This window comes from Thalassophryne amazonica, chromosome 3 (genome assembly GCF_902500255.1).
Source record: "Thalassophryne amazonica chromosome 3, fThaAma1.1, whole genome shotgun sequence".
In the NCBI taxonomy this organism is placed as follows: Eukaryota; Metazoa; Chordata; class Actinopteri; order Batrachoidiformes; family Batrachoididae; genus Thalassophryne; species Thalassophryne amazonica.
In genome coordinates, this window is record NC_047105.1 from 146,128,843 (window position 1) to 146,200,931 (window position 72,089).

Genomic DNA, 72,089 nt, shown 5'->3' on the forward strand with positions numbered 1-72,089 from the left:
TGGAATACTCAGCTCAATAGAGCTCTGACTCTTTGTCAGCCTGGCTACAGTGCTGAAAAGAAACCTGGGGTTGTTCTTATTTTCTTCAATTAGTGATGAGTAGAACGATGTCCTAGCTTTATGGAGGGCTTTTTTATAGAGCAACAGACTCTTTTTCCAGGCTAAGTGAAGATCTTCTAAATTAGTGAGACGCCATTTCCTCTCCAACTTACGGGTTATCTGCTTTAAGCTACGAGTTTGTGAGTTATACCACGGAGTCAGGCACTTCTGATTTAAAGCTCTCTTTTTTAGAAGAGCTACAGCATCCAAAGTTGTCTTCAATGAGGATGTAAAACTATTGACGAGATACTCTATCTCACTTACAGAGTTTAGGTAGCTACTCTGCACTGTGTTGGTATATGGCATTAGAGAACATAAAGAAGGAATCATATCCTTAAACCTAGTTACAGCGCACTTTAAATTAAATTAAATTAAATTTGCACTCTAAATGGAACCAAACTACACTACAAATGCAATGCAACATAAATGCGATGAATAATCCATGTAATGTGACATACAAAGCACCAATGAAATGACAAGGATCCAGTCAGCCATTATATGAACCTTTATTAATTGCTTGGGAAGACTCCCTCAGGGAAACTGAGGCTCCAGCAGCATTGTATAGCAGCACACAGGGTATGAAACACACAGAGTATCAAATGTAGAAATAAAAAAAGAAAAACAATTTGCAAAAGGTAAATATAAATAGAAATACCAGAAATATTAGTCAATGCTGTCTTTGGCAGCTACTGGTCCTCTCTTTCCTGTCCTCTGTCTTCCTGTTACTCCTCCTCCCCCTGAGTGAGGAGTTGTACAGTTTGATGGCCTGAAGGATAAAGGCGTTTTTCAGTCTGTTGGTCCTGCACTTGGGAAGGAGCAGTCTGTGGCTGAAGAGGCTCTTCTGGTTGCTGATGATGGTGAGCAGAGGGTGACTGGCATTGTCCAGCTCATTGTAGCAGATGTACGAGGTGTACAGAGTGAAGAGAAGTGTAGACCTCAGACAAGTGTAGACCTCTGAGACACGATTGTCTCAAGGCCCAGATCTAGTCAAGGGTACAGAACAATTTCTACTGCATTGAATTTTTCAATGAGCACAGTGGCATCGATCATCAGTAAAGGGAAGAAGTTTGGATCCACAAAAACCCACGTGACAGAAACCCAGGGCACTAGAACCCAAGAGATAGAATCCCAGGAGACTGAAACCAAGGAGACTGGAACCCAGGAAACAGAAACCCAAGAGACTGAAACTCAGTAAACAGAAACCCAGGAGAGTGAAACCCAGGAGGCAGAAATCCAGGAGACAGAAACCCAGGAGATAGAAACCCAGGAGACAGAAACCAAGGACACTGAAACCCAGGAGGCTCAAACCCAGGAGGCAGAAACCCATGATACAGAAACCCAAGAGACAGAAACCAAAGACACTGAAACACAGAAGACAGAACCCCAGGAGATAAAAACTCATGAGACAAAAACCCAGGAGAAAGAAACCCAGGAGATAGAAGCCCAAGAGACTAAAGCCCAGGAGGCAGAAATGCAGCAGACAGAAACCCAGGAGACAGATATCAAAGACATAGAAAGTCAAGATATAGAAATCGAGGAGACAACCCAGGACACTAAAACCCAGAAGACAGAAACCCAGGAGACTGAAACCCAGGAGATAGAAATTCAGGAGGCAGAAACCCGGGAGACAGAAACATGGGACACAGAAACCCAAGAGACTGAAATCCAGGATACAGAAACCCAGAAGACAGAAACCCATGAGGTAGAACCCCAGGAGACTGAAACTGAAGATACAGTATCCAAGGAGAAAGAAATCCAAGCGGTAGAAACCCAGGAGAGTGACACCGAGGAGACATAAACCCAAGAGACTGAAACCCAGAAGACAGAACCCCAGGAGATAGAAACTCATGAGACAAAAACCCAGGAGAAAGAAACCCAGGAGAGAGAAGCCAAGAGACTAAAACCCAGGAGGCAGAAATGCAGCAGACAGAAACCCAGGAGACAGATATCAAGGACATAGAAAGTCAAGATATAGAAACCCAAGAGACTGAAACCAAGGAGAGTGAAACTCAGGAGACAGAGACCCAGGAGACAACCCAGGACACTGAAACCCAGGAGCCAGAAACACGGGACACAGAAACCCAGGAGATAGAAACTCAGGAGACATAAACCCAAGAGACTGAATCCCAGAAGACAGAACCCCAGGAGATAGAAACTCATGAGACAAAAACCCAGGAGAAAGAAACCCAGGAGATAGAAACCCAGTAGACAGAAACCCAGGAGGTAGAACCCCAGGAGACTGAAACCGAAGAGACAGTATCAGAGGAGATAGAAACCCAAGCGATAGAAACCCAGGAGAGTGACACCGAGGAGACAGAAACCCAAGAGACTGAAACCCAGAAGACAGAACCCTAGGAGATAGAAACTCATGAGACAAAAACCCAGGAGATAGAAGCCCAAGAGACTAAAACCCAGGAGGCAGAAATGCAGCAGACAGAAACCCAGTAGACAGATATCAAGGACATAGAAAGTCAAGATATAGAAACCCAGGAGACTGAAACCAAGGAGAGTGAAACTCACAGAAACCCAGGAGACAACCCAGGACACTAAAACCCCGAAGACAGAAATCCAGGACACTGAAACCCAGGAGATAGAAATTCACGAGGCAGAAACACGGGACACAGAACCCCAGGAGATAGAGACTCGGGAGAAAAAAACCCAAGAGACTGAAATCCAGGAGACAGAAACCCAGAAGACAGAAACCCAGGAGGTAGAACCCCAGGAGACTGAAACTGAAGAGATAGTATCCGAGGAGAAAGAAATCCAAGCGGTAGAAACCCAGGAGAGTGACACCGAGGAGACATAAACCCAAGAGACTGAAACCCAGAAGACAGAACCCCAGGAGATAGAAACTCATGAGACAAAAACCCAGGAGAAAGAAACCCAGGAGATAGAAGCCCAAGAGACTAAAACCCAGGAGGCAGAAATGCAGCAGACAGAAACCCAGGAGACAGATATCAAGGACATAGAAAGTCAAGATATAGAAACCCAGGAGACTGAAACCAAGGAGAGTGAAACTCACAGAAACCCAGGAGACAACCCAGGACACTAAAACCCCGAAGACAGAAATCCAGGACACTGAAACCCAGGAGATAGAAATTCACGAGGCAGAAACACGGGACACGGAACCCCAGGAGATAGAAACTCGGGAGAAAAAAACCCAAGAGACTGAAATCCAGGAGACAGAAACCCAGAAGACAGAAACCCAGGAGGTAGAACCCCAGGAGACTCAAACCGAAGAGACAGTATCCGAGGAGATAGAAACCCAAGCGATACAAACCCAGGAGAGTGACACAGAGGAGACAGAAACCCAAGAGATAGAAACCCAGGAGATAGAAACCCAGGGCACTAAAACCCTGGAGACAGTAACCCAGGACACTAAAACCCAGGTGACAGAAACACAGGACATCGAAACCCAGGTGTAGCACATGGCCTCAATTTGCCCTAATTAAAAAAAATACATTAATGCTTTCTCAACAAAAACCTGAGGTTTTGAACTGAGGAAAGAGACTGTTGACTGCTGAGACTTTGAAATTCCTGGGCTCATCTGGGGATAAGCTTTTGAGACACCCCCCTGTGGGCCACAGTGTGGGCCCCCAGCACAACAGACCTGAAACTCAGAGTTCTTCAAAGCTTGCTTGCTTATCGGTTAAGTTTCGGTCATTGTGAATTACATGACATTATAATTGCTTCACGTCAGAATCTGAAATTTTCCAGGCCAGAAGAATCCTCCTTTATGGCCTCACATCAAGGCCAGAACCTCTCCAAACAGTGCAAGAGGATCTCTCCCGTGATAAGACATGGCCATAAACTTTGAGTCTTGACAACCATCTATCTTTAGGTCTAAGTGAAGGAAAAGACATTTGCTTAAAATAAAAATTGAATCAGCATTCTTTTATTCATATATCAAAACTTGTAATGTTTTTTGTATTGATTAACCAAGCAAATGCTTTGCATGTATTCCATTTAATTGATATGTGTTCCTTGCAATTGATGTGTGTTAAATGTGATGTTTCTGACTTATCCATGTTTTGATAACAGTGGGGCTCAGAGTGTAAATGGGCCAAAGTGTCAAAGCTGCTTCCAGAGCAGGACAGAACACTCCAAAACACAGTGGAAGTAAAAGTATGTGATGTGACCTTTGTGTAATAGCAGACAGAAATTGCTTTGAGATGAAGACAAACAAAACGCATAGACCATTTTGTATATATTGTTCAAAATATATTGTTATATATTGTTCATTGTTTGAACCTTTTTGTTGTACAGTCTTTCACACAAGAGTCCAAATTACCTTTATAAAGTGTCAAAACCGTTGTTTATTATAGTTTGCTGTGTGTTTTGAAGAAATGTGTGGAAAAATATTTCCGCTTTACTTTTTCCTTTCTTATTTCTGATTGTAGACATTTATTACATTTATAAAACACCACTATAGCATATATATTCTGAAAGTACAGGTTGTCCTGAAACAAAGAGACATAAAACTTGATTGTGGGATGCAGGGAAGAGCTGTTAACAGCAATAATAAAACATTTATGCCAGGCGAGTGAACTGTCCAAAAAATGCCCTCGGACCCCAGAGGGTTAATGTAATACCTTGCGTTGCACGGTCATGTCCAGCTGTCGGTCAGTCGGTGGTTAGCTGACATGCCCTAGTGTACACAGCAAAGTGATCACACAATAATGAGATTTATGCCAGGCGAGTGAACTGTCCAAAAAATGCCCTCGGACCCCAGAGGGTTAATGGTTTAAATAATTGAATCATTTTTGTCTGACTTTCTGAGGACATGAAGTTTCTGTAAAGTTACACACCCTAAAGGGGTGGAGTTTATTGACATAAGTCGCCTTTAAAAAAGTTTAGAACACAGTTTCTTCTGCCCTTCTGCCTGCAACCCTCCTGCAACTCTTCTCTCTTCCTTTCTTGAAATGCTTAACTTTAATTTTGGGTCAACAAGGCCCCAAGCTAAGCTATGCTAAGCTACCACGTGGCTTCATTCATTCCTTCATTCATCGTTATTCTTTGATAATGTTTTTAAGGTTCGTCAAGCCTTTTGAACTTTTAAGAGAACTTCCGATCTGAATTTTTCAAAATAATAGAGAATTTACAGAAAAGCAACTTTCCTTTTCTGTACAACGCTGCTCTTAAAGTTTTATCTTTTTTTCTAAATTCACAAAGACTTTTAATCTGGCTCCAACAAACTTTTTAAAAGCTACCAGAACCCATTTTCAACAAACGCCTTCCACCTCTGGGGTCCAGCAAGCTGACGACAGAGCTGATTTCAGTCCATCAGCCATCCTGCTGGTAAAGCCAGCCGACGTTGAAGCCTTGGCTGAAGTCTTGGGATCACCTGGGGAGACCACTGAGTTAACCCTGACCCAATACGAGGTCTGTTAGAAAAGTATCCGACCTTTTATTTTTTTCAAAAACCTGATGGATTTGAATCATGTGTGCTTGCATGAGCCAACCTTGAACCTTCGTGCGCATGCGTGAATTTTTTCACGCCTGTCGATTGCGTCATTTGCTTGTAAGCAGCCTTTGTGTGAGGATGGGTGTAGTCTCTCATCGTTTTATCTTTGCAAGGAAATGGCGGAACGACTGTAGCAGTGCGACTGCATCAAATTTTGCCAGAAACTGGGCGACAGCCAGGTGGAAACCATTCGGATTATTCAGACGGCTTTTGTTGATGATGCTATGGACATCACACAGATTAAGGAGCGGTACAACCGGTTTAAAGACGGCCGCACAACGGTGGAGAGCGAGCCACGCTCTGGTCGGCCATCAACATGCTGAAATGACCAGATCATTTCCAAAGTGAACGTTGTGGTGATGCGGGACCGTCGTGTGACTATCCGAGAAATCAGCACTTTTTCGGCACATTCCACTGTGACAGAAGATTTGGCCATGAAAAGAGTTGCAGCAAAATTCATGCCGATGGCTTCGGCACGAAGCTGATGGCGGAACAAAAGCGCCATCGTTTGGAAGTCTCACAGGACATGTTGTGACATGCTCACCTCTTCCACCATTTGGAAGATTCAGACGGCTTTCGGTGACCTTTCAGTCGTGTGACTATCCGAGAAATTGTGGAAGAGGTGAGCATGTCACAACATGTCCTGTGAGACTTCAACACGGTGGCGCTTTTGTTCCGCCATCAGCTTCGTGCCCAAGCCATCGGCATGAATTTTGCTGTAGTCGCGCTACTCCAGTCGTTCCGCCATTTCCTTGTAAAGAAAAAATTACAAGAGACTCCTCCCATACAAGCAAATGACGCAATCGAGAGGCGTGAAAAAATTCACGCATGCGCACGAAGGTTGAAGGTTGGCTCATGCAAGCACACGTGATTCAAATCCATCAGGTTTTTGAAAAAAATAAAAAGGTCGGATACTTTTCTAACAGACCTCGTATATTTGTTTAATAATTTTCTTAAAAAATAATTGGCTTCAAATTTCATTACTAAATTCGAATCAGATTGTTGTGAAAGTGTCGTGTCATGGACCCACAACAGGGGGCGTTAATGAACGGACAATGGATAAGCCAAAAGGTAACAATTTAATGTTGTGAATCACACAACGATGTACAGACAATAACAATACAGTGACTGTCAATCATACACCAGGTGACGTGTGGGCAGGCTCGATGATAGAAGACGCCTGGCGAGAGAAAAGCCGGATCCACACAGCTTCCACCGCCAACGGAGCTGAAGAACACCGGAGCCGCCAAGCCCTGCGCCCCAGGTGGCCGCTGTCTTTAGCAGTCAGACCCGGTACTGCTGGCAGAGAACAGAGACAGTCCAGATGAGTGTGAGGTCGCACACTCAGTAATCCCACAGTCTGTATTCAGTAAAGGAGGGAACACCTCCACCTCCAATCACACACTCGTGCAGCTCCTGTCTAACCACTTATCTGGATGGGGTGTGAAGCGAAGCCGTCGCTGATCACACCAAACGCCAATCCCACAGATAAGGACACACCACAGGAAAACGGCTACAAAGAAATTCAGATTATTACTCAATGTTTTGAATCAGCAGAGAAAATTACCTGAGTGGTAGTTGATTTCTCGGCGGGGAGGTGGAGTTGCAGTCTGGCCTTTATGGTGGTGGTGATGAGTAGTGGATGAGTGACAGCTGGTACGGATGATGAGTGACAGCTGTCACTCCTGGTCGCTCCGACGCCCTCTCGTGCTTGAAGCCCGCACTTCAAGCAGGGTGCCATCTTGTGGTGGTGGGCCTGCAGTACCTCCTCTTCAGCGGCCCACACAACAGGACCCCCCCTCAACGGGCGCCTCCTGGCGCCCGACCAGGCTTGTCCGGGTGCCACCGGTAGAAGTCGGCCAGGAGGGCCGGGTCCAGGATGAAGCTCCTCTTCACCCAGGAGCGTTCTTCGGGTCCATACCCCTCCCAGTCCACCAAATACTGGAACCCCCGGCCCTTCCGACGGACATCCAGGAGCCGGCGCACGGTCCAAGCCAGCTCCCCATCGATGATCCGGGCAGGAGGCGGCGCCGGTCCGGGGGTACAGAGGGGTGAAACGTGGTGAGGTTTGATGCGTGACACATGGAAAACCGGGTGGATCCGCAGTGAAGCTGGCAGCTTCAGCTTCACTGCGGCTGGACTGAGGATCTTGAGTATGGGGAAAGGTCCAATGTATCTGTCCTTCAACTTCTGGGATTCCACTTGCAGGGGAATGTCCTTTGTGGAAAGCCAAACCTCCTGCCCAGGCTGATACGCAGGGGCCGGGGCACGCCGGCGGTCTGCATGGTTCTTGGCCCTCGTCCGGGCTTTGAGCAGGGCAGAGCGTGCGGTACGCCACACCCGACGGCCCCTTCTCAGATGGGCCTGGACTGAGGGCACCCCGACCTCTCCCTCCACTAGCGGGAACAATGGGGGCTGGTACCCCAAACACACTTCAAACAGGGAGAGGCCGGTGGCAGATGAGACTTGGCTGTTATGAGCGTACTCGATCCAGGCCAGATGGTCACTCCAGGCCGTCGGGTGCGCGGAGGTCACGCAGCGGAGGGCCTGCTCCAGTTCCTGGTTAGTCCGCTCTGCCTGCCTGTTCGTCTGGGGGTGGTACCCAGATGAGAGACTGACGGTGGCCCCCAGTTCCCTACAGAAACTCCGCCAGACCTGGGAGGAGAACTGAGGACTACGATCCGAGACAATGTCTGATGGAATCCCATGCAGACGCACGACGTGGTGGACCAGGAGGTCTGCAGTCTCCTGGGCCGTCGGGAGCTTCGGGATGGCCACGAAGTGGGCCGCCTTGGAGAACCGGTCCACTATCGTTAAGATGGTGGTGTTTCCCTGGGACGGCGGGAGGCCCGTGACAAAGTCCAGGCCGATATGAGACCAGGGGCAACGAGGCACAGGCAGAGGCTGGAGGAGGCCTTGGGCCTTGTGGTGGTCGGCTTTGCCCCTGGCACAGGTGGCGCAGGCCTGGACATACTCCCGGACGTCGGCTTCCATAGACGCCCACCAGAAGCGCTGCCGGACCACTGCCATGGTGCTTCGCACCCCTGGGTGACAGGAGAGCTTGGAACCATGACAGAAGTCAAGGACCGCAGCCCTGGCCTCTGGTGGGACGTACAGTTTGTTCTTCGGACCTGTCCCCGGGTCCGGGCTCCATGTCAGGGCCTCCCGGACGGTCTTCTCCACGTCCCAGGTAAGGGCGGCCACGACAGTGGACTCGGGGATGATGGTTTCAGGGGGGTCTGACAGCTCGGTCTTGACCTCCTCTTCGTGCACCCGGGACAGGGCGTCAGATCATTGGTTCTTTGTCCCGAGGCGGTAGGTGATCCGGAAGTCAAAACGCCTGAAGAACAGCGACCAGCGGGCTTGCCTGGGGTTCAGACGCTTCGCGGTCCGGATGTACTCCAGGTTCCGATGGTCCGTGAAAACCGTAAATGGTACCGATGCTCCCTCCAACAGGTGTCTCCACTCCTCAATAGCCTCCTTCACCGCAAGAAGTTCCCGATTGCCGACGTCATAGTTCCGTTCAGCTGGGGTCAACCTGCGGGAAAAGTAGGCACATGGATGGAGAACCTTGTCGGACTCCCCGCTCTGGGACAGCACGGCTCCTATCCCTGAGTCAGAGGCATCCACTTCAACAACAAACTGGCGCTTGGGATTGGGCTGCACCAGAACCGGTGCAGTCGAGAACCGGCGTTTCAACTCCCTAAACGCGGCTTCGCACCGATCCGACCAGGTGAAGGGGACTTTGTGGAGGTCAGGGCTGTCAGGGGGCTAACTACCTGACTGTAGCCCTTGATGAACCTCCGGTAGAAATTTGCAAAACCGAGGAACTGTTGTAGTTTCCTACGGTTCGTTGGTTGGGGCCAATCTCTCACCGCAGCAACCTTGGCCGGATCAGGGGCGACGGAGTTGGAGGAGATGATGAACCCCAAGAAGGACAAGGAAGTGCGGTGGAACTCACACTTCTCGCCCTTCACAAAACAGCCGGTTCTCCAACAACCGCTGTAGGACCTGACGTACATGCTTGACATGGGTCTCAGGATCCGGAGAAAAGATGAGTATATCGTCTAGATATACGAAGACAAACCGATGCAGGAAGTCCCGCAAGACGTCATTAACCAATGCTTGGAACGTCGCGGGCGCATTGGTGAGGCTGAACGGTATTACCAGGTACTCAAAGTGACCTAACGGGGGGTTAAATGCCGTCTTCCACTCGTCTCCCTCCCGGATCCGAACCAGGTGATAAGCATTCCTAAGATCCAATTTTGTGAAAATTTGGGCTCCATGCTGGGGCGTGAACACTGAATCCAACAGAGGTAACGGGTATCGGTTGCGAACCGTGATCTCGTTCAGCCCTCTGTAATCAATGCATGGACGGAGTCCGCCGTCCTTCTTGCCCACAAAAAAGAAACCAGCACCCATCAGGGACGTGGAGTTCCGGATCAACCCGGCAGCTAACGAGTCCCGGATGTAGGTCTCCATTGATTCGCGTTCCGGACGTGAGAGGTTGTACAGCCTGCTGGACGGGTACTCAGCGCCCGGTATCAAATCAATGGCACAATCGTACGGATGGTGCAGGGGCAGCGTGAGTGCCAGATCCTTGCTGAAGATGTCAGCAAGGTCGTGGTACCAAACCTCCTCCTTAGCAGTCACACCGGGTGGAACCGAGGATCCTAAACACTCCTGGTGGCAGGTTTCGCTCCACTGAACCACAACCCCAGACAGCCAATCAATCCGGGGATTGTGTTTTAACACCCATGGAAAACCCAAAATCACTCGGGAGGTAGAAGGTGTTACATAAAACACAATCTCCTCCCTGTGATTCCCAGACACCACCAACATCACTGGCTGTGTCTGGTGTGTGATTAGTGGAAGAAGGGTGCCATCTAGCGCCCGCACCGACAATGGTGACGGTAAGGCGACTAGAAGGAGCCCAACCTCCTTTGCCCATCTGCTATCCAGCAGATTCCCCTCTGACCCCGTGACCACCAGTGCTGGGGCGTGAAGGGTTAGATCCCCACTCAGGATCGTGACTGGGATTCGTGCAGATCGTCGGGGTTTCCCCACGTGGGTGTTGTGACCCACCCTTAGCCCAGTCTCTAAGGACGAGTGCTGTTGTTTTGACCGTTTGGGGCATTCTCTGTGTATGTGCTCGGTAGAGCTGCAGAGAAAACACTCTCCCCGGATCAGCCTCCTTTGTCTCTGAACTGATCGTTTTTTGGCCCTGCTCGTTTCCATAGCAACGTCAGCAGGGGGAGCTGTTGTCACGTAGAGAGCCCTGGCAGTGGAGCGTGGGGAAGTCGGCTTCCTTTCGGACCCGGGAGGAAGAGGATCGGCTTGTGCCTGGCCACGCCCCTCGCCTCGTTCCCGTCGGTGTTCCGTTAATCGGTTGTCTAACCGTATAACCAGGTCGATAAGCCCATCTAAATCCCGCGGCTCGTCCTTTGCCACCAGGTGCTCCTTAAGGAGCAGAGACAGTCCATTTACAAAGGCGGCGCGGAGCGCAACAGCATTCTAGCTGGCTCGCGCTGCCGCGATGCGGAAGTCGACTGCATACTTCGCTGCGCTCCGACGCCCCTGCCGTATTGACAGCAGCACACTTGAAGCGGTCTCGCCTCTATGAGGGTGGTCGAACACCTGTCGGAACTCCCTCACAAACTCAGTATAAACCCATAGGAGCCGTGAATTCTGCTCCCAAAGCGCCGTAGCCCAGGCGCGTGCCTCTCCTCGAAGCAAATTGATCACATAAGCCACCCGGCTGGCGTCTGCTGCGTACATGATGGGACGCTGTGAAAAGACGAGCGAGCACTGCATCAAGAAGTCCGCGCACGTCTCCACACAGCCTCCGTATGGCTCCGGAGGGCTTATGTATGCTTCAGGGGAAGGTGGGGGGGTTCGTTGAACGACCAGCGGAATGTCTGTTTCTGGCACACGGTCAGCAGGAGGAGGTGCTGCAGCAGCGCCCTGAGCACGCGCTTCCACCTGGGCGGTGAGAGCCTCCATCCTACGATTGAGAACACTGCTCTGCTCGGTAATTAAATCCAACTGCGCGGTAAAGGCGGTTAAGATGTGCTGCAGCTCACCCAACACGCCTCCTGCTGGCGCCTGTGCACCTCGCTCTTCCATTGGCAGTTCAAGCGATGGTTGACGCCCCTCGGGATCCATGACGCTGGCCGAGAAATCCTGTTGTGAAAGTGTCGTGTCACGGACCCACAACAGGGGGCGTTAATGAACGGACAATGGATAAGCCAAAAAGTAACAATTTAATGTTGTGAATCACACAACGATGTACAGACAATAACGATAGAAGACGCCTGGCGAGAGAAAAGCCGGATCCACACAGCTTCCACCGCCAACGGAGCTGAAGAACACCGGAGCCGCCAAGCCCTGCGCCCCAGGTGGCCGCTGTCTTCAGCAGTCAGACCCGGTACTGCTGGCAGAGAACAGAGACAGTCCAGATGAGTGTGAGGTCACACACTCAGTAATCCCACAGTCTGTATTCAGTAAAGGAGGGAACACCTCCACCTCCAATCACACACTCATGCAGCTCCTGTCTAACCACTTATCTGGATGGGGTGTGAAGCGAAGCCGTCGCTGATCACACCAAACGCCAATCCCACAGATAAGGACACACCACAGGAAAACGGCTGCAAAGAAATTCAGATTATTACTCAATGTTTTGAATCAGCAGAGAAAATTACCTGATTGGTAGTTGATTTCTCGGCGGGGAGGTGGAGTTGCAGTCCGGCCTTTATGGTGGTGGTGATGAGTAGTGGATGAGTGACAGCTGGTACGGATGATGAGTGACAGCTGTCACTCCTGGTCGCTCCGACGCCCTCTCGTGCTTGAAGCCCGCACTTCAAGCAGGGTGCCATCTTGTGGTGGTGGGCCAGCAGTACCTCCTCTTCAGCGGCCCACACAACACAGATTTAGTTAAAGTCTTTAAGCTTCATCTCCCTTTCTTTCAACTGTCCACTCAAAATGCCAGTAAACTGTTCATTTCTTGTATACTTGTAAATAAATTGTAAATATTTCTGCTGTGGTTCATTTTGTGTTCAGAAGGAAACCCTTGGTCAATCGTATCGCAGAAATCAGACTTTCAGACCCGAGACTGATTAATTAAATTGAGACTGATTGATTCATTTGAGATTGATAAATCAATGATTTATAATGTTTAAATTAAAGTACCTATGCTTTAAATAGTGGTGCCCCAAGGAGATTAGAATAATATCCAATCAAAGAATAATTATTAAACCCTAATACTGTTAATTATTTTGGTGACCCATTAAATGAGGTCTAGGCCAATCTAATTCAATTTGAGAGTTTAACAATACTTTAACTATTTTTGGTGCTCTCTTCTTCTTCGTCTTTCGGCTGTTCCCGTTAGGGGTCGCCACAGCAGATCAATTGTTTCCATCTCACCCTGTCCTCTGTATCTTCCTCTGTCACACCAACCACCTGCATGTCCTCTCTCAGCACATCCATGAACCTCCTCTTTGGTCTCCCTCTTCTCCTCCTGCGTGGTGGCTCCATCCTCAGCATCAATCAATCAATTTTTTTTTATATAGCGCCAAATCACAACAAACAGTTGCCCCAAGGCGCTTAACAGCAGATGATACCCAGCTTTATCTATCCATGAAGCCAGAGGACACACACCAATTAGTTAAACTGCAGGAATGTCTTTCAGACATAAAGACATGGATGACCTCTAATTTCCTGCTTTTAAATTCAGATAAAACTGAAGTTATTGTACTTGGCCCCACAAATCTTAGAAACATGGTGTCTAACCAGATCCTTACTCTGGATGGCATTACCCTGACCTCTAGTAATACTGTGAGAAATCTTGGAGTCATTTTTGATCAGGATATGTCCTTCAATGCGCATATTAAGCAAATATGTAGGACTGCTTTTTTGCATTTTCGCAATATCTCTAAAATTAGAAAGGTCTTGTCTCAGAGTGATGCTGAAAAACTAATTCATGCATTTATTTCCTCTAGGCTGGACTATTGTAATTCATTATTATCAGGTTGTCCTAAAAGTTCCCTGAAAAGCCTTCAGTTAATTCAAAATGCTGCAGCTAGAGTACTGACGGGGACTAGAAGGAGAGAGCATATCTCACCCATATTGGCCTCTCTTCATTGGCTCCCTGTTAATTCCAGAATAGAATTGAAAATTCTTCTTCTTACTTATAAGGTTTTGAATAATGAGGTCCCATCTTATCTTAGGGACCTCATAGTACCATATCACCCCAATAGAGCGCTTTGCTCTTAGACTGCAGGCTTACTTGTAGTTCCTAGGGTTTGTAAGAGTAGAATGGGAGGCAGAGCCTTCAGCTTTCAGGCTCCTCTCCTCTGGAACCAGATCCCAATTCGGATCAGGGAGACAGACACCCTCTCTACTTTTAAGATTCAGCTTAAAACTTTCCTTTTTGCTAAAGCTTATAGTTAGGGCTGGATCAGGTGAGCCTGAACCATCCCTTAGTTATGCTGCTATAGACTTAGACTGCTGGGGGGTTCCCATGATGCACTGAGTGTTTCTTTCTCTTTTTGCTCTGTATGCACCACTCTGCATTTAATCATTAGTGATTGATCTCTGCTCTCTTCCACAGCATGTCTTTTTCCTGATTCTCTCCCCTCAGCCCCAACCAGTCCCAGCAGAAGACTGCCCCTCCCTGAGCCTGGTTCTGCTGGAGGTTTCTTCCTGTTAAAAGGGAGTTTTTGCTTCCCACTGTCGCCAAGTGCTTGCTCATAGGGGGTCGTTTTGACCGTTGGGGTTTTTCTGTAATTACTGTATGGCTTTTGCCTTACAATATAAAGCGCCTTGGGGCAGCTGTTTGTTGTGATTTGGCGCTATATAAATAAAATTGATTTGATTTGATTTGAAATTCCAAAGTTTCTTTCACCAAAACATCAAATCAAGGTTTTCATCTCAAATGTACTTCTGTCAAATTGTAACTGAATTTTGAAGATAAGATAATTGAAGATAATTTTATAAATAAAATGTATTTGAAATGGAATAAACAAATTACTTTTGAGGGCAATTGAGAAACAGTGAGGAGCAGCATCTTACATCTCATATACAGTGTAGCAGATAAAAGAATATTTAGAGTGGAATCCTGCAAATGGTGATACAAACATCAAATTTAGCACAAATAATCCATAGACATGAACTCTTTAAATACAACTGATTGGCCACTTGAATTTTCAATAGGCAGCCAGGTAGGGGTTAATTGAAGAATTACACAGTGGTCAAAATTAAAAGATGCTCCAATCATATAGAAAACTACGCCACATTACGAGCTCTATTAGAAAAGTATCCGACCTTATTATTTTTTTAAAAAACCATATGGATTTGAATCACGTGTGATTGCGTCAGACAAGCTTGAACCCTCGTGCGCATGCGTGAGTTTTTTCATGCCTGTCAGTTGCGTCATTCGCCTGTGAGCAGGCTTTGAGTGAGGTGTGGTCCACCCTCTCGGCGGATTTTTATTGCGAATAAATGTCTGTGTTGTGTGGGCCGCTGAAGAGGAGGTACTGCTGGCCCACCACCACAAGATGGCGCCCTGCTTGAAGTGCGGGCTTCAAGCACGAGAGGGCGTCGGCTTTACTGGAGGTGACAGCTGTCATTAATCAACACAAGCTGTCACCCATCACCACCACTACAAAGACCGGACTGCAACTCCACCTCCTCGCCGAGAAATCAACTACCATTCAGGTAAATTCTCTGCTGACTGACACTTTGTGTGTAATAACCTGAACTTCTGTTTCAGCCGTTTTCCTGGAGTGTGTCCTTATCTGAGGGATTGGCGTTTGGTGTGACAGCGACGGCTTCGCCTCACACCCCAACTCAGATAAGTGGTTGACCAGGAGCTGCACGAGTGTGTGTGATTGGAGGTGGAGGTTTTCCCTCCTTTACTTAATACAGACTGTGGGATTACTGAGTGTGCGAACTCACACTCATCTGGACTGTCTCTGTTCTCTGCCAGCAGTACCGGGTCTGACTGCTGAAGACAACGGCCACCTGGGGCGCAGGGCTTGGCGGCTCCGGTGTTCTTCAGCTCCGTTGGTGTTGGAAGCTGTGTGGGGATCCAGCTCTTCTCTCTCCAGGCGTCTTCTATCGTCGAGCCTGCCCACATGTCACCTGGTGTATGATTGACAGTCCACCATATTGTTATTGTCTGTACGTTGTTGTGCGATTCACAACATTAAATTGTTACTTTTTGGCTTATCCATTGTCCGTTCATTAACGCCCCCTGTTGTGGGTCCGTGTCACGACACTTTTGCAACAGTCTGAACGATTTGGAGCTTTGCTGCATCAATTTTTTTCCAGAAACTGTGAGAGACCTCCAGGTGGACACCGTTCGAAAAATTAATATGACTTTCGGGGACGATTTTATGGGGATTATACAGATTAAGGTGTTGTGTGTTGGGGGGGTTTGGCTGGACATTTTGGTGTTCTATTCTTTTCTTTGCTCTCCAGGTGGCATGCAAACTGATTTATTGTCTGTGGTGAAGGTGCTGGCAGAAGAGTCCTTCACCCTCATCAACGTGATAAGCAGCACCTGTGGATGATGCTCACGTGCAACCTTAAAGACTTTCAGCTGAAGCAGATAATGAGATGGCGTTCTGCATTTAAGCCATGTGTGATTCAAGCAGAATTGCCGGGAACTCGACCTTGTGATGTTCGTTTGTGAGATGCTGAGGACCACGCCTGGGTTTGACACATCGTGCCTGTGAAGGAGGACGGGTGAGGGACACATGCTGTCAGCACACATCAGAGGTGATTAATTGTCTGAATGTTAACAGTAATTTGGTATTTTGTTACGCAGTATATGTGAATATTGATGAGAATTGTGCAGCTCGCTTCTCACGGCCGTGGCATGCGGACTGATGATCCTCCACCTGTTGTGAGAAGCTGCTCATTTACATAAAGCTTAAATTCAGACCTGAATGTGTTGCTGATAGTGTGTGCCTTTGAAGGATATTAGTTGTAGCTGCTGACTTACCTCACCTTTTCTATCCTTCGCAGAGTCGGTTTGTCGTGTCCACCTGGGGGGTGTTTGGCGGTGAACGTGAGTCCAGAAGCGCCGGGCTTCGATCTCTTTGGGCTCTGGAGAGCGCGCCGTCCTTCACTCCGCCAGACAAACGCGCCTTATGTTTGTACACAGAGTTTTGCACAAAAGGGGAAAATAAACTGTTTTGTTTTTGGAACCGCTTTCTGGTTATTTAGCGCTGGGTTCAGTCAGACGCAGGTCCGCTCCTCAACCCGCGTCGGCACATAACAGTAGTTCCCGGCCATTCTACAATGGACCCAGCGGCAGAAGCGGTACCTTTTGCCGAAAGAGTTCAAGAACACTTGGAGAAAATATGGGAGCAATTACAGCATCTCGCAAACCAAATTAAACAAACAGATGCCCGCGTTACGGAGCTTGCAGCGCAAGCCGTTCCGCTTCCTGCTGCTCCAGCTGCGGCACCATCGATACCGGTGCAGATAACTCCGTCACCCAGAGATTCGGCTTCCGAACTGATTATTTGTCGTCCGTAGCCTTATGCGGGAAACGTTGAAGCCTGTGCTCCATTTTTGATGCAATGTTCTCTGGTTTTTGCTCATACCGTTGCCCAACGGTTGCTGAATCTCAGGCAGAGGAGGCGGAGTGCAGCGGATTATTCTGTGGATTTCCGAATTTTTTCTGCTCAGTCCGGTTGGAATGCCGCAGCTTTAAGCGGAGTGTTTGTGGATGGTTTAAATGATTCATTAAAAGACGAGCTAGCAGTCCGTGACGAACCAAACGATTTAGATGAGCTAATATCTTTGGTGATTCCTCTAGATGATCGGATAAAAGAGCATGGACGCGAGAGAGGGCGGACATCAGAGTGGGTTTTTTTCGTCTCTGGGCTTTCCCCGACACAGATCTGGGCTGCCTCTTCTTCGCCCCACTGAGACTCCTCCGACGGGACCTCTGGCTCCTCTTGCGGATGAGCCCATGCAGCTCGGACGAGCTGAAGCCGCCATATTGCCCCGTCACATAAGCGTCAAGAAAAATAGTGGTGACGTATCTCCAGGTGTTCTGGGACAGGCAAAATAATGGACACAAAAAAAAAAAAAAAAAATTATTTGGGCTGTTTTTTTTTGTTTTTTTTTGAAAGGGGTTATAAATTGTTTGGGGATTCAGAGGCGGTTCTGGTGGAGTGAACGACAGGCGGTTCGGAGCTCGGCTGGACTCAGTTGATCGTTGGTTTTTATTATTTGTACTTAGGTATTTTCTGTTTGGGTCTGGGGTCGTTTTGTTTTGTTATTTTTTATTTCCCTGCTTCCCTAACCCCAACCTCACTCGCCCCAAGACCCTTCGTCTTGTGGGTTGTGGGGTGGTGCAGGTTGGTCACGCTGAGCATTCTCAGAAGACCTCTGCACCTAGGGGGGGGTTGTCAGGGGCGTTTTTTTTTTGGTTTGGTTAGGGCCCGGTTCCACTCCAGCCTCGGTGGGCCTTTGTACCGTTCGTCATTGGTGTTGCCGGGGTGTGGTGCTGCGGGAACATACCTCTGTTGGAGGGGTGGGCCAATCTGTTGCTGTTCGCCATTTCGGTAGTTCCACCCCTCCCGATAGGCTGGGGTATGGTCGGGTTGGGGCACCGGACATATTTCCGGTTTTCCGCTGCGCCTTGGGGTTGGAGCCGGGTTAGTTTTTCCTGTTCCCTTCCCCGGCTTGGTAATTTTGTTGCCGTTCGCCATAATTGAGCCGACGGAGGGCTCTGGGAGTGATCTGGGGTCTTTCGGGGTGCTGGGGAAGGTAACAGGGTTTATCGGTTGTTTTATTTGCCCCTGGGGTTGTTTAATGTAGTCCACCGGGGGTTGGAATTTTGTGTTTCTTCTGTTTCCTTCCAGGTTCCACCTCCAGGGTTGATGGGACGGTCCCCTGGGGGGGAATTGGCTTGTGGGGCCGACTAGCCAAGTGTGGCCGGGTCTAGGGTTCCTGGGTTGTGGGGAGGGTGCCTCCTGGGGTTTGATGGTACGGTCCTCTGGGGGGCGCCGTTGCTCCATGTGTACCTGGGGACCTCTGTGGGATTCCGGCTTTGGCTATTTCTCCTGGAACTGGCGGTAAAGGCCTTCTGGGGGGTGTTGGGCTCTGCAAGTCATTTTGGGGGGGTTGTTTGTTATTTTTCTTTGTGCATTTATGTTTGTATTGTGTTTGTGGGGCTGTGTTGGGTTTTTGCATTTGGGAGTTTTTCTTTTCTTCCCAGGGTTGGATGGGACAGTCCCCTGGGAAGGTTTTGGGTGGGTTTTGTGTTTTTCTTGTATATTAGGTTGTACTTGGGACTCTTTTGGGGTTTTTGTTGATGCCAGCCGGCCTTCCAGCTGCGGTGCCCTGTCCTGCTGTCTGCGGTGGACCTTGGGAGCGTTACGCTGTCTGCTTCCTGACGAGGACCCCGGAGGGAGGTGCTGTTCTCGGACCTGGTCTGTTCGGTCGCCGGGAGGCTTCCCATTAAAGGGGGGGTACTGTTGTGTGTTGGGGGGGTTTGGCTGGACATTTTGGTGTTCTTTTCTTTTCTTTGCTCTCCAGGTGGTATGCAAACTGATTTATTGTCTGTGGAGAAGGTGCTGGCAGAAGAGTCCTTCACCCTCATCAACGTGATAAGCAGTACCTGTGGATGATGCTCACGTGCAACCTTAAAGACTTTCAGCTGAAGCAGATAATGAGATGGCGTTCTGCATTTAAGCCATGTGTGATTCAAGCAGAATTGCCGGGAACCCGACCTTGTGATATTCGTTTGTGAGATGCTGAGGACCGCGCCTGGGTTTGACACATCGTGCCTGTGAAGGAGGACGGGTGAGGGACACATGCTGTCAACACACATCAGAGGTGATTAATTGTCTGAATAAGTGTTAACAGTAATTTGGTATTTTGTTACGCAGTATATGTGAATATTGATAAGAATTGTGCAGCTCGCTTCTCACGGCCGTGGCGTGCGGACTGATGATCCTCCACCTGTTGTGAGAAGCTGCTCATTTACATAAAGCTTAAATTCAGACCTGAATGTGTTGCTGATAGTGTGTGCCTTTGAAGGATATTAGTTGTAGCTGCTGACTTACCTCACCTTTTCTATCCTTCGCAGAGTCGGTTTGTTGTGTCCACCTGGGGGGTGTTTGGCGGTGAACGTGAGTCCAGAAGCGCCGGGCTTCGATCCCTTTGGGCGCTGGAGAGCGCGCCGTCCTTCACTCCGCCAGACAAACGCGCCTTATGTTTGTACACAGAGTTTTGCACAAAAGGGGAAAATAAACTGTTTTGTTTTTGGAACCGCTTTCTGGTTATTTAGCGCTGGGTTCAGTCAGACGCAGGTCCGCTCCTCAACCCGCGTCGGCACATAACATAAGGAGTGTTACTGCCACTTTAAGGACTGCCCACAACTCCTGAGAGCACGGCGCGCTCCTAGCCCCCATCGACAGGCTGACACCCCACTGAAACAACCAGATCATTTCCAACATGAAGGCTTTGTTGATACGGCAACTCGTCTGACTTTCACAAAAACGCAGAAGATGTGGACACTTTTTCAGCACATTCCACCGTTACAGGAGTTTTTTTCATGGAAAGAAAAGCGGAGGGACGCGCCACGGAGCCGTTCATTACGCAGGACAAAACCACCTCAGTGTTGATCTCACAGGACGGCTTTCAGGTGAATTTTAGACGGATTCCGGTTGCTTTCCAGTCATGTGAATATCCGATTGTGATTGTGCATGTGCTGGACATGCCAGAACATGTCCTGTGAGGCTTCATCACAGCATTTCTTTGCGCCGAGCGGCTGCACCGCGACGCGCGGAATTCCTCCACACGTCTGTCTTAATGTGCCGATAAAGTCAATCAATCAATCAATTTCATTTATATAGCGCCAAATCACAACAAACAGCTGCTCCAAGGCGCTTTATATTGTAAGGCAAGGCCATACAATAATTACGTAAAAACCCCAACGGTCAAAACGACCCCCTGTGAGCAAGCACTTGGCAACAGTGGGAAGGAAAAACTCCCTTTTAACAGGAAGAAACCTCCAGCAGAACCAGGCTCAGGGAGGGGCAGTCTTCTGCTGGGACTGGTTGGAGCTGAGGGAGAGAACCAGGAAAAAGACATGCTGTGGAGGGGAGCAGAGATCGATCACTAATGATTAAATGCAGAGTGGTACATACAGAGCAAAAAGAGAAAGAAAGAAAGAAACACTCAGTGCATCATGGGAACCCCCCAGCAGTCTAAGTCTATAGCAGCATAACTAAGGGATGGTTCAGTGTCACCTGATCCAGCCCTAACTATAAGCTTTAGCAAAAAGGAAAGTTTTAAGCCTAATCTTAAAAGTAGAGAGGGTGTCTGTCTCCCTGATCTGAATTGGGAGCTGGTTCCAGAGGAGAGGAGCCTGAAAGCTGAAGTCTCTGCCTCCCATTCTACTCTTACAAACCCTAGGAACTACAAGTAAGCCTGCAGTCTGAGAGCGAAGCGCTCTATTGGGGTGATATGGTACTACGAGGTCCCTAAGATAAGATGGGACCTGATTATTCAAAACCTTATAAGTAAGAAGAAGAATTTTAAATTCTATTCTAGAATTAACAGGAAGCCAATGAAGAGAGGCCAATATGGGTGAGATATGCTCTCTCCTTCTAGTCCCCGTCAGTACTCTAGCTGCAGCATTTTGAATTAACTGAAGGCTTTTTAGGGAACTTTTAGGACAACCCGATAATAATGAATTACAATAGTCCAGCCTAGAGGAAATAAATGCATGAATTAGTTTTTCAGCATCACTCTGAGACAAGACCTTTCTAATTTTAGAGATATTGCATAAATGCAAAAAAGCAGTCCTACATATTTGTTTAATATGCGCTTTGAATGACATATCCTGATCAAAAATGACTCCAAGATTTCTCACAGTATTACTAGAGGTCAGGGTAATGCCATCCAGAGTAACGATCTGGTTAGACACCATGTTTCTAAGATTTGTGGGGCCAAGTATAAAGTGCTGATGTCCACGTCTTTTCACAATTCCTGTGCTAGTCAGATGACATACCGGATCAAGACAGCATCCAGTTTAAAAATGAGCAAATATTTGCAGATAAACAATAAAGTTTATCAGTTTGAACATTAAATATCTTGTCTTTGTGGTGTATTCAACTGAATATAGGTTGAAGAGGATTTGAAAATCATTGTATTCTGTTGTTATTTACATTTCACACAATGTCCAAACTTCATTGGAATTGGGCTGTACACATTTTTTAACTTGCTCTTATGGTTTGCTTCATTAACAATCAAAAATTAATTTATAGTGACACAAATGAACCTTTGAGGAGTTGCAACACAAGAAATTGTGAAGAGATTTGTATTTTGTGATATACGTATGTGTTCATGTTTCGTGACTTTTTTCAGTGTTCACGTTTTGCAATTCACGGTTTGAGGATAATTCATGATTTGCAGCGGATTCACAAAAACAGCCTAAATGGTCAATTTCAGTTTGTACAGGAGGTGAAAAATTAAAGTTGCTCCAATTTTGGTAAAAAGTGATGCAAATCACTGGTTATGAGTGAAGCCAAAACATTCTCAAAATGTCTCATGAAAAGTGGTTCACTGCGCATTTTTACAAAAAAAAAAAAAAAAAAAGATTGAAAACAGCCTCCTTCATGCAGCGAAGTCTTGTTTCTGATGCATTTTATTTATTTTTTTTACCTGCGTTTGTACTTCTGGAGATCTTTGTCAATGATGTCAGCCAAAGGCAAGTTGAAAACACTGAAAGTAGCATGAACAATGATCCTGTGTAGAAAATGAAGACCATCAGGTGACTGTTACTGCATCACAAAGCCAAACATGAGTCAGATGTCACTGAACCTCTTACATGTTAAGTGTGAGGAACAAAGCCAGGATGTGGTACTGCCCTGAGCCCAGTGCCAGCATGAATGCAGCCATTCCCAGCTCCACGCAGAAGATCCATAAGATGACCCTGTAGTACCCGAAGCGGCGGAGCAGACCCTGACAGCTCAACACTAACAGCTGTGATGGACAAAGTGGATCAGAAACACGCAGTAAGGAAAAATAAAAATAAAACACATAAAGCAGCGCCACATTGTCCACATGCTGTTGGTAACATGCAGGTGTTTGTGGAAGTCTATCCAACATGAAGGGTGGCTTAATCTGATATTGTCCTGATTAAAACTAAAATCCAGGCTTTCAGAGACTTCATGGGCTCAGCCATGTCTCCGCGTCTTTGACCTTTGAGACTGAGACAGAGGTGTTTGGTGATGTTCATGTGTTCGCAGGAGAATGAAGGTCAAAGCCTTTTGTGTCTTTCTGTATGGTTGTGAGATTTGAATAACAAACTGTGACTTAAAGCAATGACTGGATGTCTACATGACTAGATCTCTTCAGAGGATCCTTGGGTACCACTGGAATAATGTTTTGTCAAACAAATGGTAACTTAGCAACACTCAGATGAGGAGGATCACTTGCAAGATGAGAGAATGTCAGTTACAACATTCTGTCCATGTTTCTCTGGACATAATCCAGCATGCAGGTGTCTCAGTGTTCAGGATGCCAGCAGTGGGAAGGGCCAAGAACATTCCCACGTATCACCTGGTTGTGGCAGAAAGATGGTTGCTTCAGGGAGGTGAAGACGGACCGCTTGTCTGGCTGGGTGGTTGCCATGGAGTGGACCCAGTGCAGTTTTGTTGTGGTGGATGTGGCGTTGCGGGGCACCATTGCATCTTACACAAAGCTCAACAACACAGTGAACTTAAGAGTTCAGCATTAAAAAGCTGCATGCATGAGCCATGTTATCAGCAAATCAGAACCAGAAGGAAAGCAAACACAAGTCTGGTTTAATTAGGATTAAAGCAGTGATTTAATGATGGCTTAAAAAACACAATACTCTACAATACACTTTGCAGTTGTTGACATGGTTGCTTCCATTTGCTTGTAAATGTGCTTGGAAGTGGGAGGAAGCGGGAGGACCCAGAGGGAACCCACGCGGAGATGTTTAGAACATGCAAACTCTGCACAGAAAGCATCGGTGGCAAGTGATCCTTAACCACTAAGCCACCGTGGTGCCCTGACACTGAGTTAGGCAAGTTCATTCTTAGAGATTCAGTGATATTGTGATATGCAGTTCAAGGTAGCTTTGACAGTTTCTGTCCAACATGGAACTACTTTGTCCTTGACTAGCATCACCATCTAAGAGCCCTCATGGTATGTTCTCAATTTTGCCAGACCTTCAGAAATCCCACGTTTCATGTACTTGCATATATATATATAATGGCCATATGTAACACATCAAAATGTTCATAACAATCTCAGCTTTCTGAATGTGAGACAGATATTTGTCTCAAATATTGCGTAACAATATACTCTGGCTCTAAACCTTAAAATATGAAAATAGTTTTTTAGAAATTCTTCAAATCTTTGGTGAATATTCATGTGTATAGAGGGTTTTGGTGTTAACAATGGGTTTACCAACATCTATAGGTAACAAAAGTAGTGTACTATATGAGAAAAAAAACATTTCTGATCAATGTAGCATGAATGCCCTATAATTTCAAGCAGTGCCATTTCATGGAAAAAAAACCAAAACAAAACATGAATGATCATCAAAATCCACTCAAATTAATAGTTTTGAAAGGTCAAAAGGCCATTATAACATGTCATTACTGTCATGCACTTATGCTTTTTCTCACAATCATCAAAATACCTGTGGGCACATGAATCCAGTTCCATACATGATGCTTCTGGCGAGAGGTGGCAACACTTGTTGAGGAATTAGGTTATCGGTAAATATTATGGTAAAATCCGTCCAAAAAGCCAACAAGAAAACCTGGAAGAAGTTCATCAACACAAACATCTGGAAGTCCCTGTTGGTCAAAATCTGCAACAACAAAACTTTCAACCCAGAGAATGAAAATGCCGAGTGACTGTCAGCACACCCCAGTTCATCCGCTTCAGATCCCTTGTTATCAAAGTGGCTCTCGCTGTGGAAGCCCGAGTACATCATGCAGCCACAGCTGACGAGAGCCATCACCACCGTGAAGGCTTGGAAGGCTGCAAAATTGTCCATATTATTGGACACCACGCCACAAAAGAGGATACTGGACGAACCAATGAGAGAAGCTACCTGAAATCACAGAGAAAAGCAAGAGACAGTGTAAACATACGGGCTAACAGGACAAACGCTCCATAGTTTGGATGTCTAAGATTCAAGTAGTTAAAACATGGTTGATTTCAAGTTGATCTACTTCAGGGTCAAGTCTTGTAATAAAAAGAGCTCCTTCTGCCTGCGTAGCTAGTGACACATTAAGGCCTTATTTTACAGATGAAAGCCTTCATGTTTCCTAAGTTTGCACAAATAAGACGCAAAGACAGTGAGTGATGAGTCTCTCGTTCCCTCACAGAGAGAGAGAGAGAGAGAGGAGGAAAAGTGTTAACAGCAGATGCTAGTGTGTAAAAAAGCAGTGAAGCAATTTTAATCAGCCATCATCTTCACCACACAGCCTCAGTGAAACAATAAAAGAGTGAAAAACTGATTCAGAAAGTTTTTCATCCAAGATTTCATAATTAAAAGAGCAAATTTACTTCTTGCAGAAGTTTTTTTTTTTTAAATTTTCTTTTTATTATTGTTGTTTATGCACCAATGACACCAGATCAAATTACTTGTATGTGAGAACTTACTTGGCAATAAATTTTATTCTGATTTGACAATCAAATCAGGTTTAGCTCTTGTTCAAACAAGATGATTAGGGGTTATATTGTTTTTATAAAGTATGCACTCCCACTCAGAAATGTTAAAAAGAAAAAAACTAAACTGTCAACATGACAGAAAAACTCTGCCTGTCTGACTGGGTTAACGGTACAGTGGGTCATTTATAAAGAGGAGAGCAGATGATATGTCCATCAAACATTAATGTGTTTTTAAACTTTCCAATGTTATTTTATTAACTTAGACAGAAAGATGCAAAACAACTTTGATATTATAACATAAGTGTTATTTTTGTCTATTATTCTTGCTTTCAGTGCATCTAAAACCAGTCAAAATGACTCACAACGCGCCACCTCAGGTGATAATCGCCAACAGCACTGCTATACTAAACATTTCTGGGGAGAACCCTGAACCTGTAGTATGACGTTGCTGTAGCAAATGACCAATAGTGTGTGTGTGTGTGTGTGTGTGTGTGTGTGTGTGTGTGTGTGTGTGTGTGTGTGTGTGTGTGTGTGTGTGTGTGTGTGTGTGTGTGTGTGTGTGTGTGTGTGTGTGTGTTTCACATGAAGTTAATCAGAGACCACAGAATTGGGACAACCCACACTAAGGATGCAGGAGGGGGGGCATCAATTTAAAGTAGTAAATTGAAAATGCGCTTAATGTAGTTTTTTCAAATAAAAAAAAAAACCCTCAAAACGTTTTTACATATGCATGAGATTTTTTTTTTTTCCAGGTGATTTGGGAAAACTTATTTTACTAAAGTGGAAGGGAAACACTCACTGTTCCAGGACACATGACACACAGAAAGTGTCATATGATATTCTAAAATGCGTGGTGCAGTGTGCGTGAACCGAGTAAGAGATCTTCTTAATCTTGACAACAGATGATGCTTTGGAAACAGTGAGTTAAAAAAAACAAAACAAAATGGTATACAAAAAAATAATGCTTATGACTTCATCGGTACGAATATTTCATGAGGTGAAAGCTGGAATGTACCATTCAACAAGGCGAAGCATCATTTGTGCTATATGTGACGGGGGTCTTAATGGAATCACTGTGAGTGTTCTCTGTTGACATTCTAATATCACTAATGTTGCTTTCTAGAATGGAAACCCAGTTGAAGACCTAATTCAAAAACATCAAATGCAACAAATCTTCGAACTCACCACATTGAACGTCCTTAGTCTGTGGTGAACTTTGATGGTCCAGATAAATCTAAAAAGCAACATCCCAAAAGCACGGTGCCACCTCCTGGATGGTTATTGAATGCTGGGTGGAATATGGAAAACTACCAACTGGTGTGGTTCAGCTTATATGTTTGTGTGCAACCTGCTGAACACTGTGCATGTTGTGTGCTCCTCCTACCAAATCAAATCAATTTTATTTATATAGTGCCAAATCACAACAAACAGTTGCCCCAAGGCGCTGGGCACCAGTGCCCAACTTCATGTCAGCTAATAATTTATGTTAGCAACCACTCAGTATGTGAGCAAATATGGGACAAATTATACAAAAGAATGGGAAAATAAAACCAGAATGTAAGACAGAAGGTTTGGCTCAGAAGGAGACCATAACCTTCTGTTGTAATTGCAAGTTAGTGATGACAAAATCGAAGCACCGGTCGGAAATGATTCAAACTCCTTTTGAACATGTTCCAGAGTCTGTATCAAAAAGTAAAACCTACTGATAACACTGTCACTGACTGGACTGTTCAGGAAAGTGCATTTAGGAATTTCACATTTCAAGACTCCAATGATCTGTACCTGCATGTACATGAAACAAAGTTTGACCATTTACAAATGTTGCAAAACTATGGAGCCCACCTATGGACATGGTGGTTATTTTTTATTTTTTTTGGCCCAGATCATTGCATACCCTCGCAATACTTTTGCATTCCCTCACAATATTATTGTGTTCCCTTGCAATACCTTTTGCATTCCCTCGCAATACCTTTTTAGGCCATAGGCTTGCTCTTGGGGAGAGCTTTGAAATTGACACAGTTCCAGTATCATGGGTAATATTTTCTATTGTGGTTTTCATTAAGTTAAATAGTTAAACTTCTTCCACAAAAGGTTTCACAAGCAGGTTCTCAGCAGTTAGTGAGAAATTCCCTTCTGAAGTTGTGAGATTCATGAAAATTTGGACATTTTTGAATTCATAAGCATTTTTAACTGTTGTTATCTCAAAAACTAATGAGACCATACACTTAAAACTGAAGACTTACACAGACAATCCCATAAATGTTGACTATTAGGTGGACAAAAGTGCTTGTTGTGAAGTAAACTTATTTTAAACTAGAAGCACTCGGATAGCGCAAACCTTCGCCAAGGCCATAGGGTCACTGACATCACATGGAATACCCTTTGGCAAAGAGACTTATTCCACATTGTTTCACGCATCTACCATCATGTTTCAGATTCAGTGGTTAACCCCCTGGGGTCAGAGGGCATTTTATGGACAGTTCACTCGCCTGGCATAAATGTTTTATTCCACTAAACACGGCAGCGGAACTGTAAACTTAATAAGTGGGTGATCAGAGACTATAGATGTAAGAGGCATGATGTCAGTATTCGTGACAGCAATACCACGTGTGAGAACCAAATTCAGGCTATTTCCACTAATGTGAGTCGAGTATTTATTGCTGAAATCCTAATGCATCCACAATTTCTACAAATGATTTGCAGAGGGGATCAGAAGGCTTATTTATATGAATGTTAAAGTCACCAATGATCAGAATGTTATCTGCACTAGTTGACAAGTTAGAGATGAACGCACCAAATGGTATCTAAGAATTCGGAATATGGGCCAGGAGGCCTATATACAGTGACAAAGTAATACAGCTATTTTTATTGTTCCTGACCTTGGCAATGTGTAATATCCTGAGTAGAGCAGAGAATCAGTTGCTCAAACGAGTTATATTTGTGACCCCCAACAGCTAATAAGCTAAACCTAGATTTAGAAATAAGAGCAACACCCCCGCCTTGCTTCGCATCACAAGGGATGTGGCTAAATGTATATGCTGGTGGGCAGACCTCATTTAAGGGGAGGACAGCTGTAGGTTTAAGCTAGGTTTCACATAACCCAATCATATCTAAGTGATGATCAATAATGAGATCATTAAACAGAAACTAAAATTACAAAGATAAAAACTAAAATTAAAATTCCAGACCCTCAATGAGCGTAGGCAGTCGAGAACATGTGAGTCTTCAGTCTGGGCTTAAAGACCTCTGTCAAACTCAACACAAACACAAAACACAACTTTCCATTTTTTCTTATGAAACTTGGAGACACACTTGGACCAAAATTGGGCAAACGGTCATTCATAAATTAATCATCAATTATTGTAAGTGTCTCAAATAAAATAATTTGTTTCTTGTGTGGAAACCATTTTTTAAATCAATCAATCAATCAACTTTTTTCTTATATAGCGCCAAATCACAACAAACAGTTGCCCCAAGGCGCTCTATATTGTAAGGCAAGGCCATACAATAATTATGAAAAACCCCAACGGTCAAAACGACCCCCTATGAGCAAGCACTTGGCAACAGTGGGAAGGAAAAACTCCCTTTTAACAGGAAGAAACCTCCAGCAGAACCAGGCTCAGGGAGGGGCAGTCTTCTGCTGAGACTGGTTGGGGCTGAGGGAAAAAACCAGGAAAAAGACATGCCGTGAAGGGGGGCAGAGATCGATCACTAATGATTAAATGCAGAGTGATGCATACGGAGCAAAAAGAGAAAGAAACAGTGCATCATGGGAACCCCCCACAATCTACGTCTAAAGCAGCATAACCAAGGGATGGTCCAGGGTCACCCGATCCAGCCCTAACTATAAGCCTTAGCGAAAAGGAAAGTTTTAAGCCTAATCTTAAAAGTAGAGAGGGTATCTGTCTCCCTGATCTGAATTGGGAGCTGGTTCCACAGGAGAGGAGCCTGAAAGCTGAAGGCTCTGCCTCCCATTCTACTCTTACAAACCCTAGGAACTACAAGTAAGCCCGCAGTCTGAGAGCGAAGCGCTCTAATGGGGTAATATGGTACTACGAGGTCCCTAAGATAAGATGGGACCTGATTATTCAAAACCTTAGAAGTAAGAAGAAGAATTTTAAATTCTATTCTAGAATTAACAGGAAGCCAATGAAGAGAGGCCAACACGGGTGAGATATGCTCTCTCCTGCTAGTCCCCGTCAGCACTCTAGCTGCAGCATTCTGAACCAACTGAAGGCTTTTTAGGGAACTTTTAGGACAACCTGATAATAATGAATTACAATAGTCCAGCCTAGAGGAAATAAATGCATGAATTAGTTTTTCAGCATCACTCTGAGACAAGACCTTTCTGATTTTAGAGATATTGCGTAAATGCAAAAAGGCAGTCCTACATATTTGTTTAATATGCGCTTTGAATGACATATCCTGATCAAAAATGACTCCAAGATTTCTCACAGTATTACTAGAGATCAGGGAAATGCCATCCAGAGTAACGATCTGGTTAGACACCATGCTTCTAAGATTTGTGGGGCCAAGTACAATAACTTTTATCTGAGTTTAAAAGCAGGAAATTAGAGGTCATCCATGTCTTTATGTCTGTAAGACAATCCTGCAGTTTAGCTAATTGGTGTGTATCCTCAGGCTTCATGGATAGATAAAGCTGGGTATCATCTGCGTAACAATGAAAATTTAAGCAATACCGTCTAATAATACTGCCTAAGGGAAGCATGTATAAAGTGAATAAAATTGGTCCTAGCACAGAACCTTGTGGAACTCCATAATTAACTTTAGTCTGTGAAGAAAGCATTTTAAAGCATTTTACATACTCAGGGATTGTTTCAATTGTTCACTTGCACAAAAAAATAGTTATCAACACATTGAAGAAGTAATTATAGAAACAGTCAGGGAGAAAATGAAAACTCATACTGGACACATCTGAGTGGATTCCCCCACCACGTTCTGCCCATCTGCCCCCGACTCCTTCTTACATTTTTATGTTATCATGTGCTTTAGTTTTTGAGTTAATGACAAAAATAATTCAAAACAGCAGCAAAAAAAAAAAAAAGAGAAAAAAAAAAAAGAAAACAGTAATTCACTACTGGATCATTATTCTTCTTCAAATAACCAACGTTGTCATTTAATGGACAGATTGTTTTCCTGTTACCAAGGCAACGAAGCAAACTCTTAATGTGCAAAAGTAACAATTGTTATAAATTTGACTTTAATTGAACTGCTAAAAAAAATTGAACCATACCTGTTGGTACTTCACAAGCTGTAGGTGGCTCTGATGGTGGGCAGACATTTCAGCAAAGAGGGCACACTGTGCCAGCAGCACAAAGGTCAGCATCCCATCAAACGCACACTGTGCCACCACCAAGTGCACGCCACTCAGCCAATCACCAGAGCTGTAGGAGCGCCAGGGAAACCACGGGAGGAGAAATGTCAGTGAGTAGAGTGGAGCGCCATACAGGATGGAGAGGCGCCGTTTCATGCAACATGCCAACTTAGAATGGTCTTGCAGGTAGCCAAATAGAGGGTCGTTCACTGCATTCCACACCATGTATACAACCTGTGTGGGAGAGGCATGAACATTATCATTAGAACTTCACAGGAAGTATATCAGACTTAAAAGAGATCATGTGAGAAGATTCATTAATGATCTTGTTTACACAAGCCCCTTCTTATTTGGAATGGTTATTAGTTGGTGTATGAAATCAGACAGAAACCTCCACGACTATGATGTTTGCAAAGGATACTGTGATGTTTAAAAAAGGAATTGCTGAGAGTGAACTGGTTAGGGCCCATTCACACATAGTGCGTTTGGAGTGGAGTTTGGACGAAGTGCACACTTAGTGCACATGACGCAGGACTCGTGTGCAAACCATGTAATGTTGTCCCTGCCTCCAAAGCCTCGTACAGCTGTTGCTACAAGTATTTGCACACACAAGTGCCTGAAAGGCACCTGAAGGACTCTCAGAGTAGGAGAAACAAAATCCTCTGGTCTGATGAGATAATGGTTCAACTCACTGGGGTCATGTTTGGAGGAAACCAGGCACCATCTCTACAGTGAAGCATGGCAGTGACAGCATCATGCTGTGGGGATGTTTGTCAGCAGCAGGAACTGGGAGACTAGTCAGGATTGAGGGAAAGATGAAAGCAGCAACGTACAGAGACATCCTGGATGAAAACCTGCTCCAGAAACTGAGGTCAAGAGGTTCGCTCTTGACCTCAGACTGGGGCGACGGTTCATCTTTCAGCAGGACAGTGACCTTAAGCACACAGCCAAGATATGAAAGGAGTGGCTCCAGGAGAACTCTGTGAATGTCCTTGAGTGGCCCAGCCAGAGCCCAGACCTGAATCCAACTGAACATCTCTGAAGAGATCTGGAAATGGCTGTGCACCGACGCTCCCCATCCAACCTGATGGAGCTTGAGAGGTGCTGTCAAAGGGGAGGTGATGCTCTTAATTGCTGCCAAAGGGGCATCAACAAAGTATTGAGCAAAGGCTGTGAATACTTATATACATGTGATTTCTGAGGTTTATATATATATATATATATATATACCGCCGCGACGCGCGGAATTCCTCCGCACATCTGTCTCAATGTGCCGAAAAAGTGCTGATGTCCACGTCTTTTCACAATTCCTGTGCTAGTCAGATGACGTCCCGGATAAAACACAGCATCCAGTTTGGAAATTAACAGCACATTCCACTGTTACAGGAGTTTTTGTCATGGAAAGAGGAGCGGAGGCTTCGCGCATCGCAGTGGTGCCGCATGGCGCAAAGCAAGGCCGTGATGAAGCCTCACGGGACATGTTCTGGCATGTCCAGGCACATCCACAATTTCTCGAATAATCACTCGATGGAAAAACCACCAACAGCTGTCTGAACGCCATCTCAAAGCTGTCCTGTGAGACCAAAACGGAGGTGGTTTTGTCTCACTCCAGTAGCGAATCCATCGTGACGCGCGAAGCTTCCGCTCGGCTTTCCATGACAAAATCTCTTGTTAAAAGTGAAATCTGCCGGAAAATGGTTGATGTCCAACTCTTGTGATAACCAGAGAAATTGCACACGATGGTCACGGATCCAGACAGCCATTCGTTTAGAAATGAAATGGTCGTTCAGCCTGTCGATGGCGGCTTAGAGCGCGGTGCACCCCCGCTGGGGGCCGTCCTTAAAGCGACAATAACACTCCTTATTCTCTACCAAGCCCATAACATTTTCACCGAAAGCCAGATAAAATTTTCTAATGGTTTCCAGCTGCCAGTCTCTAACAGTTTCTGAAAAAATTCTGATGGAAAAAAAGCCCAAATCATCCCGCCATTTCCTGACAATGAAAATCCGCCAAGGGGCTGGACCACTCCTCACTCAAAGCCTGCTCACAGGCGAATGACGCAACCGACAGGCGTGGAAAAACTCACGCATGCGCACGAGGGTTCAAGCTTGTCTGACGCAATCACACGTGATTCAAATCCATATGGTTTTTGAAAAAAATAATAAGGTCGGATACTTTTCTAATAGACCTCGTAAATTTGCAACAATTACATTTTTTCATGTTGTCATTATGGGGTGTTGTGAGAATTTTGAGGGATTTACTCTATTTTGGAATAAGACAGTGGTGGGCATAGATAACCAAAAAATTCACTTCGATAACAGATAATCAGATAACTGAAAAGCTATCTTTGATAAAGGTAAAACAATAAACCACCCAAAAATGTATTAGAAGTTACAAATAACCGATAAACTCCAGTATTGTCTCTGGTACATTTGCAACTACTAACAAGCTGGTTTTGAGTTTTAACACCACGATCGCTTCTGGTAGCATCAAAAGCGACAATAGACCCAAACAATGAGTCAGCACTTCTGTCTTTGAACATCTTGTCTCCTGCTGGAAGATTCTGTTTACTACATTGCTTCCATCATAGAACCAAGCTGTGAAGAATCACAAAGCTCAGCTTTCTACTCAATCACAATGCACCCATCAGGCGGAGGTCTTGGAAAATAAAGCAGTGCTGAGTTATGGTTGGTGTATAAATAAAATGAACACTGATAGAATAACTCCATTAATGTCAATTCTGTCATGTGTACAAAGTTAAAATATAACATATATCTTTTAATGTTGAATAATGTACTAATTCTGAAGTTTTGTAACAAACACAGACAGATGGAATTCTGGGTAAAATGTGCCTCTGGTCACACTGATTGGGTGATTCATTCTATGTAAACCAACATGTGAGGTGTGTCGTGTGCTGGTGTTTACAGATAAATGTGCTTTTGTAAAATATGCCATTTTTTATTTGTAAAAAAAGCCATTTTCAAAAAAAAAAAAAAAAAAGCCAAGTTGTAATTAGATAATTGTCTGATATAACCGGTGTCAAAATAAATAGAACACTGCCATTCACCCTATTGACATATCCCATAATCCCTTGCGCGCCAGAGAGTCACTGCAGTCAAACAACATATAGAGAATCCACATGATGACAGTTGTAAATTAATATTATACTACAAAAATGTATTTTTTATGCTTTTCATCACATTAATTAGAGACTGCTGCATGATACCCTGAAAACTTGCTAAAACAATTATAACAAATAATTTGTGTCTGTTACATTTAATCTGCGTGTAATTTAATAAACGCAAATGTTGGGAAAGGTGTCGTAGCACGGACCCACAACAGGGGGCGCACATGAACGGACAATGAGTAAGCCAAAAGGTAACAATTTAATGTTGTGATAATACACAACTAAAGTCACAGAATTTGCAGAGTCAATAAACACCAGGTGACGTGTGGGCAGGCTCGAAGATAGAAGACCCCTGACGAGAGAGAAGCCGCGTCCCACATGGCCTCCACCACCAACGGTCTGAAGAACACCAGAGCCGCCAAGTCCCGAGTCCCCAGGTGGCCTCTGTCTTCGGCTGTCGACCCTGGTACTGCTGGTAGAAAGCAGAGATATGATGTGTGAGTGTGAGTCCGCACACTCAGTAATTCACAGTCCAAATACAGTTAGGAGGGAGCACCTCCACCTCCAAATCACACACACTCGTGCAGCTCCTGGTCAACCACTTATCTGAGATGGGGTGTGGGGCGAAGCCGTCGCTGTCACACCAAACGCCAATCCTCTAGATAAGGCAACACTCCAGGAAAACGGCTGCAATAGAAGTTCAAGTTATTACACACACAGTGTTAGTCAGCAGAGAAATTACTTTGGTACTGATAGTCGATTTCTCGGCGAGGAGGTGGAGTTGCAGTCCAGCCTTTATGGTGATGATGATGATGAACGAGTGACAGCTGGTGCAGAGGAAGAATGACAGCTGTCACTTCTTCTGGGTCTGGCGCCCTCTCGTGCTTGGAGCCCGCACTCCAAGCAGGGTGCCCTCTGGTGGTGGTGGGCCAGCAGTACCTCCTCTTCAGCGGCCCACATAACAGGACCCCCCCCTCAATGGGCGCCAGGAGACGACCAGGCTTGTCCGGATGTCTTTTGTAAAAATCGGCCAGGAGGGCCGGGTCCAGGATGAAGCTCCTCTTCACCCAGGAGCGTTCTTCAGGTCCATACCCCTCCCAGTCCACCAGATATTGGAACCCCCGACCCTTACGACGGACGTCCAGGAGCCTGCGGACTGTGCAGGCAGGCTCCCCATCAATGAGCCGGGCAGGAGGCGGCGTAGGTCCCGGAGCACAGAGGGGCGAGGTGTGGTGTGGTTTAAGATGGGACACATGAAACACAGGGTGAATCCGCAGTGAAGCTGGGAGTTGGAGCTTCACTGCGGCCGGGTTGATGATCTTGAGGATACGAAAAGGTCCGATGAATCTGTCCTTCAGTTTTGGGGAGTCCACACAGAGAGGGATGTCCTTAGTCGAGAGCCACACCTCCTGCCCGGGCTGGTATGTGGGGGCTGGGGAACGCCGGCGGTCCGCATGGGTTTTAGCCCTCGTCCGGGCCTTTAACAGGGCAGAGTGGGCGGTCCGCCACACCCGGCGGCACCTCCTGAGGTGGGCCTGGACCGAGGGCACACCGACCTCTCCCTCCACCAGCGGGAACAATGGGGGCTGGTTCCCCAAACATGCCTCAAAAGGGGAGAGGCCGGTAGCAGACGAGACTTGGCTGTTATGGGCATACTCGATCCAGGCCAGATGGTGACTCCAGGCCGCCGGGTGCGCGGAGGTGACGCAGCGAAGGGCCTGTTCCAACTCCTGGTTAGCCCGCTCTGCCTGGCCGTTGGTCTGGGGGTGGTACCCGGACGAGAGACTCACGGTGGCCCCCAGCTCCTTACAGAAACTCTTCCACACCTGCGAAGAGAACTGGGGACCACGATCTGAAACGATGTCCGATGGTATCCCATGCAGCCGCATGACGTGGTGGACCAGGAGGTCTGCCGTCTCCTGGGCTGTCGGGAGCTTCGGGAGGGCCACGAAGTGGGCCGCCTTGGAGAACCGGTCCACTATCGTGAGGATCACGGTGTTGCCCTGGGATGGCGGGAGGCCCGTGATGAAGTCCAGGCCGATGTGAGACCAGGGGCGATGAGGCACTGGCAGGGGTTGGAGGAGTCCCGTCATCCTCCGATGGTCTGCCTTGCCCCTGGCGCAGATGGTACAGGCCTGGACGTAGTCCCGGACGTCAGTTTCCAGGGACGCCCACCAGAAGCGCTGCTGGACTACTGCCACGGTCCTACGCACTCCGGGATGACAGGAGAGCTTGGACCCGTGGAAGAAGTCCAATACGGCAGCTCTTGCCTCTGGTGGGACGTACAGTCTGTTCTTGGGGCCAGTCCCCGGGTCCGGGCTCCTTGTCAGGGCCTCCTGGACGGTCTCCTCCACGTCCCAGGTGAGGATGGTCTCGGTGGGGTTCGACAGCCCCGCTTTGGCTTCTTCTTCGTGCACCCGGGACAATGCATCTGATTTTTGATTCTTGGTCCCGGGGCGATACGTGATCTGGAAGTCAAAGCGCCCGAAGAACAGAGACCAGCGGGCTTGCCTGGGGTTCAGCCGCTTGGCGGTCCGGATGTACTCCAGGTTCCGATGGTCCGTGAAAACCGTGAAGGGCAACGATGCCCCCTCCAGCAGGTGTCTCCACTCTTCAAGAGCCTCCTTCACCGCAAGAAGTTCCCGATTGCCGACGTCATAGTTCCGTTCAGCTGGGGTCAACCTGCGGGAATAAAAGGCACAAGGATGGAGAATTTTATCAGCCTCCACGCTCTGGGACAGCACGGCTCCTATCCCTGAGTCAGAGGCGTCCACTTCTACTATGTACTGGCGATCAGGATCAGGCTGCACCAGAACTGGTGCAGTCGAGAACCGGCGTTTCAACTCCTGGAACGCGGCTTCGCACCGATCCGACCAGGCGAAGGGGACCTTAGTGGAGGTCAGGGCAGTCAGGGGGCTAACTACCTGACTGTAACCTTTAATGAACCTCCTGTAGAAATTTGCAAAGCCTAGGAACTGCTGTAGTTTCCTGCGGCTTGTTGGTTGGGGCTAATCTCTCACCGCCGCAACCTTAGCCGGATCAGGGGCGACGGAGTTGGAGGAGATGATGAACCCCAGGAAGGACAAAGAAGTGTGGTGGAACTCGCACTTCTCGCCCTTCACAAACAGCCGGTTCTCCAACAACCGCTGTAGGACCTGACGTACATGCTGGACATGGGTCTCAGGGTCCGGGGAAAAGATGAGTATATCGTCCAGATATACGAAGACGAACCGATGCAGGAAGTCCCGCAAGACGTCATTTACCAAAGCTTGGAACGTCGCGGGGGTGTTAGTGAGGCCGAACGGCATGACCAGGTACTCAAAATGACCTAACGGGGTGTTGAATGCCGTCTTCCATTCGTCTCCCTTCCGGATCCGAACCAGGTGGTACGCGTTTCTAAGATCCAATTTAGAGAAAATTTGGGCTCCATGCAGGGGCGTGAACACTGAATCCAACAGAGGCAACGGGTATCGGTTGCAAACCGTGATCTCGTTCAGCCCTCTGTAATCAATGCATGGACGGAGTCCGCCGTCTTTCTTGCCCACAAAAAAGAAACCAGCACCCATCGGGGAGGTGGAGTTTCGGATCAGCCCGGCAGCTAAGGAGTCCCGGATGTAGGTCTCCATTGATTCGCGTTCCGGACGTGAGAGGTTGTACAGTCTACTGGACGGGTACTCAGCGCCCGGGACCAAATCGATGGCACAATCATACGGTCGGTGCGGGGGAAGAGTGAGCGCCAGATCTTTGCTGAAAACGTCAGCAAGATCATGGTACTCCTTTGGCACCGCCGATAGATTGGGGGGGACTTTGACCTCCTCATTAGCCATAGTGCCGGGAGGAACCGAGGATCCTAAGCACTCCCGGTGGCAGGTTTCGCTCCACTGCGTCACAACCCCAGACGGCCAATCAATCCGGGGATTGTGCTTCACCATCCATGGAAAGCCCAAAATCACTCGGGAGGTAGATGGTGTGACATGGAACACTATCTCCTCCCTGTGATTCCCAGACACAACCAAAGTCACTGGTTGTGTCTGATGTGTGATTAATGGAAGCAGGGTGCCATCTAGTGCTCGCACCTGCAAAGGTGCCGGCAGAGCCACCAGAGGGAGCCCTACTTCCTTTACCCATCTGCTGTCCAGCAGATTCCCTTCAGACCCCGTGTCTATCAGTGCTGGGGCGTGAAGGGTTAAATCCCCACAAAGGATTGTTACTGGGATTCGTGCAGATTTGCAGGGTTTTCCCGCGTGCATGTTATGACCCACCCTTAGCCCAGTTTCTAAGGACGGGCGTTGTAGTTTGACCGTCTTAGGGCAATCCTTCTGCAGGTGCTCGCAAGAGCCGCAGACAAAACACTCCCCGCGGGCCAGCCTCCTTTGTCTGATATTTGATTTTAATTTGGCCCTGCTCGTGTCCATAGCCTCCTCAGCAGGGGGAGCTGTAGCCACACGGAGCTCTCTGGCAGTGAAGCGTGGGGACGACGTCACCTTGTCGCAACCGGAAGGGGGAGGGACGGCTCGTGCCTGGTCACGCCTCCCGGCCTGCTCCCAACGATGCTCGTTTAAACGGTTGTCTAAGCGTATAACTAAAGCGACAAGCCCGTCAAAATCCCGCGGTTCCTCCTTGGCCAGTAGGTGCTCCTTAAGGACCGGGGACAGTCCACTTACAAAGGCGGCGCGGAGCGCAACGTTATTCCAGCCGGACCTCGCTGCCACGATGCGGAAGTCGACTGCATACTCGGCTGCGCTACGGCGCCCCTGTCTCATCGACAGCAGCACGTTCGAAGCGGTCTCGCCTCTGTTGGGATGATCAAACACTTGTTTGAACTCCCGTACAAACCCAGTATAAGACGTTAGGAGCCGTGAATTCTGCTCCCAAAGCGCCGTAGCCCATGCGCGTGCCTTTCCTCGAAGCAAATTAATAACATAAGCCACCCGGCTAGCGTCTGATGCGTACATGACGGGGCGCTGTGAAAAGACGAGCGAACACTGCATGAGGAAGTCCGCGCACGTCTCGACACAGCCCCCGTACGGTTCCGGGGGGCTTATGTATGCTTCAGGGGACGGTGGGAGGGTTCGTTGAACGACCAGTGGAACGTCTGATACAGGCCCAGGACCAGCCAGAGGAGTGGCTGCAGCAGCGCCCTGATCGCGCGCTTCCACCCTGGCAGTGAGAGCCTCCACCCTCCGATTAAGGAGGACACTCTGCTCGGTCACTAAATCTAACCGAGCCTTGAAGGCGGTTAAGATCTGCTGCAGCTCACTCAACCCGCCTCCCGCTGACGCCTGCGCTCCTGGCTCTTCCATTGGCCGTTCAAGCTTGAGTTGACGCCCCTCGGAATCCATGACGATGGCCGAGAAATCCTGTTGGGAAAGGTGTCGTAGCACGGACCCACCATAGGGGGCGCAAATGAATGGACAATGAGTAAGCCAAAAGGTAACAATTTAATGTTGTGATAATACACAACTAAAGTCACAGAATTTGCAGAGTCAATAAACACCAGGTGACGTGTGGGCAGGCTCGAAGATAGAAGACCCCTGACGAGAGAGAAGCCGCGTCCCACATGGCCTCCACCACCAACGGTCTGAAGAACACCGGAGCCGCCAAGTCCCGAGTCCCCAGGTGGCCTCTGTCTTCGGCTGTCGACCCTGGTACTGCTGGTAGAAAGCAGAGATATGATGTGTGAGTGTGAGTCTGCACACTCAGTAATTCACAGTCCAAATACAGTTAGGAGGGAGCACCTCCACCTCCAAATCACACACACTCGTGCAGCTCCTGGTCAACCACTTATCTGAGATGGGGTGTGGGGCGAAGCCGTCGCTGTCACACCAAACGCCAATCCTCTAGATAAGGCAACACTCCAGGAAAACGGCTGCAATAGAAGTTCAAGTTATTACACACACAGTGTTAGTCAGCAGAGAAATTACTTTGGTACTGGTAGTCGATTTCTCGGCGAGGAGGTGGAGTTGCAGTCCAGCCTTTATGGTGATGATGATGATGAACGAGTGACAGCTGGTGCAGAGGAAGAATGACAGCTGTCACTTCTTCTGGGTCTGGCGCCCTCTCGTGCTTGGAGCCCTCCAAGCAGGGTGCCCTCTGGTGGTGGTGGGCCAGCAGTACCTCCACTTCAGCGGCCCACATAACAGCAAACAGAATTTCAGACATATTATATATATTAGTCTGGAACAAAGAGGACAAACAGTGTTGTAAAGAACAATAATCAAGACGTTAAAGAGCAAACTTCACTTTCCCCCAGAACGACATGATCAGATTGTAGCTCACAGCAGCTCCCATTGAAAATAACGGAGAGACAGACTGTGATTCTCACATGTTTACATAAAATAAACACAATAACAACGTCTATAAACCCAAAGAATATATTCACGAGAGTTTTAGGCACAATATAAAAATAGTTTTATGTTGTGATGTTAATGGTGTTGTCCATGTGCAGCGGTTAAAGTGCAGTTTTTGTAAATTAAATTTGAAAAAAAAGCTTCTGTTTACGTTTTGCTTCTGGAAACACGAGTCTGACGTGTGGTTTGAAAATATCAGCCCAGCTTCAGTTTGAATACTGCCATGAACACTACTGGCCAGTAGATGGTACTAGAGACCTTGAAAACTTGCAAACACAAAATTCCAGATAATCTGTCTTGCGACTTGCTATGTTTAAGATGCGTGGAATTTAATAAAAGCAAACAAACACAATAACAATGTCTATAAACCCAGAGAATATATTCACTTGAGTTTTAGGCACTAGAGTTTAATGCTGTTGTCCTGATCAGAGTGTCTAACATGCATTTCTCCTGTCGTGAACATACTGAAATTACCGTACTGAGATTACCCTATCCCATAATGCACCTGAACACAGCATGCCCCACACTAAAACCTTAAAAATTAGCGCATTACTTTAAAACTAAAACATATATCTGATATTTTCACTTTATAAAACTTCAAAAGTGACGTTAATTTAAATAACTTGTCCGAAATAAGTTTGGTTCAAATTTGAACCATAAGTTAAAAATGTATGCCTCTGGATGACTTGGGTGATAGTGGCCGCGTATCAGAATGGGGTTAAAAAAAAAAAAAAAAAAAGAGTTTTTTTTTTTTTTTTGTGACCACTTCTCCTTTGACTGCAGAGGATAGAGTGGTTTCTTCTAGAAACAGGTATCCTGTTTTCAGAGGGTAGAACTACACATCGGTTCACTTTTGTTTACCACGTTAAGGGTCTAAAAACTATTGGACAAAAATTTATCATACGATAATTAGTCCGATAATGGTTTTCAAAGTTATCTGAACAGATAATCCGATAATGAAAACTTTATCTTCGATATAGGATTATCGGAACTGTGCCCACCACTGGAATAAGACTAACACTGTGGAAAAAGTGAAGCACTGTGAATAATTTCTGGATGCACTGTCCATCTTTTATCACGTCTGTGATGTAGCGCTCAAAAGCATCATATCTGCCACAGGAGATGTGCTGCATTACTAGAAAATCACCAAGAATGTGTTAGTGAATGTGTGATGAATCTGCTGACAGACTGGTTTGTGCTTCGTCCTCACAGCGAGAGGCAACTGGTTCATTTGAGACGCCAGAAGGGATCAAACACCTCCGTGGCTGCAAAGACTCAACAATGAGCCAATCATGAAAATCGACTGACATGTGAGGCGTGTGTGACAGCTGACCTGTGAGTGGTGGAAGGCTCCCTCTGATATCTCATACTTGTTGACGAACAGTTTGACATAGTAGAAGCTGAAGACGCTGTTGATCAGCGTTGCTCCCAGAGTGGTCATTGAATAAGCCACAGCTGGTGGACTCAGTCTGAGCTTCTTCAGCAACCTGCTGGTCACTCCTGGAGCTCCTTCTCCCTGCATGACCACTTGCAAACTCAGTGAAACACAGACAATGACCCAGAATTCTGCACCTTCACCTTCACATGTTTAATCTTTAATGAAATCCAGGAGTCAAAGTTCAGGGATTACTGAGGCGAAAAATGTTGAAATATTTCTGTCATCTCACTCCTGTCACTCCTTGTGCTCCATCTCCACTTACATTTTCAAATGATGTCACAGACACGATAAAAAAAAAAAAAAACATTTAATTGACCCAAATATCAAATTAGGCACAATGTCACACTCAGGACTGAAATCTCAGGCAATAAATACAAGTATCAGTTCCATCATATGACCTTTTCTCTAGGGGTTGGTAAGGTTAGACCTTACATGTGTGAAGCACCGTGAGGCAGCTTTGTTGTTATTTGGCACTATATAAATGAAAAAAATTGAAAATTCTCTATTAGATTAGACTCACTCATTATTGTTAAGTTTAGCATTCAGGTAAAATAAATTAAAGTCTGTGCATACTTTGAATATAGTATCACAAAGGTCAATAACTGTCATGGACTGAGTGCTTTTCAAATATGTCCTTGTACATTATTATTATTAAAAGGTAAGCCGTTCAGTTAGTTAAAAGAACACCATTAAAGTCTAGAAAAGAGAATACATATCTTAACATAACTGGCATCAATCCATTGTAAATCATCTTGTCTTTTACAATATATAATTATAGCAAGATGGCGGCACACACGGGTGCAACGGCTTTTAGCTCTCCAATATGGTGCTTGTTTTTCTTACTTCTTGTGTGTACTGTATATTCTTCGAGTTTTGTAAAACGACCCACAGCTACAGCCGCCAGAACCTTATCGACCTCGGTCTGAGGTACAAACTGTCGGTTACGAGCGAATTCCACCAGTACCACAACATCCCGGAGGACATAGGAAGAACCGGGATCTCCGTGGATTACCAGCTTGCCCAGCAGGCGGGGAAGGCAGCGTAGAGACGGGAAGCAGAAGCGAGGATGTCAATCCGGCTCCGATGCTAGGCTACGTAAACAACCTCACAGGCCAGCATTACTGAGCCTTTTCCTCTCAAACGGCAGATCCATCACACACAAAATGGACGAATTGGAGCTACAGATGGCCACAAACAGCTTTGAGTGGAACTGCAGCGTTATTTTCATCACGGAAACTTGGCTTCACCCGCTGATCCCCAATGCTGCAGTCGAGCTAGCAGGCCGCACGCTACAACGGCAGGACAGAACCAGTGATTCGGGTAAGAGCAGTGGTGGGGGGCTCTGTGTTTATGTGAACCACGAGTGGTGCTGTAGCAGCAGGGTCATTGACTCTCACTGTTCTCCTGATTTAGAGGTGCTGGCAGTCTCGTGCAGACCTTTTTATCTCCCAAGGGGTTCACAGTAGTCGTGTTTGCTGTTTACACCCCACCCGATGCTAACGTTAGCATGGCTCTTAGCCTCTTGCTCACCTGTGTAAATAAACAGCAGCTGGCCCACCCGGATGGCGTTTGTATTGTTGCTGGTGACATCAACCAACGTTTTTAAAGACTGTGCTCCCTAAGTTTGTCCAGTACGTGAAGTGTGCCACCAAAGGGGAAAATACTTTGGACCATGTCTACTCAAACATAAAACATGCGTACAAAGTCACTCCCCTCCCCATCTCGCTGGATCAGACGATCTCTGCCTGTCCCTCACCCCCTGCTGAGGCGAACAAAGCCACAACGGAAGACAATCCAAACCTGACCTGAGGGGCGCTCTCCCAGCTACAGGACTGCTGACCAACTGGCTGGAGTTTTCACCTGCATCTTCAACCTGTCCCTATCACAGACCATCATTCCACTCTGCCTCAAATCCTCCACCATCATTCCAGTCCCAAAGAAGTCAGCAGTGAAGAGCATAAATGACTACAGGCCTGTTGCACTTACATCTGTGGTCATGCTTTGAGATGGCGTTCAGACAGCTGTTGGTGGTTTTTCCATCGAGTGATTATCCGAGAAATTGTGGATGTGCCTGGACATGCCAGAACATGCCCCGTGAGGCTTCATCACGGCGTTGCTGTGCGCCATGCGGCACCGCCGCGACGTGCGGAATTCCTCCTCACGTCTGTCTCAATGTGCTGAAAAAGTGCTGATGTCCACGTCTTTTCACAATTCCTGTGCTAGTCAGACGACGTCCCGGATAAAACACAGCGTCCAGTTTGGAAATGAACGGCACATTCCACTGTTACAGGAGTTTTTGTCATGGAAAGAGGAGCGGAGGCTTCGCGCGTTGCGGCGGTGCTGCATGGCGCACAGCAACACCGTGATGAAGCCTCATGGGACATGTTCTGGCATGTCTAGGCACATCCACAGTTTCTCGTATAAACACTCGATGGAAAAACCACCGACAGCTGTCTGAACGCCATCTCAAAGCCGTCCTGTGAGACCAAAACGGAGGTGTTCCTTTGTCTCGCTCCATCAGCAAATCGGTCGTGACACGCAAAGCCTCCGCTCGGCTTTCCATGACAAAATCTCTTGTTAAAAGTGAAATCTGCCGGAAAATGGCTGATGTCCAGCTCTTGTGATAACCAGAGAAAGTGCACACGACGGTCTCGGATCCACAGAGCCATCCGTTTAGAAATGATCCGGTGGTTTGTGGCTCTCGATGGCGGCACAGAGCGCGACGCGCCGAGCATCCTTAAAGCCGTCCTTAAAGCTGTAGTAACAGTCCTTATTCTCTGTGAAGCCCGTAAAATTTTCACCGAAAGCCAGATAAAATTTTCTAATGGTTTCCAGCTGCCAGTCTCTAACAGTTTCTGAAAAAATTCTGATGGGAAAAAAAGACCAAATCATTCCTCCATTTCCTGACAATGAAAATCCGCCGAGGGGCTGGACCACTCCTCACTCAAAGCCTGCTCACAGGCAAATGACGCAACCGACAGGCATGGAAAAACTCACGCATGCGCACGAGGGTTCAAGCTTGTCTGACGCAATCACACGTGATTCAAATCCATATGGTTTTTGAAAAAAATAATAAGCTTGGTTACTTTTCTAATAGACCTCGTACTCTGAATAATTTACTGTTAAATTTCACTATCTTTATTTGGCTAAAAATTACTCACACCACGGAAAGCACCTTTTTGGAGTTGCACTCAAATCTTGTTGTAATGCAAATTACAATGACAATAAAGGCGATTCTGATTCTGAATATTATATTTTAATGGGAGTTTTAATTCAGAAATGCAATTTATTCCTGTATGGTCATGCTCATATAAACTTGGTGAAATTCCACACAGCCTTGGAATGCTGAGATATTGTATGAATGAGATTATACAATGAAATGCCACCTGACATGTTCAGAAACAACTACACCAAAGTATTATAAAATAAAAAAAACTTAAAGACGAGCATGTGGAATGCACCTTGTGACTCTTAGACTCCAGTCACACATAGCAAGAATGTGCAGAAAATAGGCAGATTCAACCGGAACAGGAAAAAAAAGAAAAAAAAACCCTAAACCTTGAGGCACAGTCGGGAGGGACAGTCGGACAGCCGTGTAGGACCAACAGACAACCACGTGGAATGAGGGCAGATCCAGTCTGGCCTGAGTCGTGCTCACCCGCACAACCGCAACCCGAATGTTGACGGACAACCATACGGAGACAGCCTGCTGTCAGACGGCACCAGAAACATAAATAAAGTGCCCAGACAGGTGGGTGGATGTGCCTGAGTGCTGTCACTCACTCATTTATCCACTCATGCACCGATTCCCTCATCCACTCACACCCTCGTGCGCACTGACCTGAATAGGACATAGTGGCAGCAGGATGGACATGCGTCTGACTCACATGATGGATTGTCAGCACCGTGCCCACAGACACAGCATGGCAATGGCGATGTCATCAGCAAACAGACTGCATGGACAGGAGTGCTCCTCGCTCACAGGCTGAATCTCCAGTGCCAGCCGCAGGACAGTGCTTGACATTGATTATGTTTTATGCCACGAAGGACGGGGTATTTTGGAGCCAGTGTTGATAGCAAACAAAACACATGGGACAGCTGTGCTCAGCGATGACCGGTTGGATCACCATTGCACGTCGCAGGACAGCACCTGACATGGATTATGTTTTATGCCGTGGTGGATGGAGGATTTGTGAGCTGGTGTCTTCAGCAAACAGTGCAGCTGACGCCAGTAGGGCTTTCGTGAAAACACTTGTGGAAGCATGCAAATGGGCCCGCCCATGTAGACTGCTCTGAGACAGCTGACTGACATTTTCAGACTGCACCGTGACATTCAGACTCATTCTTGTTATGTCTGACGGGCAATGATGGGCACAGTTCTGATAATCCAATAACCGATAATTATCGAAGATGATGTTTTCATTATCGGCTAATCTTTTTAGATAACTTTAAAAATGATTATCGGACTAACTATCTTCCGATAAATTTTTGTCAGATAATTTTTAGACCGTTAACGTGGTAAACAAAACTGAACAGCTACAAACATTTATAAAATTTAAAATTAGTTGAGCATCTACCTGTTAAATGTTTCGTAGCAGATGTGTAGTTCTACCCTCTGCAAACAGAAGAGAGCTGCTTCTAGAAGAAACCGCTCTATCCTCTGCAGGCAAAGGAGAACTGGTCATAAAAAAGTAATTTCTTTTAACCCCATACTGATACGTGGGCAATATCACCCAAGTCATCCAGAGGCATACATTTTTAACTTAGGGTTCAAATTTGAACCAAACTAATTTCGAACAAGTTATTTAAATGGTCACGTCTGAAGTTTTATAAAGTGAAAATATCAGATATATGTTTTAGTTTTAAAGTAATGCGCTAATTTCTAAGGTTTCAGTGTGGACATGCTGTGCCAAGTGCATTATTGGTAAGATAGGGTAATCTCAGTACGTTCACGACAGGAGAAATGCATTTCAGACACTCTGATCAGGCTCCACGGACAACAGCATTAAACTCTAGTGCCTAAAACTGTTGTGAATATATTCTCTGTATTTATAGATGTTGTTATTGTGTTTGCATTTATTAAATTCCACGCATCTTAAATGTAGCAGACATGGATTAACTGGAATTTTGTTTTGGCAAGTTTTTACGGTCTCTACTGCCATCTACTGGCCAGTAGTGTTCATGGCAGTATTCGCTCTGAAGCTGGGCAGACACTGTACAATATTTTCAATCACTGTACTTGGTTCCAGCTCAAACTGTACTACAGAATCGCACGGTGTAAAAGTTTAGGGCACCCGATTTGTTCTCACATACACTGTACGTTCAAAAACCACGTCGGACATGTGCTTCCAGAAGCAAAATGTAAACAGAAGATTCGTTTTTCAAATTTAATTTTCATTTCTTATTTTTTACAAAAACCCTCGATGGGAGACATCAAAGTTAAAAAAAACATTACAAGACAGGTCTGCGGTGTTTGCACAGGCACAGTGCGAGAGGTTGGATGCTTGTAGTGCTTCAGCAGCGGGATACCCTCACGATGGCCGGCCAGAATATCAAACAGCTTTGATTTTCATCTGACCATACGAACGATCGCCGATCAGAAGGTGGTTGTGAGATGTTAAACGCAGCTCATTACTCCGTGTATACTAAACGATGCAGGATGCGCGATTAACCTGAAACTCGGTGCGATCCAAACAATTCTTGCACAAATGAAAAATCAGTTGAAAAAGGGCCAAAACTCGCACAGTGTAAACCCAGCTTAAGTACTGAATGTCTGGCACCAGTAGATCATGGCAGTGTTCTATTTATTTTGACACCGGTTATATCAGACAATTATCTAATTACACCTTGGCTTTTTTTTTTTTTTGTGCTTTTTTTAACAAATAAAAAAATTGAATATTTTACAAAAGCACATTTATCTGTAAACACCAAAACACGGCACACCTCACATTAACGTGTTGGTTTACATAATGAATGAGTCAACCAATCAGTGTTAGCGGAGGCACATTATACCCAGAATCCTTTGCGATCTGTCTGTGTGTGTTACAAAACTTCCGAATTAATGCATTGTTCCACATTAAAAGATATATGTTATGTTTAAACTTTGTACAAATGACAGAATTGGCATAAATGGAATTATTCTATCAGTATTCATTTTATTTACTTTTAATTCATTTTATATACTAATTGTAGTCTTTCACACCTCTCTGCAGCTTCTCTCCCCCTGCCATCCCCTCATTACCCCATCCCCGTAGAGACGGTGCCTGCTCCCAGACCATCAATAACCAGCAAAAATCTAATCATATCTTAGATCTTGTTCTGACTTATGGTATGGAAATTGAAGACTTAACAGTATTCCCTGAAAACTCACTGCGCTGCGGTGGTTTGAATCATATTTACCTAATAGATTACAATTTGTTCATGTAAATGGGGAATCTTCTTCACAGACTAAGGTTAATTATGGAGTTCCACAAGGTTCTGTGCTAGGACCAATTTTATTCACTTTATACATGTTTCCCTTAGGCAGTATTATTAGACAGCATTGCTTAAATTTTCATTGTTAGGCAGATGATACCCAGCTTTATCTATCCATGAAGCCAGAGGACACACACCAATTAGCTAGACTGCAGGATTGTCTTACAGGCATAAAGACATGGATGACCTCTAATTTCCTGCTTTTAAACTCAGATGAAACTGAAGTTATTGTACTTGGCCCCACAAATCTTAGAAACATGGTGTCTAACCAGATCCTTACTCTGGATGGCATTACCCTGACCTCTAGTAATACTGTGAGAAATCTTGGAGTCATTTTTGATCAGGATATGTCATTCAATGCACATATTAAACAAATATGTAGGACTGCTTTTTTGCATTTGCGCAAAATCTCTAAAATTAGAAAGGTCTTGTCTCAGAGTGATGCTGAAAAACTAACTCATGCATTTATTTCCTCTAGGCTGGACTATTGTAATTCATTATTATCAGGTTGTCCTAAAAGTTCCCTGAAAAGCCTTCAGTTAATTCAAAATGCTGCAGCTAGAGTACTGACAGGGACTAGAAGGAGAGAGCATATCTCACCCATATTGGCCTCTCTTCATTCGCTTCCTGTTAATTCTAGAATAGAATTTAAAATTCTTCTTCTTCCTTATAAGGTTTTGAATAATCAGGTCCCATCTTATCTTAGGGACCTCATAATACCATATCACCCCAATAGAGCGCTTCGCTCTCAGACTGCAAGCTTACTTGTAGTTTCTAGGGTTTGTAAGAGTAGAATGGGAGGCAGAGCCTTCAGCTTTCAGGCTCCTCTCCTGTGGAACCAGCTCCCAATTCGGATCAGGGAGACAGACACCCTCTCTACTTTTAAGATTAGGCTTAAAACTTTCCTTTTTGCTAAAGCTTATAGTTAGGGCTGGATCAGGTGACCCTGAACCATCCCTTAGTTATGCTGCTATAGACTTAGACTGCTGGGGGGTTCCCATGATGCACTGAGTGTTTCTTTCTCTTTTTGCTCTGTATGCACCACTCTGCATTTAATCATTAGTGATTGATCTCTGCTCTCTTCCACAGCATGTCTTTTTCCTGGTTCTCTCCCTCAGCCCCAACCAGTCCCAGCAGAAGACTGCCCCTCCCTGAGCCTGGTTCTGCTGGAGGTTTCTTCCTGTTAAAAGGGAGTTTTTCCTTCCCACTGTCGCCAAGTGCTTGCTCACAGGGGGTCGTTTTGACCATTGGGGTTTTTCCGTAATTATTGTATGGCCTTGCCTTACAATATAAAGCGCCTTGGAGCAACTGTTTGTTGTGATTTGGTGCTATATAAATAGATTTGATTTGATTTATACACCAAACCATAACTCAGCACGACTTTATTTTCCAAGACCTCCGACTGACGGCAGTGTTGTGATTGAGTAGAGGACTGAGCTTTCTGACTCCTCTCAGTTGCTTCTTTGCTGGAAGCCATGTAGTAAACTGGAGCTTCCAGCAGGGGGCAGGACAAAGACAGAAGTGCTGACTCATTGTTTGGGTCTGTTGTCACTTTTGATGCTACCAGAAGGTGTCATGGTGTTAAAACTCAAAATCAGCTTGTTAGTAGTTGCAAGTGTACTGGAGACAATACTGGAATTTATCGGTTTTCTGTAACTTCAGATACATTTTTGTGTGGTTTATTGGTTTAGCTTTATAAAAGATAACTTTTCATTTATCTGTTACCAAAGTTAATTTTATGGTTATCTGTGCCCACCACTGCTGACGGCAGTCTTAACTGGATTAAGTGAGTATAGAAAATAAATGGAGTATAGAAAATGAATGAATGAATGAATGTGCAATACAATAATATCCCAGCACTGCAATTATCTAGTAATCATTACCATAAAACTGTAAATACACATTATGTATCACCCCATTTTTCATCCAAAACAATGGGGTTGAATGCATTTTTTAACTGTTTGGAAAAATTGACTATTTCTGTGGAGGGGACTCTTATTGTTTGGATTTTTCTTTTTTTATTATTATTTTTCCAACACAGATGGCTGTTAAAAGTAGCATTTCTCTTTTAATTCAGGTTGCTTTATATACAGTGAGGAAAAAAAGTATTTGAACACCCTGCGACTTTGCAAGTTCTCCCACTTAGAAATCATGGAGGGGTCTGAAATTTTCATCTTAGGTGCATGTCCACTGTGAGAGATATAATCTAAAAAAAAAAAAATCCGGATTTTAATAATTTATTTGTATGTTACTGCTGCAAATAAGTATTTCAACACCTGTGAAAATCAATGTTAATATTTGGTACAGTAGCCTTTGTTTGCGATTACAGTGGTCAGACATTTCTTATAGTTCTTGACCAAATTTTCACACACTGCAGCAGGAATTTTGGTCCACTCCTCCATACAGATCTTCTCCAAATCTTTCAGGTTTGGAGTTTCAGCTCCCTCCAAAGATTTTCTATTGAGTTCAGGTCTGGAGACTGACTTGGCCACTCCAGGACCTTGAAATGCTTCTTACGGAGCCCCTCCTTAGTTGCCCTGGCTGTGTGTTTGGGGTCATAGTCATGCTGGAAGACCCAGCCATGACCCATCTTCAATGCTCTTACTGATGGAAGGAAGTTGTTTGCCAAAATCTTGCAATACATGACCCCATCCATCCTCCCTTCAATACGGTGCAGTCGTCCTGTCCCCTTTGCACAAGAGCACCCACAGAGTATGATGTTTCCACCCCCATGCTTCATGGTTGGGATGGTTTTCTTGGGGTTGTTCTCATCCTCTAAACATGGTAAGTGGAGTTGATTCCAAAAAGCTCCATTGTGGTCTCATCTGACCACATGACCTTCTCCCATGCCTCCTCTGGATCATCCAGATGGTCACTGTGAACTTCAAACGGGCCTGGACATGTGCTGGCTTGAGCAGGGGGACCTTGCTGCCCTGCAGGATTTTAAACCATGACAGCATCATGTGTTACTAATGTAATCTTTGTGACTGTGGTCCCAGCTCTCTTCAGGTCATTGACCAGGTCCTCCAGTGTAGTTCTGAGCTTTCTCAGAATCATCCTTACCCCTCAAAGTGACATCTTGCATGGAATCCCAGACCGAGGGAGATTGACAGTCATCTTGTGTTTCTTCCACTTTCTAATAAATAATCATAACAGTTGTTGTCTTCTACCAAGCTGCTTGCCTGTTGTCCTGTAGTCCATCCCAGCCTTGTGCAGGTCTACAGTTTTGTCCCTGGTGTCCTTAGACAGCTCTTTGGTCTTGCTGTGGTGGACAGGTTGGAGTGTGATTGACTGAGTGAGTGAACAGGTGTCTTTTATACAGGTAACAACTTCAAACAGGTGCAATTAATACAGGTAAAGAGTGCAGAATAAGGGCAGGGGTGGTGGCCAAGTGGGTAATGTGCAGAAGGTTCCGGGTTCAAATCCCACCCCTGCCACATTTCTCCATGTAATGTGGAGTTGCGTCAGGAAGGGCATCTGGCGTAAAACCTGTGCAAATTCAACATGCAGATCCACCTTGTATTTGCTGTGGCGACTCTGAGTGCAAACAAGGGAGCAGCCGAAGGTACTTACTTTTACAAAGCAGAATAAGAGGGCTTCTTAAAGAAAAATTAACAGGTCTGTGTGAGCCAGAATTCTTGCTGGTTGTAGGGGATCAAATATTTATTTGCAGCAGTAACATACAAATAAATTATTAAAAAATACATTGTGAATTCTGGATTTTTTTTTTTTAGATTATGTCTCTCGCAGTGGACATGCACCTAATGTTGTGAAAGTGTCGTGACACGGACCCACAACAGGGGGCGTTAATGAACGGACAATGGATAAGCCAAAAGTAACAATTTAATGTTGTGAATCGCACAACGACGTACAGACAATAACAATATGGTGGACTGTCAATCACACACCAGGTGACGTGTGGGCAGGCTCGACGATAGAAGACGCCTGGCGAGAGAAGAGCCGGATCCCCACACAGCTTCCACCACCAACGGAGCTGAAGAACACCGGAGCCGCCAAGCCCTGCGCCCCAGGTGGCTGCTGTCTTCAGCAGTCAGACCCGGTACTGCTGGCAGAAAACAGAGACAGTCCTGATGAGTGTGAGTTCGCACACTCAGTAATCCCACAGTCAGTGTTTAGTTAGGAGGGAGCACCTCCACCTCCAATCACACACTCGTGTGTCGTGTGGGCCGCTGAAGAGGAGGTACTGCTGGCCCACCACCACCAGAGGGCGCCCCGCCTGGAGTGCGGGCTCCAGGCACCAGAGGGCGCTGCCGCCTCACAGGAGCAGCCCAGGTGACAGCCGTCACCCATCTCCTGAAACAGCTGACATCCATCAGCTGAGGGGTATATCAGCGGGACGGCATCTCCATCTCCGTCCATCTGTGCACCACAGACTAAAACAGTTAAATGTGGTCTATTAAACATTAGGTCTCTCTCTTCTAAGTCCCTGTTGTTAAATGATATAATAATTGATCAACGTATTGATTTATTCTGCCTAACAGAAACCTGGTTACAGCAGGATGAATATGTTAGTTTAAATGAGTCAACACCCCCGAGTCACACTAACTGTCAGAATGCTCGTAGCACGGGCCGTGGCGGAGGATTAGCAGCAATCTTCCATTCCAGCTTATTAATTAATCAAAAACCTAGACAGAGCTTTAATCCCAAAAACCAGTTTTATTTGTTATTATCTATCGTCCACCTGGTCGTTACTGTGAGTTTCTCTGTGAATTTTCAGACCTTTTGTCTGACTTAGTGCTTAGCTCAGATAAGATAATTATAGTGGGCGATTTTAATATCCACACAGATGCTGAGAATGACAGCCTCAACACTGCATTTAATCTATTATTAGACTCTATCGGCTTTGCTCAAAAAGTAAATGAGTCCACCCACCACTTTAATCATATCTTAGATCTTGTTCTGACTTATGGTATGGAAATAGAAGATTTAACAGTATTCCCTGAAAACTCCCTTCTGTCTGATCATTTTTTAATAACATTTACATTTACCCTGATGGACTACCCTGCAGTGGGGAATAAGTTTCATTACACTAGAAGTCTTTCAGAAAGCGCTGTAACTAGGTTTAGGATATGATTCCTTCCTTATGTTCTCTAATGTCATATACCAACACAGAGCAGAGTAGCTACCTAAACTCTGTAAGGGAGTTAGAGTATCTCGTCAATAGTTTTACATCCTCTTTGAAGACAACTTTGGATGCTGTAGCTCCTCTGAAAAAGAGAGCTTTAAATCAGAAGTGTCTGACTCCGTGGTATAACTCACAAACTCGTAGCTTAAAGCAGATAACCCGTAAGTTGGAGAGGAAATGGCGTCTCACTAACTTAGAAGATCTTCACTTAGCCTGGAAAAAGAGTTTGTTGGTCTATAAAAAAGCCCTCCGTAAAGCTAGGACATCTTTCTACTCATCACTAATTGAAGAAAATAAGAATAACCTCAGGTTTCTTTTCAGCACTGTAGCTAGGCTGACAAAGAGTCAGAGCTCTATTGAGCTGAGTATTCCATTAACTTTAACTAGTAATGACTTCATGACTTTCTTTGCTAACAAAATTTTGACTATTAGAGAAAAAATTACTCATAACCATCCCAAAGATGTATCGTTATCTTTGGCTGCTTTCAGTGATGCCGGTATTTGGTTAGACTCTTTCTCTCCGGTTGTTCTGTCTGAGTTATTTTCATTGGTTGCTTCGTCCAAACCATCGGCATGTTTATTGGACCCCATTCCTGCCAGGCTGCTCAAGGAAGTCCTACCATTATTTAATGCTTCAATCTTAAATATGATCAATCTATCTTTGTTAGTTGGTTATGTACCACAGGCCTTTAAGGTGGCAGTAATTAAACCATTACTTAAAAAGCCATCACTTGACCCAGCTATCTTAGCTAATTATAGGCCAATTTCCAGCCTTCCTTTTCTCTCAAAGATTCTTGAGAGGGTAGTTGTAAAACAGTTAAATGATCACCTGCAGAGGAATGGTCTATTTGAAGAGTTTCAGTCAGGTTTTAGAATTCATCATAGTACAGAAACAGCATTAGTGAAGGTTACAAATGATCTTCTTATGGCTTCGGACAGTGAACTTATCTCTGTGCTTGTTCTGTTGGACCTCAGTGCTGCTTTTGATACTGTTGACCATAAAATTTTATTACAGAGATTAGAGCATGTCATAGGTATTAAAGGCACTGCGCTGCGGTGGTTTGAATCATATTTGTCTAATAGATTACAGTTTGTTCATGTAAATGGGGAATCTTCTTCACAGACTAAAGTTAATTATGGAGTTCCACAAGGTTCTGTGCTAGGACCAATTTTATTCACTTTATACATGCTTCCCTTAGGCAGTATTATTAGACGGTATTGCTTAAATTTTCATTGTTACGCAGATGATACCCAGCTTTATCTATCCATGAAGCCAGAGGATACACACCAATTAGCTAAACTGCAGGATTGTCTTACAGACATAAAGACATGGATGACCTCTAATTTCCTGCTTTTAAACTCAGATAAAACTGAAGTTATTGTACTTGGCCCCACAAATCTTAGAAGCATGGTGTCTAACCAGATCGTTACTCTGGATGGCATTTCCCTGATCTCTAGTAATACTGTGAGAAATCTTGGAGTCATTTTGATCAGGATATGTCATTCAACGCGCATATTAAACAAATATGTAGGACTGCCTTTTTGCATTTACGCAATATCTCTAAAATCAGAAAGGTCTTGTCTCAGAGTGATGCTGAAAAACTAATTCATGCATTTATTTCCTCTAGGCTGGACTATTGTAATTCATTATTATCAGGTTGTCCTAAAAGTTCCCTAAAAAGCCTTCAGTTGGTTCAGAATGCTGCAGCTAGAGTACTGACGGGGACTAGCAGGAGAGAGCATATCTCACCCGTGTTGGCCTCTCTTCATTGGCTTCCTGTTAATTCTAGAATAGAATTTAAAATTCTTCTTCTTACTTATAAGGTTTTGAATAATCAGGTCCCATCTTATCTTAGGGACCTCGTAGTACCATATTACCCCATTAGAGCGCTTCGCTCTCAGACTGCGGGCTTACTTGTAGTTCCTAGGGTTTGTAAGAGTAGAATGGGAGGCAGAGCCTTCAGCTTTCAGGCTCCTCTCCTGTGGAACCAGCTCCCAATTCAGATCAGGGAGACAGATACCCTCTCTACTTTTAAGATTAGGCTTAAAACTTTCCTTTTCGCTAAGGCTTATAGTTAGGGCTGGATCGGGTGACCCTGGACCATCCCTTGGTTATGCTGCTTTAGACGTAGATTGTGGGGGGGGTTCCCATGATGCACTGTTTCTTTCTCTTTTTGCTCTGTATGCATCACTCTGTATTTAATCATTAGTGATCGATCTCTGCCCCCCTTCACGGCATGTCTTTTTCCTGGTTTTTTCCCTCAGCCCCAACCAGTCTCAGCAGAAGACTGCCCCTCCCTGAGCCTGGTTCTGCTGGAGGTTTCTTCCTGTTAAAAGGGAGTTTTTCCTTCCCACTGTTGCCAAGTGCTTGCTCATAGGGGGTCGTTTTGACCGTTGGGGTTTTTCATAATTATTGTATGGCCTTGCCTTACAATATGGAGCGCCTTGGGGCAACTGTTTGTTGTGATTTGGCGCTATATAAGAAAAAAGTTGATTGATTGATTGATCTCATTGCCGAGATATCGTTCTACCAGGAAGGTAACGCACTCAGCCAGTCATCTCATTTCTGAGGAATAACCTTTTTGCTTGTGCTTAAGACAGCTGAAGACTGAACTAGATTCATATCGGATAAGTACCCTACACTGCAGTATTGTTTGTGACTAGAGGTGGAGTTGGTGTTTCCACCCTACATGTTGCTGGGTGCAGCCGCACCCACATCTGACTGTTTCTGTTCCTCGCCAGCAGTTCCGGATCCGACGAGCGGAGGCAGTAGCCACCTGGGAGTTCGGGACTTGGCGGCTCCAGTATTCCCAGGGTTCGGTGGCAGAGGAAATCGGGTGGTTCCGGTTCGACTCGGACGGACGTCTCCTATCGTCGAGCCTGCCCACACGACACCAGTGGAATTGGTTTATTTTTACAATTGTGATCTGTTGTGTTTGTTGTGCGAATTCACAACAGTAAAACCTTGTTATTTGACTTCTTCATTGTCCGTTCATTTGCGCCCCCTGTTGTGGGTCCGTGTTCCTCACTTTCCCCAACAGGATATCTCGGCCAACGTCATGGATCCCGAGGGGCCGTCAACCGGCTGTTGAACGGCCAATGGAAGAACAGGATGCGCAGGCGTCCGCAGGAGGGGTAATCGGTGAGTTGCAGCGGATCCTCACCGCTTTCACGACTCGGTTAGATTTGATGACCGAGCAGAACGTCCTCCTTAACCGCAGGGTGGAGGCTCTCGCCGCGCAGGTGGAAGCGCGCCCTCCGGTCGCCGCTGCGGCTCTCCCTCCCGTAGACCCTGTGCGTAACGTTGACGTTCCACTGGTCATTCAACGACCCCTCCCACCTTCCCCGGAAGCATACATAAGCCCCCCAGAGCCGTACGGAGGCTGTGCGGAGACGTGCGCGGATTTCCTTATGCAGTGTTCACTCGTCTTCGCACAGCGTCCAGTTATGTACGCGACCGATGCTAGCAAGGTAGCTTATGTAATAAACCTGCTTCGCGGCGAGGCACGCGCTTGGGCTACAGCGCTCTGGGAGCAAAATTCACGGCTCCTTCAGACATATGATGGGTTTGTGAGGGAGTTCAGAACCGTGTTCGATCACCCTGATAGAGGAGAAACCGCTTCAACTGTGCTACTGTCGATGAGACAGGGGCGTCGGAGCGCAGCTGCCTATGCAGTCGACTTCCGCATCGCGGCGGCGAGGTCCGGCTGGAATAGTACTGCCCTCCGCGCCGCCTTTGTAAACGGACTGTCATTGGTTCTTAAGGAGCACCTGGTGGCTAAGGACGAACCGCGGGATTTAGATGGGCTCATCGATCTTGTCATACGGTTAGACAACCGGTTAGAAGAACGTCGGCGGGAACGAGACGAAGGGCGTGGCCGGGCACGCGCCATCCCTCTCCCTTCCGGTTCCGACCGCGCTCCACCTTCCCCACGCTCCACGGCCCCTGCGCTCCGTGGGGCCACAGCTCCCCCTGCTGACGAAGCTATGGACATGAGTAGGGCAACATTTATGGCACCAGATGCACAGAGGAGGCGGGCCCACAGAGCTTGTTTTGTTTGTGGCTCGATAGAGCACCACGTAAGAGACTGCCCGAGCGGTTAAACACCAACGCCCGCCCCTAGAGACTGGGCTAGGGGTGGGCCAAGACATTCACGTGGGACACACCCACATCGCCACACGACTCCCAGTTACGATCCTTTATGAGGACTCAACCCTGAAGGCCCCAGCACTGGTGGACACGGGCTCGGAGGGGAATCTGTTGGACAGCAGATGGGCTAGGGAGGTGGGGCTCCCTCTGGTGGCGCTCACCTCGCCTGTGCAGGTGCGGGCACTAGATGGCTCCCTACTCCCTCTGATCACGCATAAGACACCACCTGTAACTCTGGTGGTGTCAGGAAATCACCGGGAGGAGATCGAGTTTTTTGTGACTCCTGCTACCTCCCGTGTGATTTTAGGGTTCCCCTGGATGGTAAAACACAATCCCCGGATCGATTGGCCGTCCGGGGTAGTGGTGCAGTGGAGCGAGACCTGCCATCGGGCGTGTTTAGGTTCCTCGGTTCCTCCCGGCTCCCAGGCTAAGGAGGAGGTCAGAGTCCCGCCCAATCTGGGGACGGTGCCGGTGGAGTACCATGACCTTGTCGACGTGTTCAGCAAGGATCTGGCGCTCACCCTTCCCCCCCACCGTCCTTATGATTGTGCCATTGATTTGGTTCCGGGCAGTGAGTTCCCGTCCAGCAGGCTGTACAACCTCTCACGGCCTGAGCGCGAATCAATGGAGACCTACATCCGGGACTCGTTAGCCGCCGGGTTGATCCGGAATTCCACCTCCCCGATGGGTGCAGGTTTCTTTTTTGTGGGTAAAAAAGACGGCGGACTTCGTCCATGCATTGATTATAGGGGGCTGAACGAGATCACGGTTCGCAATCGATACCCGTTGCCCCTGTTGGATTCAGTGTTCACGCCCCTGCATGGAGCCCGAATATTCACTAAGCTCGATCTTAGAAATGCGTATCACCTGGTTCGGATCCGGAAGGGAGACGAGTGGAAGACGGCATTTAACACCCCGTTAGGTCACTTTGAGTACCTGGTCATGCCGTTCGGTCTCACCAACGCTCCCGCGACTTTCCAAGCGTTGGTTAATGATGTCTTGCGGGATTTCCTGCACCGGTTCGTCTTCGTATACCTAGACGATATACTCATCTTTTCTCCGGACCCTGAGACCCATGTTAGGCATGTACGTCAGGTCCTACAGCGGTTGTTGGAGAACCGACTGTTTGTGAAGGGCGAGAAGTGTGAGTTCCACCGCACATCTTTGTCCTTCCTGGGGTTCATCATCTCCTCCAACTAAGTCGCTCCTGATCCTGCCAAGGTTGCGGCGGTGAGAGACTGGCCCCAACCCACAAGCCGTAGGAAGCTGCAACAGTTCCTCGGCTTCGCTAATTTCTATAGGAGGTTCATTAAGGGCTACAGTCAGGTAGTTAGCCCCCTGAGAGCCCTGACCTCTCCAAAAGTCCCCTTCACCTGGTCGGATCGTTGCGATGCCGCGTTCAAGGAGTTGAAACGTCGGTTCTCGTCTGCACCCGTTCTGGTGCAGCCCGATCCTAGTCGCCAGTTGGTGGTTGAAGTGGACGCCTCGGACTCAGGGATAGGAGCCGTGCTGTCCCAGAGCGGGAAGACCGATAAGGTCCTTCACCCGTGTGCCTATTTTTCCCGCAGGTTGACCCCGGCCGAACGGAACTATGATGTCGGCAATTGAGAACTCCTTGCGGTGAAAGAGGCTCTTGAGGAGTGGAGACATCTGTTGGAGGGAACGTCCGTGCCATTCACAGTTTTCACTGACCACCGGAACCTGGAGTATATCAGGACCGCCAAGCGGCTGAATCCCACGCAAGCCCGCTGGTCACTGTTCTTCGGCCGTTTTGACTTCCGGATCACCTACCGTCCCGGGACCAAGAACCAGAGATCGGATGCCTTGTCCCGGGTACATGAAGATGAGGTCAAAACGGAGCCGTCGGATCCCCTGGATCCCATCATACCGGAGTCCACTATCGTGGCCACCCTCACCTGGGACGTGGAGAAGACCGTCCGGGAGGCCCTGGCACGAAGCCTGGACCCCGGAACCGGGCCGAAGAACAGGCTCTACGTCCCACCAGAAGCTAGGGCTGCGGTCCTGGACTTCTGTCACGGTTCTAAGCTCTCCTGTCATCCTGGGGTGCGAAGAACCGTGGCGGTCGTCCGGCAGCGCTTCTGGTGGGCATCCCTGGAGACCGACGTCCGGGACTATATCCAGGCCTGTACCACCTGCGCCAGGGGCAAAGCCGACCACCGCATGTCCTCGGGTTTGCTACAGCCGCTGCCCGTACCTCATCGCCCCTGGTCTCACATCGGCCTGGATTTTGTCACGTGCCTCCCGCCGTCCCAGGGAAACACCGTCATCCTCACGATAGTGGACCGATTCTCCAAGGCGGCCCACTTCGTGGCCCTCCCGAAGCTCCCAACGGCCCAGGAGACAGCGGACCTCCTGGTCCACCACGTCGTCCGGCTGCATGGGATACCATCAGACATCGTCTCCGATCGCGGCCCCCAGTTCTCCTCGCACGTCTGGAGGAGTTTCTGCCGGGAACTGGGGGCCACGGTCAGTCTCTCGTCCGGGTATCACCCCCAAACCAACGGGCAAGCAGAACGGGCCAACCAGGAGATGGAGCAGACACTACGTTGTGTGACAGCCGCGCACCCGGCGGCCTGGAGTACTCATCTGGCCTGGATCGAGTACGCCCACAACAGTCAAGTGTCGTCAGCCACCGGCCTCTCCCCTTTTGAGGTGTGTTTGGGGTATCAGCCCCCATTGTTCCCGGTGGTTGAGGGAGAGGTCGGTGTGCCCTCGGTCCAGGCCCACCTGCGGAAGTGCCGTCGGGTGTGGCGTGCCGCCCGTTCTGCTTTATTGAGGGCCCGGGCGAGGGCTAAGGCCCATGCAGACCGGCGGCGGACCCCGGCCCCTACGTATCGCCCCGGGCAGGAAGTGTGGCTATCCACCAAGGACATACCACTGCAAGTAGCCTCCCCGAAACTCAAAGACCGATACATAGGACCGTATAAAATCCTCCAAATCGTCAATCCCGCCGCAGTGAGGCTTCAGCTTCCGGCCTCACTGCGGATCCATCCTGTATTCCATGTGTCCAGAATCAAGCCACATCACACTTCACCCCTCTGTACTCCCGGTCCGGCGCCACCTCCTGCCCGGATCATCGACGGCGAGCCGGCTTGGACAGTGCGCCGGCTTCTGGATGTCCGACGGATGGGCCGGGGTTTTCAATACCTGGTGGACTGGGAGGGGTACGGCCCCGAAGAACGCTCCTGGGTGAAAAGGAGCTTCATCCTGGACCCGGCCCTCCTGGCCGACTTCTACCGCCGCCACCCGGGCAAGCCCGGTCGGGCGCCAGGAGGCGCCCGTTGAGTGGGGGGTCCTGTTGTGTGGGCCGCTGAAGAGGAGGTACTGCTGGCCCACCACCACCAGAGGGTGCCCCGCCTGGAGTGCGGGCTCCAGGCACCAGAGGGCGCTGCCGCCTCACAGGAGCAGCCCAGGTGACAGCCGTCACCCATCACCTGAAACAGCTGACATCCATCAGCTGAGGGGTATATCAGCGGGACGGCATCTCCATCTCATTGCCGAGATATCGTTCTACCAGGAAGGTAACGCACTCAGCCAGTCATCTCATTTCTGAGGAATAACCTTTTTGCTTGTGCTTAAGACAGCTGAAGACTGAACTAGATTCATATCGGATAAGTACCCTACACTGCAGTATTGTTTGTGACTAGAGGTGGAGGTGGTGTTTCCACCCTACGTGTTGCTGGGTGCAGCCGCACCCACATCTGACTGTTTCTGTTCCTCGCCAGCAGTACCGGATCCGACGAGCGGAGGCAGTGGCCACCTGGGAGTTCGGGACTTGGCGGCTCCAGTATTCCCGGGGTTCGGTGGAAGAGGAAATCGGGTGGTTCCGGTTCGACTCAGACGGACGTCTCCTATCGTCGAGCCTGCCCACACGACACCAGTGGAATTGGTTTATTTTTACAATTGTGATCTGTTGTGTTTGTTGTGCGAATTCACAACAGTAAAACCTTGTTATTTGACTTCTTCATTGTCCGTTCATTTGCGCCCCCTGTTGTGGGTCCGTGTTCCTCACTTTCCCCAACACTCGTGCAGCTCTTGTTTCACCACTTATCTGGTTTGGGGTGTGAGGCGAAGCCGTTGCTGATCACACCAAACGCCAATCCCACAGATAAGGACACACCAGGAAAACGGATGCAAAGAAGTTCAGATTAATACTCAATGTTTCGAGTCAGCAGAGAAAATTACCTGAATGGTAGCTGATTTCTCGGCGGGGAGGTGGAGTTGCAGTCCGGCCTTTAAGGTGGTGGTGATGATGTGGATGAGTGACAGCTGATGCTGATGACGAGTAACAGCTGTCACTCCCGGTTGCTATGACACCCTCTCGTGCTTGAAGCCCGCACTTCAAGCAGGGCGCCATCTGGTGGTGGTGGGCCAGCAGTACCTCCTCTTCAGCGGCCCACACAACACCTAAGATGAAAATTTCAGACCCCTCCATGATTTCTAAGTGGGAGAACTTGCAAAATCGCAGGGGGTTCAAATACTTATTTTCCTCACTGTATGCATGTTTCTCCAGTGATTTTCAAATGAGCAGGCACCTGTTGATTCATGAGATATAATGTGAAGACACTCACAGCTAATTTACTCCTCCTCTGTTCTGTATAAAACCTGTGTAACTTCTTAATTTTGCTCTCTGAAGGACTTATTTTTAAATAACCTCTTAATTTTGCTGTCTGAGTGACACACCAGTGACAACGTTTGATAAATAAATCTAGTGTTATCTTCCTTAAACTCAAACTGAAAGCAAATGTCTACAACTTGATATAAATTAATTAAAAATCTAAAATCCAGCTGATGAAGTGGTGTAGAGGAGGATTTTCTTAAAAAGAAGATCTGAAAGTTCAGCTACAATTTGACAGAAAGTACATTTGAAATAAAGCCTAGATTTGATGTTTTGGTGAAAAAAAACTTTTGTATTTCTTAATAATTGATGTAAAGTCCAAGACATATTCAGTGACTTGGAAATGTTCATGTTTCCATCCACTGACTTGTGTGAAGAAAGCTGACAATAAAATTGATTATTATTTACAGGTTTTATCAAGTTTGTATTTGAAATGGCATAAACAAATTAAAATGTGTGAAATTCCAAGTGTTCCAATACTTTTGGAGGGCACAGTATCCTAACCTTATGATAAGTGCAAAATGAGTGTGGTATTATTACCGTTTTGTTTAAGACGGTTTAATTTTCACTGTTGCTGCACTTTGTGGACAAATCATAGTCATATCGTCTATCATATTCATATGAAAATATTGATATTTGATCATTTGGCCATATCGTACAGCCCTACTGTCAAGCTGAAAAGTACATTAGTACATTAAAATGCTTAAAGTGGCAGGGGGTTAAAGGGCTTTTAAGCATTTTTCTTTATTGACTTTCAGCTTCTGGGGTTTGCAAAAATATCAAAAACCTATTTTCAGATTGTCATTATGGGGAATTGTGTGTAGAATTTTCATGGAAAAAAAATTTAATCTAGTTTTGAATAAGGCTGTAACATAATAAAATGTGGAAAAAGTGGAGCGCTGTGAATATTTTCTGGATGGGCTGTATACTGGACATGGAAGAGAGGACAGTAGATCCAGCAAAGACATCATCCTGCAATTCGGTGGTTGGTTGTACATACTTTCGTCCCCCACTTATTTTATTTTGTTGTTACTGGGTACATCCATCTGTCCATGTTCTATAAACATTTACTCCAGTTAAAGATCATGGGGGGGGGGGGGGCTGAAGCCTATCCAAGCAATCATGAGGCATGAGGCAGGGTACACCCTAGATGGGATGTGAAGGAATATATATCCTAAATGTGCTTAATTATGTGAAGGATTTACTATGTTATGTTAAGGATATTACTTATATGTGCATAGTAATTGACATTTATCAATGCTTATTAATTATGTAATCAATAGCTAAGGTTAATTACGCAATATCTGTATGTTCAAGATACCTTTGAAATACATGTATGTATACTTTTGAACTGTGTATTGTGTGCGCCAAATTAATGGCATGTTATGTTTATGATTATATTTGTTTTTGCTATGACTATTAGGTTAGTTTCTTAGTATGCTGTTTTAAGATGTTTTCCTTATATAATCATTTTCAAAGTGTTGTAAATGTGATGTGTCCTTTTGTTGAGGCTCAGAAAGATACGTTGAGAAACATCCATATGTTGCAAACAGTATATGGAACAGGATGCCAGTACTGGACCTCTGTTAGCAAGATAAGGAGAATAAACTTGTTATGCGGGTATGATTAGACTTGTTTGTAAGAATCTTGTGCAACCTTGAGATGTGCAAATATTTCTGTGCTATAACCGCGGTGATAAGACTTGCTGACAGACACTCAATTAGCATTTTTTTTTGCCCAAAACAATTTCTTATCAATTTAGGCACACATGTCACTTCAGGAAAAAGAGGAAATAAGAAGACTGCATGGTGCACGTGGGCAGGACCATGCCCCGAAGCAGAGGAAAGAAGACCATTCAGATGAAGGACAACACCCTAGTTTAACATGAATCATTGTATTAGCACAGGGGTCGTATATGTATAAAAGAGGTCCCTGCTCGTTGCTCAAGGCTCCTCTTGGCTGTCAGCTTGCTGGAACACCAGACTGCTGGTTGGAAGCTCTCAGCTCCTGGGACCCTCAGAACGTCTGGGTATGATAAAATTCATCCTACTCATTCTGTTATATTCAAATTCTGTTACATTAAAATTCTGTTTAATAAATCTCCGTGTGGTGGTGTAGCCACCGGAGTAATTGTGTTCAGTTTTAAAGAACTGGTCAAATTCTTCTTTCAAATCAAACTGATGCGTGGGATAAGAGTGATGGGGGAAGGACGAGGTCACTGGAGACCCCCAATTCCCAACAGATGCCAGTCTGTCACAGGGCCACATACAGATAGACAAACACATTAACATCCCCACACACACCTATGGCAATACTGGGTACAGTCGGGGGGATTTCCACACCCAGTCACCCAGTGACCCGTAGTCTGCTGCCACCGCAACAAGCAGCAAAAAAAATGAATGGATGTGGTGCAAGAAGTACATCTGTGTGGTGACATCATTATTTTTCAGTCATTATCTTTAAAGTTTATCTTAAGAAGGATCAAACCTTTGAGTGGAGAAACAGAAAAGGTAAATTTAAGATTGCCGAGGTGCAGAGAGCCATGTATCTGGAATTAATGCAGTGTTGCCAAGTAGGAAATATGCAACTATCGTACCAAAACCTCAAAATTATCGTATTTTGGGAGAAATTATCGTATACAAACAAAATGCATACAATGTAGCTATTTTAGCGTTTGTTTTTTTTTTTTTTAATTTCCAAAGAATTTTATGTCACATTTTTAAACAGTAATTCACAGTATCCCTATAGTAATGGGGAAACTATGGCACAAAAAGAACACAAATGCACAAGCAAATGTTTTTCCTTTTTCGTTGACCCCTGGCATACCTTTGTACTTTGTGTGTTTATCGTTAATCTTTAAAAAAAAAAAAATGCACTGTGTTACACAACTTCTCAATCATAAAAAAAAATTTACAAATGTAAAGAAAGTGTGAAGTGAAAACGAACTATTTTGTTGAACACAGAAAAAACGTTGACACCTCCATAAGGAACTTGAACTTTTTTTTATTTTTCTTGTATATCTCTTTGCCCTTGTGTTTTGCTCGTTTGTTATTGCATTTGTTGAAATAAAGTTTTGTAAAAAAAAAAAAAAGGTCAGTTGTCTTGGGCCCAGGGAGGGAGGTGCAGGGCCGGGAACTCATTTTGTATGGAGAGGGGGCGGGCTTTCAAATGACTGTCCCGGGCGGCCAAAGCCAGCAGCAGCCCTGTGTGTGTTGTGTCTTTGATGCCGCCTGAGTGCAACGCCTGCGAAATGATTCTTGGGTGTCAGAGAGAGATGTGTGTTTGGGCAACCAACTGAAATTATCGTACATTTTGGATTTTTTCCCATTATTGATCGTACATCGTACAGAGGGTAAAACTATCATACAAATATGATAATTATCGTACATCTGGCAACACTGAATTAATGGATCACTGGTAGGCTTGTTTCCAGACTCCAAAGCCCCAAAGTGTAGACTGAAAGGTTAGAAAACAAAAATCTGTTGTGATCTATAATTACACAACACACAATCCACAAAGGACAAGCACGTGTGTGTGTGTGTGTGTGTGTGTGTGTGTGTGTGTGTGTGTGTGTGTGTGTGTGTGTGTGTGTGTGTGTGTGTGTGTGTGTGTGTGTGTTGACTGACAAGCAACAGCAACCTGCTGTAAGAACTATTTCCAGAGATAATGAATCATTTCTGTCAGATGAGATAACTGAAGAAATCTGCAGTAATTTATTAATTATTGATAGAAACTTAAAAAATCCATTGAATAATAACATACTGAGAGAAATAAAGCTGAAATGAAACGTGTGTGTGTGTGTGTCTGCCTCCTTGTGGTGACACATCACATAATCACCTCCCTCTATGAAGCAGATATGGTTGGTTATTTTTATATTCTGCCAAATTACAGGCAGAAAGGGCCACGCGTCCTGATGACTGAACACGCTGCACAGCGTCTCTGCCGTTGCCAAAGTTAACAAGCCAGGAAATTCAGAATGTGTGCTGGGGAACAACACTGAAAATGAGCCATTAAATCCAACATCAAACACAGCAAAGATTTAGTGCTGTCACAAAACTAATCTTTTGGAAAAGACCATGTGATCAGTCACGTCCTCTCCAACAGCCACGGGACCTGTGGAGAGTCTCAAGTATTTCAGAATGTGGATCCAGAAATGATCAATATGGTGGTTAATGCTCCACCACCACCCCCCAAAAAACAAACAGAAATTTTCAGTGTGAAAGCAAAATAATTGTCTTCATGTGACATCATGTTTATTTGATATTGTGTTTGTCACTGTGTGATGCACTGTGAATGTCCTTAATCCAGAGACTGTTCATGCAGTTTGTGCAGAACGACATGTTTCTGTCTGACCCAGAGCAACACAGGGTCTGTTCTGATCGTGCCTAACTCTAAATGCTGATTCACACACACATGCGCTCAGACGCTTGCTGTATGCTCTTTGTTGGTGTGTCCAAAGGGCTTTGTATATTAAACCTGTGAATTTTGACAGTCAACCTCCTGACTCTTCCTTCCATGACAGCCAGAAACCGCTTGGTCCAAAGTTAAGGTTTTTGCCTCCACAAGAGACATCAGAAGATACCATATTGATGGAACTTTCTGACAAACTACCTCGTATTGATCGTAGTGTAATGATGAGTCAATTCAACACATCACAACCCTTCAGGGAGCGGGTCGACTCTGGTGATATACCTTTTTATGAATGTGGCGGATTATTTTTCCAGGAATAAAATGCAGTTTTTTCAGAGTCCTGTATTTCAGCTGAATTTATTTGTGGGTTTTTCTTTGCATCCCAAACAATTTTGCTGGCAGCTGTTGCTGAAATGTTTGTTGGTCGACTTGACCGTGGTTTGGTTCCAACAGAACCCCTCATTAGCCACTTCTTAATTAGAGTTTGAACACTGCTGACTGGCATTCTCAGTCCCTTGTAGGGATGAGTGAGTACACCACTATCTGTATTTGTATCTGTTCAACCATCTAAATTATCTGTATCCATATCTGTACTCATAGTTGGTGTGGCCTAAACTGGAAGTGGACGTGGTTTAACCCAATCACTACATTATTTTAAGTCTGAAATTGATATGGATTGATCAGAAGTTGCTATATTTATTGTTTATTTGAAAACTATTTACAGAACAGGCTCAAAATTGAGATTCAAATCAGTGTTTTTGATCACAAAAGTAAGAGAACTATTTACAGAACAAGTTTTTGTTTTTTTTGTTTTTAATATTCTTAAGTGTATGATTGAATATTTACAGACCAGCCTCAGAATTGACAGTCAATGTAGTAGGAAATTCTGAACTACTAAGTATGGATGAACAAGAATTGTCTTACCTAACACAACTTTCTTTTTTTTTATTTTATGATCAAACTGTGATTTTTTTTTCAATTATTTATTTATTTTTACTACCTAACATTCTTGGCATTTTTTCCACACAAAGTTAAACAATATTGATTAAGGGGTGTGTGTGTGTGTGTGTGTGTGTGTGTGTGCATGTGTGACTGAGTGACTGTGTGTGTGAGAGAGAGAGGTTGTTTGACTAATTTATTTTTATGAACTGCAGTGATAAAGTGTCAGATACTGCATGCAGCCATATACAATAGTAAGTCCCTTCGGCTGCTCCCTTGTTTGCACTCGGGGTCACCACACCAAATCCAAGGTGGATCTGCAAGTTGATTTGGCACAGGTTTTACGCCGGATGCCCTTCCTGACGCAACTCCACCTTACATGGAGAAATGTGGCAGGGGTGGGATTTGAACCCGGAACCTTCTGCACTGAAACCAAGCGCATTAACCACTTGGCCACAATAAAAATATTAATATAGGCTACTTTGTGTGTTCAGCTGTATGTGTGTCTGTGTGTAAGTGGTCTGTAAGACTTTTTATTTTTTAATGATTTGTGTGAACTTGGTGATTCATGCAAACATCCAGTGATGGCAAACAGGGAAATAATATGTCAGCCTTGTTCACTGTGTTCTTCTCAAAAGCACAGCATTCAGTACGAGCAAAGTTTTCCAACTGACTTTATATCACCAACAAAATGAAGAGCAAGCAAACAGTTAAAAAATCAATAAATAAATAAAAAAAAACCTGACTGGAGTGGAGGCAGTGACCGACGCGACACGAGCCGTTTTCAGCTCTGTCTTGTCAAAACCATCGTGTATGATACAAAACAAGTTCAAGTAACTTCAAATATCAGACAAACCAAAAAAGAGACGAGCTGAAGAAAAGTTTTAAAGAGTACTGAGAGAGCAACGTGAGGCAGAATCCAACCAAGCACAGAGAGAGATCCTGTGTGTGTGTGTGTGTGTGTGTGTGTGTGTGTGTGTGTGTGTGTGTGTGTGTGTGTGTGTGTGTGTGTGTGTGTGTGTGTGTGTGTGTGTGTGTGTGTGTAAGAAGCTGCAGTGAGACGTGTCTGTGTAGGGAAGGGTGGGCACTGTGTGTGACTGGCCAATCACAGAGCGTGAAGACAGTCAGTTAGCCAATGAGAATTTTCCTTCAGCATGAGCACACATATTTATGAGCTTTATTCGGATCATGCTCGTGCTCGTCAAAAATGCTTTATCTGTACTGAATACTCATCTGAAACGAGTATCCAGCTCAACCCTAGTCCCTTGAATATGCTTTTATATCCCTTTTGTGTTTTATACAGTTCAATTACCTTTTCTGTAACATACATACATGTGGGGAGGTGATGGTCTAGTGGTTAAGCGTTGGGCTTGAGACCAGAGGATCCTTGGTTCAAATCCCAGCCTCACCGGAAAATCACTAAGGGCCCTTGGGCAAGGTCCTTAATCCCCTAGTTGCTCCCAGTGTGTAGTGAGCACCTTGTATGGCAGCACCCTGACATCAGGGTGAATGGGAGGCATTATTTGTAAAGCGCTGTGAGCGTCTGATGCAGATGGAAAAGCGCAACATAAATGCAGTCCATTTACCATTTCACAGGGTGCATTTTATCTGATGTTAACTGATGTCTTGCCAGCCAACCATTGATTCTAATAAATGTAGCGTAGTACAGTTTCTAGCAAGATGACTCCATTTTCAAAGCCTCCATTTAAATTCACAGAATCAATAATAGGTGTATTATCTCCAGTAGGAAGCAACTTTGTCATGAGGTCACAACCAATCGGAACCTTACACAGTATTTAAATGTCAACTGTAACTCACCTTTCTGCTATTTGCAGTAGCCAACCAGAAACAAGACCACCACCTCCACCCCACTATCAGCAGGAGGTCCCTGACCGGTGCCACGGTAGACTTCTTGCTACCTGAACTTCTTGCTGTGAGGCAACAATGTTAACCACTAATCCACCGTGTCAGTTCTAACATTGTGTGTGATATCACTATGAATTAAATCTTCAACTATTTCTAGTCACTGGAATCTTAATGGTAGAACTCCGCTTGCATCAATAAATGGTCTCAATTTGCAAATGGAGTAACTATACGCCCAACTGTTGGTTCAGTAAAGTAAATACGCGAGCATATATGCCCAACCACAACCGACCAATGAGCACGCATGTAAGCTCACTTCCGGTTTCAATGCGGGAGGGAAAAAAGGCGGATATTTTTCGACGGCTGCAGGAGGGTTCGCAACCCGCGGAGGAGCTGTGATCTAAAGTGGTTCTGTTTGGCTCATCACACCCAGGGAACAGTGTCAAACTAACACCATCTTACAGCCAACAAGCAGCATTTTGTTCAAAAACTGTTTTGTCGTCGTTAACAGGCTTCCATTCAAAATGCTTATGAAGTTTGTCTGTTTTGATCCATTGCAGTGTTTTCACAGTAATTAAAGATGGCGCCGTTAAATGTGTCAAACATACGCCGCAATAGAGCCTTAAAACGTGGTGTAAAAAACGTAGTTTAGATGCACAAAACGTGTCAAATACACGATCACGGTTGGGCGAATAAGATAAGACATTATATTTATCTGCCCAACAGTTGGGCAAATAGCCTTTGCCATTTGCAAATTAGGCTTGATTTTTGTTTTTTTTGGAAGGGGGTAGACTTACCTCATTCCATTGGTGTAATATCATCTAAGTAGACCTACCTCTCTTTCTACAGAGTGTGAAGACTGCACACACACAATCACAATCACTGGTCACTGAAGGACTTTACTGCTACTTCAACTTCTTGTTTAGGTGCATTTCCTGAAAACGTTGAACTCTGCGTTCATCGGCAGGTGGCGTCACTCAGAGCAAACACAAAAACAGTACTATGATGAACGCACAGAGTGAAATGAACATTGCAGCATCAGATCATGAAACTTCTGACCATTCATTCCAAAGTGATGACTCAGCATTCATTCAGATTAGTAGACATGCTAAGAAGACCCTTGGAAAACGTTGGTAATATATGGTACTAATTATTTTTTGGAGCTACAGAGTTTCTACCAGCCTGTGGCTGTGTACACACATCAAGCGCGTTACTCGGTTCAGTGAGCTCCATACCAAGAAGAGATGATGGACACTTCACCCTCAACTCTTTTAATTTTTGACAGTGTCTGTCAGATTTTGGACCTAGATATGTGCCGAGTCTGCTGTCTGTACTGCAGGACAGCACTGTTTTAACCTGGTTATAACAGGCATTGTGACCATGCTGAAAGTATAAGGTCATGAATACAAACGGCAGAAATTTGATTCCCCCATCCGGTATCTGAGCTTACACTCCAGCACAGGGTGAGAAGCTCAACTATCTGGAAGGGATTCTAAGAGATGCTGTTTCCTCAAATTGAAATGAGCCAGCTGGGGTGGTTTGCGTAGCCCAGTCTCACTTCTTTTTTTTTTTCTATGCTCCCGTGACGAAATGAGTCAAATTTTCGTGATGGTTTTTTTTTTAACTCACTATTCCTAACCCAACCCTAATCTTAACCATAACATAATCTTACTCTTTCCCCCCACCCTAACCTTAACTACCCCCACCCCCCCCCCCCCCCCCCGCTTCACTTTTAATTTCGTGCAGCCATCTTCTTCCTTGGTCTAATATTTGTCAGTGGTGAAAATTTTTATCAAAATCTGTGCATCAGTTTTGACGTAATCCGGCTAGCAATAATTACATCCTTGGTGGATGTAATTACGTTATCAGTAAGAGCATAAAACTGGAAGTCCACTCTGATCCGGGCTGCCAAGAGTCCCTTCAGCATAAACTCAAGGTCCACTGACCCGTGAGCTAAAACACAGTTTTTCCGAGTCTTCCAGATGGCCAACTTGGCGAGTCCACAAAGCAGGTTAATTAACACACGCAACCTCCTGGATTGTGCGTGATATTTTGGACAAAAAATAAACTAGTCCATAGTGAACAACAACCCAAACCCACAAAACCACCTCCCCAACAACCCAAACAGCCCTGATAAGCGGTGACACTGTGCAAAAACATGGTGAACAGTTTCCCTAAGTGGACAGAAAGGACAAACCCTATCAACCCCTGGATCCAGGTATGCCAGATACCCGTTTGTAGCTAGAAGCCCGTGTACAATCCTCCACTGGAGGTCCCCCGTGCATTTGTTGACTGGGAGTTTGTACAGGCTTCGCCAGCACCCCAAAGGAGACAAGGCGGCACCACAAAACCCTGACCACTTCGACACCGCCAACCCTGCCAAAGAGCGTAAGTGTGACACTTTGACACAGGTAAAATAGAGATCCTTTTTGCCTAATCTCTCAAACTCTCCCAAAACAGGTGACCTGAAAGATAGGAGAGCCCCCTTCTCCTCCTGCCATGCCCCCACAGCAGGCAAGACAGTCAGAGAGGGGAACACATACTCACATTCATCATCCCACTGGTCAGACAGAGTACGGTTCTCAGCAAACGCTCTGTGGGGCCCTGGCAGGGCAGCACAAACCTCCTCCACCACCCTGAGCAGCATCCTGGAGGACTGAACTCCCGATGACTCCGCCAGGCTCCCAACAGACGTGCACAGTAGATGGCCCAATTTGGTGCACCCTGCCTCCCTCAGGCGGGACCGCAGAGTGGCAGATGACAAATCAGGAGAGCTAACAAAGTCATTGAAGAAAAGAGGCTCCTCAAACAGCCACATCCCTGGTGTGCCGACATTGTCCCTGCACACAGAGAGGACCTGCCATGCCTGGAGAACTGACTGATAAAAAGCCGAGGTGCGCGTCCGGATGACATCCGGCCGATGTAGGAGGAACAGATGTTTGTCATACCCAAGATCAGCCTCCCTCCTC

At 46.0% G+C, this 72,089-nt stretch overlaps 1 protein-coding gene across 1 annotated transcript; it reads right to left on the reverse strand.

Moving 5' to 3' along the window:
* Positions 1-22,251: 22,251 nt before the first annotated feature.
* Positions 22,252-41,583, reverse strand: LOC117507852 (transmembrane protein 180-like). Its single transcript, XM_034167636.1, has 5 exons — positions 41,395-41,583; positions 30,504-30,818; positions 24,267-24,686; positions 22,422-22,576; positions 22,252-22,339 (listed from the first exon to the last, which is right to left on the reverse strand). Exons 1-5 carry the CDS (start codon positions 41,581-41,583, stop codon positions 22,252-22,254), a joined length of 1,167 nt encoding a protein of 388 aa, XP_034023527.1.
* Between the last annotated feature and the right edge of the window lie 30,506 nt (positions 41,584-72,089).

Bases quoted from the DNA above. Each gene is read 5' to 3' on its own strand.
- LOC117507852 (XM_034167636.1), bottom strand. From the start codon at position 41,583: ATGCAGGGAGAAGGAGCTCCAGGAGTGACCAGCAGGTTGCTGAAGAAG. The intron at 24,687-30,503 runs GTATGGTTCAAT...CTGTGATTTCAG, and splicing joins AGCTTGTGAAGTACCAACAG to GTAGCTTCTCTCATTGGTTC. The intron at 22,340-22,421 runs GTAAGAGGTTCA...TTTTCTACACAG, and splicing joins TTGTTCCTCACACTTAACAT to GATCATTGTTCATGCTACTT.